Raw genomic sequence first — 72,089 nt, forward strand, 5'->3', positions numbered from 1 at the left:
ACAGAGGAACAAGTTACATAGGATTAGAGGCAGAGTTAATAACTTCAACCGTGTCATTATTGAAGCGTTTAACTCTATCTGTCGTGAATCAAAGGGCCCAGGAAATAAAACCCCCTGGTGGTCGAAGAAACTCTCGGAAATGAGGAAAACCGCGCGCAAACTCTTCAACCAAGCGAGGCGTACGGGAAACTGGGAGCAATACACAGCGAATCTAACAACATATAACAAAGAGATTAGAAAAGCTAAAAGAGAGAGCTTCAGAAAATTTTGCGAGGGTATTTCGGAGGTTCCAGAGGCGGCAAGGCTTCACTAAGCCCTAGCCAAGGACCAAAGGGAGACACGACTATCGATTAAGCTCCCTTATTGAACCTACTCAAGGACTGAGGAAGAAAGAGCACGTGCCCTGCTTACAGCGCATTTCCCGGACGCATCCTCGGATACCTCAACAGAGGCTCGAGAAGTGAGACCGACACCCACAGATTGGAACCTCGCCAAAGAACTCTTCAACGATGGCACAGTTAAGTGGGTAGTAAATTCTTTCCAGTGCTACAAATCTTCGAGAGTTGATGGTATATATCCAGCCTGTCTGCAGCAGGGCGAGGAATTCATCCCACACCTGGTCAGGATTTTGAGGGATAGCCTCGCACTGGCATACATCCCGACGGTGTGGAGAAGAGCAAAAGTGGTCTTTATACCTAAGGTGGCTAAAAAGGACTACTCCAGTCCTAAGTCCTTTAGGCCTATAAGCCTGACATCATTTTCTCTCAAAGCAATGGAGAAGTTTGTACACCACGAAATTAGATCAAAGGCTCTCGATAGAGTGCCACTGCATAAAGAGCAGCATGCATACAGAACAGGCAGGTCAATAGAAACTGCACTGTATCATATGTCCACAGAAATCCAAAGTGCTTCCGAGTGCGAGGAGATAACGCTATGCGCATTTGTGGACATAGAGGGGGCTTTCGACAACACGACACACGAAAGTGTGAATCGGGCACTCGAGAGAAAAGAGATACAATGTCCAATCCGTATGTGGATAAACACCTTATTGCGTACGAGGATTGCCGAAACCTCAAGTGGGGACGGTACAGTAGAGATCAAAACAACGAAAGGATGTCCACAAGGGAGCGTCCTGTCACCCCTGCTGTGGAGCTTGGTAGTAGATGAACTTCTGCAGAGGTTCTTAGACAACGCAATCCGAAGTAAGGGGTACGCGGATGATATTATTATCATTATAAGGGGCACATTTGAGGGCACCCTTTGCGACATAATGCAAAGGGCATTGGGGTTCACAAAAGAATGGTGTACTGAGGTAGGGATAAGCATCAACCCTAACAAGACATCCATTGTGCCCTTCACCAGGAAAAGAAAACTGGAAGGTGAAATACTTGGGAGTCACGTTTTACTCTAAGCTCTTATGGAAGAAACACGTAGGCAACGCCATATCAAAGGCTACAAGAGCAATAATGGTGTGCACCAAGGACAACCATGGTGACCGTACAAAAATCACTCACGAAGCTTCAACGCTTAGGGTGTGTCTGCATTACAGGAGCCATGCGAACATGCCCGACGGCAGCAATAGAGGTGTACATATAATAATTGAGTAGGCAGCCAGGAATACTTTAATAAGCATAGCTAAAAAGGGATGTGGAAGAGGCAAAATGATACAGTCACGGAGCATGGCGAAGCTGCAGGAGCAGATTCCACTTATCCAACTTCCCAGAGATGATACGAGGAAGTTAATTAAGTTTGAGAAGCGCTTCAAAATAGAGATGGGGAACAAATGTACTTGGGACACCTCCAGGATTGAAGCGCGTCACCAGGAACACATTATAATATGATACACCGATGGCTCGAAGACACCGGAGGGCATAGGGGCGGACCAAAATATCCCTACTACTCGGAAAATATCCGAGCATCTTCCAAGCCGAAGTTGTCGCCATAAGCCGGTGTGCAGAGATAAATTTCCAGCGGGGATATAACAACGAGAAAATCGCTATATTCAGCGACAGTCAAGCTGCACTCACGGCATTATCTTCAGTTGAGATAAAATCATCAAAAGTCCTTGAGTGCGTAGAGAGGTTAAACAGTCTAGGAGTCAATTACACCATCCGTCTGGCATGGGTACCTAGATACCGAGGAGTAGATAGTAACGAGCGAGCGGACGAGCTTGCCAGGTTGGCAGCGGCCGGAAAGCCAATAGGACCAGATCCTACTGTGCCAATATGGCCACATACAATAAGGGAGGACTTTAGACAAAAGGAGGCGTGCCTCAGAGAACAACACTGGCGCGAAAGTGCAGGACTTCGGCAGGCAAAGGTACTAATAGGAGGGTACAACTCGAAGCGATATAAAGCTATATTTAACCTACCAAAAAGTAGCCTGTCGATTCTGTGATGTCGAAGATGAGTCTGCAGAACACATCCTGAAGGAATATGATACAGTCGCGAGACGAAGACTTAGGATCCTAGGATCATCCAAATTAGAAAATAGTCACATACACTCTCTGAAACCGAGAACCATTCTGGATTTTCTCAGAGAACTCGGCTTGGATGAAGTGTTGTAAAGAGAATGAGGGCACAATATACCAATAGGTCGCACTGCTTAACTTTACAACATCTATCTATCTATATATCTTGGCTTGGATCATAACTGGTGACAGCCATCCTGTCGGGTCAAAAATTTTTGCAACAGAAGATAAAATTTGTCGCTTTGTGACCGCATTTTGGGTGGGTTCCGGCAGAATGATGTATGAAAATTTTTCCGTGGGCGCGTTCCATTGAATGCCAAGAGTTTTGGTATTCAAGAAGTTGGAGTCTAGAAGATCCTCCTTCGGAAACTGTTCTATATGGCCGGGTGATTAGCCGTTAATTTCTTTAATATGAAACCAGCTGATTTAAGGGCTTTTATCACTTGAACGAGTGATTCAATGGCGTTATCGATGGTGTGACTTCCTGATAAGATGTCATCGACATACGTTTGGGTCTTGAGAATCGTTGCAGCCAAGGGGAATCTCGCTTCCGTGTCATCGGATAGTTGATACAACGTACGAAAAGCGAGATATGGTGCACAATTTACGCCGAATGTAACCGTTTTTAGATTGAATTCGCTAACAATGGAGTTGGCCGATTTGCGAAATAGGATTCGCTGAAAATCTTTATCGTCCTCGTGTATGGGGATCTGACGGAACACTTTTTCAATGTCTCCATTGAACACACACTTATGCATGCGCCACTGTAGAATTAGTAGCATGAGATCTGGTTGGAGAGTTGGACCAATGGCTAATATGTCATTCAGGGATTTTCCTTACCCAGAGTTTTTAGAGGCGTTGAAAACCACACGAACTTTGATGATGACATTATCTTGTTTGACTACCTCATGATGTGGCAAGTAGAATGAGAAGACTTTGCCATGGGTCGGTAGATTCCATATGATCAAGGTCGAGATATTCTTGCAACACATTGTTGTCCATTGTAACTAACTCCCTAACTGCTGTAGAGCAACCGGGCGGGATTTGCCGGGAGAGAGTTTTTCAGGAAACTCTTCCTTTAATGGAAGTCGAACACTGTACCGACCGTATGGTGCGCGTGTCGTGGTTGTTGGATATATATGCTCACACGCTTGATTCTCGTGGGATATCTGTGCAGGTTGTGGAATTTCCTCCTATTCCCAATATTTTCTCAATTGAGGACGAGTGTCTCGTGTGACACTTTTTGGACTTGTGTCGAGAATGCCACAACCTTTTCAGTTATTGGACCACAGAATTTAGATATTGGATTGGAGAATCCAACCAAAAATGGTTTGCTGCGCAAGTATACTACCACACACCTTTTTTATACCTTCCAGCAGGATTTGTGGAAGTATGTCGCTGCCAATGACCATGTCAGTCTGACCTGGTATGTGGCAACTGAGATCAGCGAGCTCAAGGAGTTTGAACTGCTCCCAGATTTTGCGGCTGATGGTGCATGTTGGCAGATTCTTGGTGAGTTGCGGCAACACAACTACATGAGCCTTTATCCTTTTCATGGCCTTGGATGCAACCAGCGTCAAAGCACACAGCTTGAAGGACTTTTGTACGACTTGTCCACACATGCTAGAGATTTCGAACTTTGAATGTTCGAATGGAAGTTTCAACCTTTGTTGAACTTCCGAAGAAATGAAAGTTCTTTCCGAGCCCTGATCGGTAAGGGCCCTCAGTTGAAATAATTCCCCTTCGTGTTCGACTGCGAAGGAGAATTTTGTTATCATTAGCTGCACAGAATGATTGAACCGGTGCGTGTTTTGAACAACACGGTATCTCGCTAGAATCGGAGCTATTCTGCGTTTGTCGAGCGGGAGATGTCTACTCAGCAATTGTGTGCTGCACGTTTGGTGCATTCGTTCGTGGGGTGGTACGTGGAGCTTGTGGTTTCGCAGACAACAGCGTGTGATGCCGTTGATGACATGTCGAAAGTGACCACTTGCTCGTGCACTCATTAATGATATGAGTGCTGCTAAGGCAGTCTGTACACAGCTTAGCTTGTTTTAGGAATTGTGTCCGGTTTTGCACAGACATTCGTTTAAATTGTTGACAGAATCTAATAAGGTGCGGGGAGTTGCAACATTGGCAAGAGTCCTTTTTAGATTCTGCCATAGGGGTTTGCGTCCTCTTGAAGGATCTGTTTTGCGCAGAATTCTGATAAGCGACTGGTTTTATTTTTCTTTGGCTTGGTTGAAGCCTATTGAACCTTTCAACGACTTCATATCTCGCGGTGAGAAAGTCTTCATTTGCAACCATGATGGTAAATCTCTTCGCGAAGAGAGAGATTGTTCCCAAAGTGACAGGCGCTTTTTATTTTTTTAAGTAATTTACGTTTATTTTATAAAAAATTTTAAATTTGGAATAAAAACATCGCGCGGTAATAATAATTTTTAGTTGATGTGACAGCACAGATTTGTAATGTCATAAAATATATATATATATATGTCATAAAATATATATATATATATATATATATATATATATATATATATATATATACTAGAAGACCTGGCAGACGTTGTTCTGCCCTAAATTTGACCTATCTGCATACATTTTAATAAGACTTTTCCGTCTGACTCTGGCATCCCCCCTCTTCACTTTTTCCTTATCCTTTTGTTCACTCCTCCCTCCGTCTTTTGCGCTTCATCTATCTCTATCTTCGTCTCATTCTATCTCTTTTCTCTTCTCTCAATTTCTTCTCATTCTTCTGCATCCCTTATTGCCTGTCCCAGAGGGTGATATGTATTTTATTCCAGTCCCAGTCCAAGTCCTAACCCCAGTGCCAGTCTTCGCTATAATTCTTTTTATTGATAAGCACGTTGCTTAATTAAACATCAACCAATTACACGGAAGTATATCCGCACCACGTGAAAATATGAGTGCCGGTGCGTATACGTAACATTTTATTATTACGTATAAAAAAATAAAAAAAGTTGCTATAAAATAATATTGCGACTATAAACTGAGATACAACCTATCCTATATTTGAAGCTAGATCGAACTACATACGGGGTGCAAAACAAATTCAAAATCGGGTTAGTAGTTTAGGAGTCCATCGGGAACAAACATAGTGACACGTTATTATTATATATTAAGATGTGCATGTTGCTACAAAATCGAGAGTGATTTAATAAAAACACATATATTAAGTAATAACAATGAAAAAAAAAATGTGAAATATATAAAAATGCAATTTAAGTGTATCGTTGCCAATTTATATAGACATGTATGCGGATAAATGTATTAAAAGATGTGCAAATCGTAAGTGAAAGTGGTATAGAAGTTTTTTAAATTTGCAAACTTTAACAACAAATAACTTTTAAACTATAAATCTGCGCACTTTAAGTTATATATATTTGTGATCAGGAAAGCCCCCTCTTTCACTCTGAAAAAACCTTTTTTTATATGAAGGGGGTGCTATTCTAAAATTTTCTCGAGGCGAACAATAAGAAGTTGAGGTGTAAGTAGTTGGCAACGATAAGAAGCCGAAGGTGGAGTGCGAAACTAAAAATCCAATTGCAAGAGAAGAACAGAAGTAAGTGGCAGAATTCGAGTTGAACAGTCTATTTTGAATTGGGCTGATAAGAAGAATTGAAATAAAACATAGGGTAAAAGAAGGAAGACTACCAGCGAGTGCAAACGAGTTTAAAGCAGATCAGTTTCGAAGTGAAGGAATTAACGAATTGAATAGAGAACGAAGCAGATAAGTTTTCGAATATCTATGTACATTTAGTTGCATACAAAAATATGTATTTATATTTAATTGACTTTCTTGATATTAACTAAACATATGTTTGCCATATATTTTCGCACTCATTTTATAGTTTAAATTATCTCTTTGATTTTATATACGTGTGTGTTTGTCGTTTATTTTCGCACATATATGTACATATTTACGTAAATTGAATTCATTGCTTTTACCTGCCTATGTATATAAATACAATACAAAATAATTTCAATAAACTGTGAACAACTTTTTAAAGGGGTGACTGTGCAATATGGGCAGGCAAACGATTTATCATTTTCAGTAAAACAATTGCAATATTCTCTCCGTGATTTGAATTTGTCTACCTTTTGGAATTAAAGCAGAGGTACAAAAGCGGTTATTGGAGCATTTGGGGTTCGAGACGGTTCAAAGTGAGGATGACAATAATTCCACAGTCGGTTCATCCTATGCAGATGCGCCTGACAATATAGGTCGAAACTCCGCCACCGGTGTTGATTCGGATGGTAAATCGGTGTTTACTTTTAAAGATATCGGGGAAAGTTTGTCGCGGTTTAGTGGTGATGACTCCATGAATATTAGGGAGTGGGTGGCCGAATTTGATGCAAATGCTGCAGCAGGTGGTTGTAACGATATTCAAAAATTTATTTACAGTAAAAAGTTGCTGAAAGGTGCAGCAAAGTTGTTTGTTAGGAGCCAGAGTGGCATTATCAGTTGGGAGTTTTTAAAAGAGGCACTTATTGCCGAATTTGGGTTGCAATTATCGACGTCAGATGTGCATAACAAGTTACGAAATCGCAAGAAAAAATCAAACGAAACTTTTCGTGAGTACTTGTATGTACTCATGGAAATTGGTAAAGCTATTAAAATCGACGAGCCTAGTATAATTTCATAATTCGTTTAGGGAATACCTGACTCAAGGGGAAATAAAACGGTTTTGTATCAAGCCAAGTCGATTAAAGAGCTCAAGGAGCAAATCAAGATCTACGAAAAAGTTCATGGTAAGCCAGGTCGCAGGGTTTAAAGAGCGTAAGTCAGCAGAATGTAGGGAATGTTGGGGGGATGAAAGTTAATGCACTGGTCGACACTGGATGCAGCTTGTGCTTGATTAGGCGCGATATTTTTGACAAAATAAATTTTAGAGGAGAAGTTAGCAATGAGTAACGTACATTATATCGCATATGCAAAAAGAATTTTCAACATCCAGTAGTTTTCAAACAGACATTGAGGCTGATGGTTTAAAGTTTTCGCAAATATTTCACATCACCAGTAATGATGCAATGGAATTTCCAGTGTTTATTGATACGTCCATTTTAGAGATAGTTAATATTAATGTGAACCAGAAGGTGCAGAGTTTGTGAAGAGAGAAAACGCTAAGGCAGCCTCTGAAAATTAACATGAAAATAGAATAGAACAACTTAAGCAATTTAATAGTTTATACGTGAATATAGAAGACCTTTTACTATTAACACATAAAAGCACAGAAGATTGAAGAGTGTCCCATGGAAATGAAAATAGTCTTACAAGATGAAGTTCCCGTTTTCCAAAGTCCGCGAAGGTTGTCTAAGGAAGACAAAGAGTTTATTGATAAACAGGAATAGGAATGGTTGGAATCCAGCGTTATTCAAACCAGTTGTTCCAACTATGCCTCACCGATAGTAATTGATAGAAAAAAGGTGGGTCTAAGCGATTGTGTTGCGAATATCGATTGCTAAACAAGAAAATTATTCGAGATAATTTTCCTATAACGCGTATTGATGATGGTCTAGATTAACTTCAGGGAGCGAAGGTTTTCACTGCGTTAGATATGGCAGACGGGGTTTTCCATGTGCCTGTAGAAATGGAGCTTAGGGAGTATACCTCATTCGTAGCGCCAGATGGACAATACTAGTTTAAGTATGTTCCTTTTGATATATGCAACTCACCAGCCGTGTTTTGTCGCTTTGTTAATTTCATATTCAGAGACATTATTAAGGATGAACAATCGCCATATACATGGACATATAATTATACCAGCATTAAGCGAGGATGAAAACATAAGCAAACTGAAACGAGTTTTAGTGGTAGGATCGAGGTATGGGCTATGGATTAAGTGGAAAAAGTTCCAATTCTTAGAAAGGAGGATTCATTTTCTAGGCTACGAAATAGAAAATGGAACAATTAGGCCATCGGCAAGAGATAAGAAAGGGCTATTCATTGATAGTGAATCCCTTGTCGGATCTCTTGAAAAAGGATAGTGAATTCAAAATAGGTAAAGAACAGCTAACAGTTTTTCAGCAGCTGAAAACAGTGCTTGTAACTGCACCGGCTTTACGATTATACAATGCCAATGCTGAAACAAAAATCCATACAGATGCATCCAAGTTTGGATACGGGGCTATCTTTATGCAAAAGTGAGATGAGGATCAAAAATTCCATCCGGTTCAATTTCTTAGTAGAAAAACAACCAAGGCAGAAGAGAAGTACAATTCTTATGAGCTTGAAGTGCTTGCTATTATAGCAGCGTTAAAAACATGGCGAATATATTTGAAGGGTATACAATTTAGTATAATTACAGATTGTAACGCATTTGCGTTAACTATGAAAAAAGACGATGTGCCACCTAGAGTAGCTAGATGGGCCCTTTTGTTGCAAGATTTTGACTATCAAATTCAACACAAATCAGGAACTCAAATGCGTCATGTGATGCACTAAGTAGAATGGATGATTCGATACGACATAAGTTAATGACGGCACAATTAGAAGACGGATGGACGAAAGCAATTAGAACGATTTTGGAAAAGGAACCATATGAAGACTTGTACATAGTTCATGGTGTCCTATGTAAGGATCCTTCTAAGGACTTGTGGTTGTTCCGATGCAAATAGAAGAAGATATAATTAAAAATGTACATCAGTACATCAGTACAGCACGTAAAACATAAGAATGTGTAGAGAAAGTGTATTTCATACCAAAAGTTAGTGAGAAGGTTGATAAAGTAGTGAATAGCCGCGTTCCGTGCATAATTGCAAATACCAAAGCAGGGAAAAAAGAAGGTTTCCTTAATGCAATCCCTAAAGCCGATCAACCACTCACTACGTACCATGTCGATCACTTAGGGCTATTGACAGCCACGTCAAAGCAATACTATCATATTTTAGCAGTAGTAATTGCATTTTCCAAATTTGTTTGGTTGTATCCGACAAAGGATACAAGCGCTGCTGACGTAATCGATAGGTTAGAGAAACAATCCGCTATTTTTGGAAATCCGAAGCGTGTATTAACAGACAGTGGTAGTGCTTTTACCTCACAAGCATTCAACGATTATTGTAATATTCACGGTATACAACATTTTTTAATAGCAACAAGAGTTCCTAGAGGTAATGGTCAAGTGGAGCGCATCCATAGAGTTGTAGTGATTATGCTGACAAAGCTAACTCTACATAATTCTGATAAATGGTATCAACATATAGCAGAAGTTCAACAATTTTTAAATAATTCGGCCAGTAGAAGCGCAAAGGCATCCGTTCAGGATTAATTAATGCGCCTAGACTCAGTAATGGATTTGACTGAAGTTATCGAGGATAAAGCAGTGCAAGAGCTAAACAAAGAGCGCGAGGCAGTTAGGCTAAGGCTAACTAGGGATAGTACCAGACAAATTCAGGGAGAAAATCGGAAAAGTTTCAACGCGAAAAGAAAAGCTGAGCAGCTTTATAAAGAAAATGACATGGTAGTTATAAAGCGAACTCAATATGGCCCCGCGCTTAAATTAAAGGGAAAATATCTTGGTCCGTATAAGGTTATTCGCATACTAAATCATGGTAGGTATGAAGACGAAAAGATAGGTGAGCATGAGGGACCAAACCGGACAATAACGGTAGCGGAGTATAGAAAAAAATGGAACCCGCCGTTCGGGGACGAACGGTCGCCAGGACGGCCGATTATGGCATTTAAATTAAAGACCAGAAGCGGTCAAACGTACTAGACCATTATAAGAACCACCCTACACAACCCTAAATGCTACAGCTAATTAAATACAACCCTGCATAGTAAAACATTTTTAACAAAACGCCGACTTTGAAATGTACGAGGAACGGCAGTTGAATAACTGACGTTTTGCCGAGAAGCTTGCGCCCATGATCTTTAAATTCATTTACTGTATCTAACAATTAACTTTTAATAATTTTTAAGTAACCACATTTTATATTTGTCAATCACTACATGTAATATTGACTTGAAAATAATATAAATTTAAGGGGGCGTGTAAAGTTGTAAGATTATATTGTCTGCAATACGCAGGACGCCTTTTGTTTTTAAAGCATACATTCAACATACATTGTTATCGCTGATCTCTAGTATTGTAATATCTCTAGAAAAACCTGAATTCAACAAGTACTTCCTAAATCTTAAATAAACGTAAATTTATATTTATAAACAAAAGTTCCTGTTTCATTTAAATTGGTCGTCGAATCTTTACAGCTATACAACCTCTTGAATCTATTTGGTATTTTAGTCGTCTCTTACGACAGGCATACCTACGCGCGGAGGAACGCAGCAAAGTAGTGCACGCCTAGCGACAGAAGCACTGCAATACACTTCCCTATGCTGCTTTTTTGCCTAGTTGATAAAATTTGACGCGCTGTGCCGGGTCGCGCAATGCTGCTGATGCTAAATGTGAATTGCTCCATAAGCACGCATGCAAAGAATATTTTGCCGTAAGGCGCAGTGCTGCGTAGTGCAGCTTAGTATGGCCTTAGCTTCAAAATCAAGCTGATTCATAATTCCTCAGCTTGGGCTGATTTTTGCTCTTAGTTGCCTCGTTCGCATAATTCTCCTATGGTCTAGACTTTTCATGAACAGCCATCACGTTTGTCTTCTAGATACATGTGTGAGTAATAACTTCTGCTCTTCTGAGATGAATACATGATATTTAACTGTTTCTCTTTCTTCTTCGCTCTTAGCTGCTGACTACTTGTATGTGAAAAAGATCTATTCGCTCGTAGCTTCCCTGATCCCTGTGTCGTTGCGTTGCCTGTGGATTAAGAAAACGGCAATATAAACGTGTGTATTAAAATTCAGCTGTTTACGCAACTTAAGCGTCAAAACCACGCCAACGGCGAATGTGTTTCAGTTTTAAGGCTTGGAGCACAGACGCATTAGGAGCGTTCCATTAAGTTATCGAGCTCTGGCTGATGACCAAATCTCATTGGAACGATCTGGATCAACTTTATGAGACCTGGCAGCGCTAATATAAAACATGTGTTTTGTTGATGGTTGTGGTCCACATTATCTTTTCCCTAACAGTGAAATTTATTTTTATTAACATTTAAACAGTTTCACACGTAAAAAAACTATTTATTTTCCTTACTTTTTTTCAAGTTCTTTACTCTTTCCGTGTTTTTGCTTTTAAATGTGTAGAAATCTTTTATGTATATATATGTATATATATGTACACATATTTATTTCAGTGCCATCAACTCAAAAGCGGTTAGCTGTCAAAAAATCTAATACAGAAAACAAAACGGACAAAACTGCTATACGGATCAGAAATTTAACCAGATAAATATCAACATCACAACGTTGTTGTATTTGCATGTTAAATCTCTATGGATATCTGGTTCACGCGTCATTGGAACGTTACTATTCTAAACCTATCCCTGCAAAAATCGTGTGACCAAAAACGCACACAGATGAGCAGCACATGATTTAGAATGAAAAATTGTGCAAATGAAATAGCATGCTGACAAATTTTGCTTTCCTACAATGTATCGTGCTCTCTCGCACTATTATTTTCATAGGGATAGCAAAATACGTCATTTTTGCGTGCAGAAAAATCCGCCATTTCTAATTCAGCAGAAAAGTGGAAAATTTTTTCAATTTGCGTAAAAATCAAATCGATTTTTTGGTTAATTTTTTCAACCTGTATTTACATTTTGCAGGAATTAATATACGCATTCTTTAATATTTTTGGTCTACTAAAGTGTGTTTTAGCAAAAAAACTCATATCAATGTGTGCATAAACATGCAGAAGAAAGAAAGTGAAATATGTAATTGCATAGTATAAATAATCGTGATCAATTCTAATGCAGAATAGTAAATTTTGATTTCCACATACATACAAAAAAAAAATTCTTGTTACAGTGCTTATATGGATTTACTTACAAAATACATACCATTAAGATTTATTATCCAAAATTGAAAAAAATGATTAGAAAATTTGGTGTAAAAAACGGCTATGTGTGCAATAAAATAGCCTCTCTTGTTGAGATATCCATCCATGGTCTCCATTAATTATTGTGACGGAGGTGTGTTTGCAGCAGCAAAGTGAACCCAAACAGTGTAGGTCGTGGTGGTTCTTGTTCGTGGTGTTTTATTGGCGACTGACATTAGCGCTGTACGATTAGAACGGCGAAATGTTTTCATCGCAGAATCATACCTCCTGTATAAGCAGCTGCGATGATGATGGCTATGATTTTACAAAAAGCAATAACGCAGGGCGCTGGAAAGGATTATTTATACCGTCCTTGAAAAAGGTATGTCTATTTATACTTATTTAATGCAAAAACTTTGATACATATGTATATTAGAAATAATACAATTAAACTATATTTGTTTAATGTTGCAAAGGTGCTGGAGCAAGTACACCCACGTTTATCGGCCAAAGAAAATGCGCTTTTGTTTGTGGAAACACTTTGCTTACGCATTTTAGCGATGCTTTGCGCTAAACCCCTACCGCACACTGTCCAGGTAAGATTAGTAAAAAAGAAACAAATTGACAAGTTTTCTATTTATTACATTGCGTTATTACTTATGTTATTGGGATACGGGGCAGTACTGAACGAGATAACTGATCATGCTGTGAATACCCGCCACGCCTAGATCATATAGAAGGCTTTTGGAGTTGCTGTGATAAGAGATGAGCAAATGAGCACTTTGACACTAAATTGATATTAAATCGAGTAGGTTTAAGTGTTGTTATAGAGAACAATAATAGCTGGACAAAAAAACGTAAGAAAGGGGGGACTTTTGACATACTCATATCGCGATTTGCCCCTATTAATATTAAACAGCTATATATACAGATAACACGCAAACTAACGTGAAATGTCTTAACTGAGGATGCCTGTACCTGAACATTATGGGTTTATACAGAAAAGGGCAGAACGCCCGGAATCAAGGGGTTTATAAGCCCAATACAAAGCTTTATAGCTTCACAATCCCCGTACCCAATTGTCAACCGCGCCCACAATCTTTGGAGAATCTATTTATAGCTACAACAAGAAGTCGTAGGCTGTCAACTCTCTCAACAATTTTATTTGTTGTTGTTGCTGTAGTACTTCAAGTTGCTTAAACCCTCAGTTGTCCTGGAGATGTGAAAAAAGCTGAATAGAAATGATAATGTGTAAGCGGATAGCCAAGCAAGCAAATCAGAAGGATACAGTTCGAAGTTCTGCTACAGTTGATCGGATTTCTATAAGCAGGAACCGTACCTTCTTTGTGCTAGGTTGAGAGTGAAACGCGGCATTCAGCGCAAGGTGGAAAAGTGATTTAGACGCTAACTGAAATGCGGCAGGTATCTGTAACACCTTCAAAACGGTCATCGTACTGATCTAGATTAACAAGTCGCATCAGTTATAAACGCTAGACAATACCTGAACGCATTGAAAAATCCGAATCTCAACCCGAGCGGGTTAAGGGTTTTAGAATATCCCTGGGTAGGCATGCCTGTTCTAAAGTATCATTCCTGATTCAGGCGGGCTGGTATCAAAAGGTGCTGGTACCGGAATGGAAATATGGCGTACCATTAACCCGCAAAGAACTGCCCTACAACCTTCGGGGAAGCCTAAAAGCCCGACATAGTTTCAGTCAAGGACTTTACCACAGCAACAACGGAAAGCGCAGTCTTTGTTCTGTTGATATTTTAAATGCAGTGGATGGTTGGTTTCGATAAAAACACATTCGCGGCAGAAGTATTTTCCGTCATTCGCTAAACTATGCCGCTGTCTTCGGAATGCTCCTACACTTCACAAATTCTTCTTTCATGCTTATCGAACTTCTGATGGCTTTAAAGACACTCCCCGAAGGTTTTGGGGAGAATTATCGATGATAATGGCAGGCGCCTTGTTGTTGGTGTTAGGGCTCAGCCGAACTCCATAGCGCTCAACTATGGCGTCGAGCTTTAGGCCGGGCGGTGTAATGGCGGTGACCCAGAACTGCCAGGCTGCTAAGCGAACCGTGCCTATTGAATGATTTGCAGCCATGGAACTTGGGGGTGGGGAGGGAGGGATGGCCTGAAGATTTAATGTGGCCATACAAACCGTTCCCGAGATGGTTGGGCTAGTACCTTAATGGTGCTGTGTTACCGGAGCGTACCGGATCTGTATCCGGAAAAGGACCATCACATCGATAACACTCCCCAAAGCCTTCGGGGAACAACCTTATCGCTTCAACAACAACAACAACAGCTGCTCCCATCTCGAGAACGATTTGATAGCCATTTTAAAATTTCTAGATCGTGTGTCATTTTAAAATTATTTCGATTTTTTCTGCATTTAAGCCATTTGATTTCGAAAAAAAATCGAATGTGCTCATAAACTTTCAAGCAAATTGTTTTTTCTTATATATGGATCAATATCATTTATTTCAAATTGGAATTAAAATAAAAATAAATGTAAGGCGCGATAACCTCCGAAGGGATCTAAGGCCGAGCATCTCTTCCAATTTGCGTCGTGCTCCTCTTGATTTTCCCCTACAAATTGACCGGACGGGACCTACATGTTTTATGCCGACTTCGAACGGCATCTGCAAGGTAGAAGAGTTTTCACTGAGAGCTTTTCATGGCAGAAATACACCCGGAGCGCTTGCCAAACACTGCCGAGGGGCGACCCTGCTTAGAAAAATGTTCTTCTAATTGAAAAACCTTATTTCGGTGGTAGGCGGAGCACGCTACCATCACACCACGGTGGCCGCCGATCAAATTGGAATTATTCTACATAAAAAACGCACGAATACCTTTCTTTTAATAATGCATTACTAAATGTTTTCGTAAGCATTTTAAGCATACTAAAATGTACATATATATAGATATATGTATTAAGTATATTAAAAATAACAATTTTAAATATTTATATTGAACAAAACATAGGTATATACTATAATGATTAATATGGCAAACTGGTGTTGAAAGCGGTACTTAATCCCAACAAGCACTGCACTTAATCCCTTAGCACAGATTATGTCATCTAATTGTGTGCCTAGTAAGAAAGCATTACCCCATTCGTCACCAAATTCAATCTGTTAATAAAAGAAATATTTAAATGCATGTAATAGAGCAATTTGTTTGTAAATCATCAATATGATTTTGCTTTAAAATGCCTAATGAAATCTTGTATTACATACCTGCTTAAATAAAAAAAATAAAAATAAATGTAAGGCGCGATAACCTCCGAAGAGATCTAAGGCCGAGCTTCTCTTCCAATTTGCGTCGTGCTCCTCTTGATTTTTCCCTACAAATTGGCCGGACGGGACCTACATGTTTTATGCCGACTCCGAACGGCATCTGCAAGGCAGATGAGTTTTCACTGAGAGCTTTTCATGGCAGAAATACAATCGGAGCGCTTGCCAGACACTGCCGAGGGGCGACCCCGCTTAGAAAAATTTTCTTCTAATTGAAAAATCTTATTTCTAAAATTTTGATGTTGCTTTGCCCGGGAGTTGAACCCAGGGCATACGGTGGATAGGCGGAGCACGCTACCATCACACCACGGTGGCCGCCAACTATGCTATAAAACTGATGCATTATATCACTCGCCTCCAACAAATATATTTTACGTATATTACGCAAATGTTTTAAAATATCGAACTCTTCACGATACAAACGCATTACGAACGTGTTTGCAAATGCAATGCGTGTTTTGAGTATACGAATTAACGCATTTAAAACTACTTCTTCCAAAGGTAAAATATGTTTAGATTGCTCAAATTGTTCGAATATCGCTAAAGCGGTTGGTTCTGCATTTTTCATAGTATTTGCTTCGCGTGCATCGTATTGATCTCCACCAGCGCCTTTTTCAGTGTCTGATAAATTCATATTCATTGTAAAAGCGAGTAGTGGAAAATCATCATTTGTTGTGAGTTTCTTGATTATTTTATCATCTGCATAGCAATTATCGAATCCAGCTGACTCCACAGCGGTATCCACAACATCCTCGAGAGAGGACGCGCCTTGACATCAGTATTAATAATCCGAAGGCGGAAAATAAAAATTTTAACGCGTTCAAAAGATATTAACGAAAACCCGATAAAAGACCCACGGGTACCTCCGAAACCGGGGGTCGGAACCATAGTATTTTTGCGCAGAACACCTTTCTGCGTTGGCGGCCTTCGGCCGCGCTTATAAAAAATAACCCTGGGCTACGCCATGCCAAGTCCGGGTATGTGGTATAACCTGCTGCACAATTTTTTTTGTGGGTACAAACACAACAACAACCACATGGAAATCGCCAACTTCAACTGCAAATATCTCCGGAGATACAATTTTTCTTTTCCGCCTTCGGATTATTGTTCTCGAAATTAATACGCGTCTTTTGACACCTCACTCGATATTTTTTCTAGCGTATTAGCAACGACCCCTCAACTAGACTATTACCTAAAATAAGTATACACAATACTTACACTCAATTCTGAAGAGCTATTACTAAAACGTTCTATTGGTATAAAATCTTCTTGTAACATTTTATGCCAATAATATGTTTCGCTTTCTACGCATTCACCCTGCTTAATCTCTTCATGCTCCTCGGGCAGTCTTTCAATGTTTTCTTTATTACGGCGCAATGCTCCAGTCGGATTGTAATGACCAATGCACATCCACTTCATAATATTCCACACAGAGTGGATATTGTATGATTTCTTCACATAATTTGCCCAATTGCTCCGCATATTCGGTTTGGTTATCAACTTCGAATTTCTCTTGAATGCCTTCTATTTTTCGCCGTACTTCATGGCTGTTCGTACTCAAATTCCGATGGTTTCTTATTATGGATCAAGCCAGTTGTTCACAGCTGCGTAGATTTTCGTCATCTGGAAGTCCGGTGAACTCTTTGATTAGTAATGGTATATTTTCGCGTATGATTTCGTTGCGCTTCTCTTGTGTAGACATGTTTCATTGATTATGTGTTTTTATCTTTTGGCTTTTGATGGCCGATCTATTCACCGATGTGTACAGATTAATTCGCGTTTCTTCTGTTTCTGTTTAGGTTAGGTTAGGTTGCAAGGGCTGAGCTGGACACTATGGTAACAGCTCACTACTTAGGCCACCAATGGGCCCATTGTAATACCCTAAACAGTATCAAATTGGTATTGGCAACCACCATGGTGTGATGGTAGCGTGCTCCGCCTACCACACCGAATACCCTGGGTTCACACCCCAATAAGCAACATCAAAATTTTAGAAATAAGGTTTTTCAATTAGAAGAAAATTTTTATAAGCGGGGTCGCCCTCGGCAGTGTTTGGCAAGCGCTCCGGGTGTATTTCTGCCATGAAAAGCTCTCAGTGAAAATTCATCTGCCTTGCAGATGCCGTTCGGAGTCGGCATAAAACATGTAGGTCCCGTCCGGCCAATTTGTAGGGAAAATCAAGTGGAGCACGACGCAAATTGGAAGAGAAGCTCGGCCTTAGATCTCTTAGGAGGTTATCGCGCCTTACATTTATTTTATTTATACAGTATCAAAGAGGTTCCCTACTCTGCTAGAGCCTTTACTTCATAGCTAGAGACCTAAGCGAGGCCATGTAGAAAAGGTTTACCAACGATGGCCAACCTACGCCTACTAACCGCTGGACAATGACAGAGAAGGTGCTGGACACTCTCTTCCTATTCTGTACATATGCAGCTGCGACAATAGTCGAAGGCCATTACCCCCATTCTAGCATCATGCGTGCCTATTAAGCAATGCCCTGTTAGAACCCTTATCAGGGACGATAGAACTGATTAGTTTAAAATCAGAAGCGCTTCTGTGCGCCCCTTGTCTTATGAGGGCCAGGTTTGGCTTGATATCTCAGACGATGATATGGCTGACCATAGTCCATTTGCAATTCTTATAGTGCTTGTGTTCACACGAAGCCTGAAAGTGGTCATGGGTATACCTACCGAATCATTTCCCGGAAGGATATGGTCGGTGGTGCCTCTTCTTGCCAGCTCGTCTGCTCTGCAATTGCCTTCAATATCCCTGTGCCAAGGGATATAAACACATGTTTATATATTTTTTATAATAGTGAGTAAATTTATAATATAGTTTTAAATAACTACTTTTATACATAACCTGTAGATAATCCCTAAAACAGATGTGATGGCGCACCAAAAAGTGGTACGGGAAACGAAGGTACTTATAAAGAGAGTACATAAAATGGTCTCTCGGATCACCGGCGAAACTGGAGACAATCTCCACACCGACATCGCAGAGATGCTTCCGATGAAGACCCTCGATGCAGTCTTTGACTTCGAGGAAAAGATGGAAGACAAAAATTTCGAGGATGCAGTTGTAAGTGATTTTCCTCTCTTAATGTTTTGTATAATGTTTATACTTAGTGTGCTTAGTTTTATATATTACTTCATAGCAACATTATTTGCAGATTACATATTTTTTCGCTCTCAAGGGCACGTCCGGCGATCTTTGTGGTGTGGTAAAACAGGGCCCGAATCGCCACATACGTGATCGTATAACTCGTCACGTAAAAACTTGTTTTTTGGATTATGACATACGTGATCGTACGATCCGTCACGTAAAATGTCACTTTTTGGATTACTACATACGTGAACGTACTTTGTGGATCGTAAATCGGTATCGCGACAACCGTGAACGAGAGACAATTGCACTCGATCGTTCGTATTGTTATTCGATTACAAACCGGCAACCGAAAGCGAGTACAAATATATAAATATACAAAAATTTAATACAAATATAAGAGAAAATGTAAGTTATTTCTCAAAATATGTGTTTATATTATTGTTGGACTATATTTTATTATTTAAGGACGAACAAGCTAAACCCAAACCAAAAGGAGTGCATGGCGCAATTTATGGCGGAACACCCGAACTTGGCGAAAAACAAATTTCCCAATTCCGCACAAGGTAGAGCAACGTCCAACAGACTGTGGGAGGAGCTTTCCAAGCGTTTAAATGCTGACGGGCCACCAGTAAAAGACGCCAAAATGTGGAGGAAGGTATATATATATATATATAAAGTGCAAACAAGATACTTACAAATGTTTGCTCGGAGGTTTTCGCAGATCAAAAATATCAGGCGAAGAAGAAGCTTTCCCACAACAAATTGTCCTAAAGACAAACTGGAGGAGGTCCTTATAATAAAATTCCCATCAGTGCAACTGAGGAATTGATTATAGAGGCAGCCGGACTTGAGGTCGCAGTGGACGGGAATAGTACCGTTCGCACTTTTGGCAATTCACCCGCTCATAGAAGCAGCACCGAAAATAGTGATAGTGAGAGCAACAGTGATAGTGGAACAAGCAGCGCATCAGCCAGTGCTTTGCCTGGTCCATCTAGGTCGGTTACTACCCTTACACCGCGTGTAACCTCTCGGTGCAATACTCCACGGCGAGTAAGTAAGAGTGCCGAAAAATTGTCCCTGCTCCAACAAAATTTGAGTAGAGTGTCTGATTTTCAGCGCGATTTGGGGGAGAAGATTGACCGATTGGTGCAGGTGCAGGAGAGCTTGTTGCAAGTGCATGAAAGGATGCTGACCATTAAGGAGGAGAAACATAAACTGCATCAAGAATCACATGCACTTGATTTACAAATCAAAAATTTAGAATTAGAGTCTCTAGCAATAAGTGTAAATAGAAAAAGAAGAAATTAAAATTGTATGTTAGCTTTAACAAGTTTGTATCTGAATTTTTTTAATTTGTTGATTTTAAGCAATTAAACGAATAGTCATTTCATTTATTTTATTTCTAATTTTAACATACATACTTAGCACTTAGTAAAAACAAAGTTTGTACCTGAATTTTTTTAATTTTTGTGATTTTAGCAATTAAGCGAATAGTGATTTCATTTATCTCTAATTTTAACATACATACTTAGCACTTAGTAGAAACAATTAATTGAATTCATTTGCTTTTACAAATCGATTTTTCTTAATTTTTACGTGGAATTAATTAGAGAGTGTTTTATTTGGTCTCTTATTGTTTGACCAATTGTGGTAAGATGGTTGGCTTCGCCTTGGTCAACATCGCTGATTTGGTCTGATTCATATCTTCGTACGTTGTAATCAATTTTGAACTGTATGCAGATATTATGTAAAGCTGCACACACATTGGCAAATCGTGCCACTTTTGTAGGATGGTATCTACCCCTATTGCCATACCCTAATATTCTCCAACGTCCTTTAAAAATACCAATGGTTCGTTCGATGATACATCTTGCTTTTGAGTGTACATCATTAAATGCGGATTCACTGGAGCCATCGGCGGGGTTTCGGTAAGGCGTTATGCACCACGGCTCTAGTGGATAGCCAGAATCACCTGTTGAAATGAAAATTGTCATTACAATAGTAATATTAACCAAAAAGCAAACACTGTCGTACCTAAAAGCCACGCATTGCTCCGCCTATTAATTTCAAACCTCTCTTGCAATACTCGTCGTTGATCTGAATGCCTCCAAACGAAGGAATCATGAGCCGCACCACCGTACTGACAGTCGATTGCCAAAATTTTATAGGTGTGATCGCACATCTGCCAAAATATTTATATAGTTAGTACAAAGAATAAAGAAAATGAGCAACAACTCACTATCATTGCGTTGATACTATGGTATCCTTTCCTATTAAAGTACATATGGTCATCCACAGATGGTCTTTGTAAGCCGATGTGTGTGCCATCAATGCAACCGATGACTGTAAAAGTAGATATTCAATTAAAAAACTTATTTAATAAATGTAATTGAACGTTTGCCTACCTCCAGGTATTTTGTATTTATCCATAAACCATTGCTTGCATTCCGAAGTTTCGTTTAAATGAAATTGTATATTTTGTGGACACAACTTGTTCTCCATTTCGAGAATAACGTGGGATGTTATCTTTGACACAGTGCTCTGGCACATTCCAACCAAATAATCACTGCCGACACAATGCTGATACCCGCCACTTCCTAGAAGAGAAAGTGTGGCAGCTAGTTGTAGAACTGGAGGCACCGCTTTTGCATCCGACTGCTTCAAATTTAAGGCATGAAGTACAAACTGGAAAGCTTCTTTAGATAATCTAAATCGTTTCAAGAATCTGCAGAACACACATTTTTGTATACTTGTAAAACTTTATTTGCCACATACTTACGCAGTTTGTGGTAAAGCTAAAGGATCACTTTTATGTCTAAGTAGCCTCCGTGCTACTGTTTCATCTTCCTCACTATCGCTTGAACTTATACAGAAAAGTAAGTGCACATCCATTTTGAAATTTCGTTTGTTTATTAAAATTTTTTAAATATTTTGACATTTCCACATCTATTGTGACATAAAAATAAAATCCACAGTGATGTGGACCTTAAAATCTATTGTGAACTAAGAATGAATTACGATACGAAAGCTTTCGTATGTGGTAATGCCAATCGACCCATACGTCTGACGTATCACGTAATTGTCTTTCGTATAGTTTTCGATCCGTGATCGTATGTGGCGATTCGGGCCCAGATATTCAGCGATGATGTGCTCGATCTGTTTAACTGGAGTGGTGGAAATAATAAAAAAGAACTCTCAAAGCTAAAAATAGTGCACATTGCTTTATTTGGTAATTCTTTGTCTTAAAACATACTTATAACATGACTTGACTATTCTGATTTATTTTTAATATTTTCTAGAAATTTTCAAACTGCTAGGTAGATTAACGTTTAAGGACGACCTCAGCAAATGCATAACCCTTAGCCACAACAGATGCAAACAGATGCGGTATTTAAAAAATAAGAAATAATTATTAGCTGCAGACGTGCGGTTATTTTGTAGCATGAAATAATGTCGAATATATATAATTTTTGCAGGTAAATATAAAACGTTCATGCAAATCTGAATAGGTGTGATAATTGAACATATTTTTCGCAAATCTATTTAGAAGCAACAATTGTTTCCTCATTAAACTTCAATAATGTACTTAAGCTTGCCCAATAAATGAAACGATGAAAATTATATATAATTATTTTTCCTCTTTTGTTCATCCAACAGCCATTGCGGCCTATCCATTGAAGCAACCGTCTCCGACTGCTCCCCAACCCAATACACCATTTATAAATGCTAACCTACCAGGTGCTCCTCCAAATAATGCTACTCAGCAAGATGCTCAACCAATATCCAATAGACCACCAACTTACATGCAAGCGCAACAACGGCACCAACAATAACAATAACCGAATAATAACAATAACTTTATAGCTGGTCAATATGCCAATGGTCCAACAGCTAAGCCGCCGCCTCAAGCCAATGCGCCAACTTCCATGTATGCACAAAATATGTGGTACAAGATCAGGGTAACTCCTCGCTACGTTATTTTAGGTATTGATATTCCAAATTAATGTTTTGTTTGGCAATTATATTGATCTTTCTCGTTTGCAGGCCGTCTTTGTATTGCATACCTGCAACAGCTGATTTATTAAAAACTGCTTTGCCATTTGCACTTACTATCTCACCCATTGTAAATTTTGGTGAATTGGGTCCAATAAGATGTAATCGTAGCAAGCCTTATAAGTCATCAAATATGCAATTTGTAGATGCTGGTCGTTGTTTCCAATATCTTATGTGTAAAGTAACAACACAAGGTAAAAGAAATCTTTCACTTTTACTCGTGTTCATTGATCCATATTTTATCTCAACAGTGCCAACTGAACATTTTCAACATATGGATAATTTTTTGTGTTAAAAATGCTTGGATACCGATAACTCTCAAGGTAAACCTCAACTCATATCCAACATCAATACCTCTCAATCAATCGTGGACGCTGTACGCACTACACGGATAGTATACATATTCATGATATACGAGACATGAAAGTGTTACATCAAATCCAAAATATTGCACCAAACGAACTGGGTCTGTGTTCGCTATCGTTGAACTCCCATTTAGCTTATCCAATTAGTAGCACAAGTGGTGAGCTACGCATATTAAATACAACCAAACTGAAGCCAAACATTACAATAAAAGCTCATGAAAGTCGCTTATCAACACTAAATTTCTCACCAAGTATTCTGTGTAAAGAATGGACAGCGTGTGCAAGAGTTTCAACGTGGTACAATGCATTGTGTGCGTATAGCATGATTGGTATTTTCGATACATGGATATTTCTTATGAGCCACTTCAAATACGGAAACAGTACACGTATTTAAAATCGATGAGAAGGCTGTGATGATTGCATTAAACGGTGAGTTATTAAATAACATACGAAAACCACTTTAACCCATCTATTTATTTGCATTACAGATGAAGCTTTACAATCAGCAAAAATTGCTGCCCCCAAGAAATTGGAAAAGACAGAAGCATTCATCACACTGTACGGAAACTGCTGCCACCGATACAACGATCATCTCTACTTCGCCGAGTAGCGGCTGGTCCGGCTATCTATCGAATACAGTATCATCATATCTTCACAGATTAGCGATTTGCTTGCGCAGGACCGTGCCTTCGCTACTTTATGACGAAATTCAGTTCCCACCAATGGCTATTGCATGAACATCAACAATCAATGGCTATTTAATGACACGACACGTTTGACTGCCGCAGCGAAAGCTTAAACAATTTTTGTTTGAGCATGAAAAATTATTACGCATTTTTTTACTGGTTTAGTGTAGGCTCTTGTGGCGGCGTTGGAAGTTTGAAATTTATTAAAATTTTATTTTGACAGTAAATTTGAAACGCTTAAGCTTTGTAAGCATTTAATTATTATCAATATAATATATTGTAATATAACGATATTTTGCTATGTACAGTGCTGGCCATAGATGACGCTGCAGTAATATAGCTCAAAGCAATTAATATATTTTTTATGTTATTATTAAAGTACTTACTTCTTTTTTATATGAATGGTATTTAAGTTACAATTTCATGTACATATATAATAAAGTATGTCGTGGTACGATTGCTGTTGGAATTAGATTTGAAACCAATCAATACTTCTGCTAAGGGTTGCAGAATTATTGCTGGAATGATTAGATTTAGAACAATAATAAGTCTGACTCAATTACTAGTCCTTCATTTTTAAATTCATATATTACTTTACTTTATTACTTTCAAATTCAATTACGACAGCAATCGGATTCCACGACACCTTTGAATATTCTTGATCTGAAAAAAAGGAGTAAATCTAATCTGAATTTCTAATTAGCTTTAAGTTGTAGATTTAAATTGATTCAAATAATTGGAGTTTTTTCTAAAGCTTAAAATTATTTTCTGCTCGCTTAGAAAAGATTTCAATTGGAAAACAAAAACCAATTAAGCGAGTTTACTTATTATTAAAGTACTTACTTCTTTTTTATATGAACTGTATTAATATAAGTTCGAATTTCATTTACATATATAATAATATTGGAAATAATAAATATTGAAAATTCAATTTTTTTGGTTCATATTTTATTCATATGGCTGCTCCAGGTAAAGTAAATCGGCAGGTAAAATTCAAGTTATATGGCGGTTATATAAATGGTAAAACCGCAGTAAAATTGATTGCCGAAAGACTGGCAAATGTAGAGTGAAATGACCGTAGAAATGACCGCCATTTGACGAGCATTGTGACGTGTGTGACCAGAACAGTGCTATGCTCATATCCTATAAGTGGGAGCGGAATGCACGATCACATTAATAGGAGCAAAACGGAAAATTTGGTCACAAAACCTAATCACGCCATGCAAAAATGGCTATGAATATAACCGCTGCAGAAAGTCACAATAACCGTAAAATGACTAGTGAAATGACGTGGAGCGTTTTTGCAGGGATAATAAAACCCGATCGTGCATTCCGCTCCCACCTATAGGATGTGAGCATAGTACTGTGCTGCTCACACACGTATCAATGCTCGTCAAATGGCGGTCATATTCTCCGTCATTTCATTCTCCGTTTTCGAGTCATTTGACAATCAATTTTACTGCGGTTTTACCATTTATATAACCGCCATATAACATGAATTTTACCTGCAGATTTACTTTACCTGGAGCAGCTATATGAATAAAATATGAACCAAAAAAATTGAATTTTCAATATTATTTTGGAAAATATATTAATACAGTTCATATAAAGAAAAGTAAGTAATTTAATAATAAATAAACTCGCTTAATTGGTTTTCGTTTTCCAATTGAAATCTTTTCCAAGCGAACAGAAAATAATTTTAAGCTTTAGAAAAAACTCCAATTATTTGAATCAATTTAAACCTACAACTTAAAGCTAACTAGAAATTCAGATCAAGAATATTCAAAGGTGTCGAGGAATCCGATTGCTGTCGTAATTGAATTTGAAAGTAAAAAAGTAAAGTAAAATATGAATTTAAAAATGTAGGACTAGTAATTGAGTCAGACTTATTATTGTTCTAAATCTAATCATTCAAGTAATAATTCTGCAACCCTTAGCAGAAGTATTGATTGGTTTCAAATCTAATTCCAACAGCAGTCGTACCACGACATACTTTATTATATATGCACATGAAATTGTAACTTAAATTAATACAGTCGATATAAAGAAAGGTAAGTATTTTAATAATAAATAAACTCGCTTAATTGGTTTTCGTTTTCCAATTGAAATCTTTTCCAAGCGAACAGAAAATAATTTTAAGCTTTAGAAAAAACTCCAATTATTTGAATCAATTTAAACCTACAACTTAAAGCTAATTAGAAATTCAGATTAGATTTACTCTTTTTTTTCAGATCAAGAATATTCACAGGTGTCGTGGAATCCGATTGCTGTCCTAATTGAATTTGAAAGTAATAAAGTAAAATAAAATATGAATTTAAAAATGTAGAACTAGTAATTGAGTCAGACTTATTATTGTTCTAAATCTAATCATTCAAGTAATAATTCTGCAACCCTTAGCAGAAGTATTGATTGGTTTCAAATCTAATTCCAACAGCAGTCGTACCACGACAAACTTTATTATATATGTACATGAAATTGTAACTTAAATTAATACAGTTCATATAAAAAAGAAGTAAGTACTTTAATAATAACATAAACTCGCTTAATTGGTTTTCGTTTTCCAATTGAAATCTTTTCCTGTGCAAGCACATAGCTAACCTGTGTTGGCAAAAGATATGATTATATTGTCTTCGATAGATAGTCGGACGAGCCGCTACTCGGCGAAGTAGAGATGACCGTTGTGTCGGTGGCAGCAGTTACAACAGCAGTTTCTAACTTTGCACCATCCGTACAGTGTGATGAATGCTACACTGCCTTTTCCAATTGCTTGGCGCCAGCAAGTTTTGCTGTTTGTAAAGCTTTAGTTGTAATGCAAATATATATATGGGTTAAAGTGGTTTTCGTATGTTATTCAACAACTCACCCTAAAACCATCATCACAGCCTTCTCATCGATTTTGAATATGTGTACTGTTTCAGTATTCAGAACCAGTTCGTTTGGTGCAATATTTTCGATTTGATGAATATGTATACTATCCGTTAGGCAGACAATTGGGTGTGTTCGATTCATTCATATACTGTGGGTATTTGAGCCGTAGACGCAATGGCAGATATTTTGATTCTTTTTGAAGTGTAACATTTGTAAACAGTTGGGTTTCTCTGCTGTCACCATCACCACTAGAGAGCTATTGAAGAAACGCTCGACCAAGATTATATGTTGCGATTTACGCGCATAGATTTCTTCCACCTTGTCACAGTTATTAATGGAGAAAATGCGAAAGCCATCTTTACCATCTAATACGTAAATTGAACTGTAGAGGAAGAAACATTTTATAAAATTTAGTAAAATCAAAAATGATAGTAGTGCCAAAAAGGGGTAAAGTATTGTATGTTAAAGTATAGCAAAGTCTCAGCGGCTTTGTCGTGGGGAAAATTGAGTTTAAATAAGTCTCATTCTTCATTCTTAGAAACATGTACGAAGGTACCTCGTAAGATATTAAAAATCCTCAACACTTTTTTGCAATAACTTAAAAAAAAACTCATATTCAAAGTTCTGTTTAACTTCTACATATCAATAGCTACCTTTACCACCAGGAGTCACTATGGCCGTACGCCTATGCTATTGTTTCCTACATCGATGAGCTTTGTAATAAAATAAACAGCTATCTCCCCAATCTCTCCAGTTTTGTCGCCTCGCGAAACCTGATATTGTCACCAACCAAATCATCGGTGACCTTATTTAAAACATGGCAGCGCCAAATGTCGACCATATGACATTACCCTACCGACTGTCTTACACCCTAAAATCTTGGGTGTGACTTTCGACCAGGATCTACATTTTGGAGAGCATGCACTAGCAATTGAAACGAAAATCCAGAGCTGTAACAAATATTTAATATAATTCGATAAATTGGCAGTACTTGGGGTAAATATAAATAGACGTTTGCATGGTACGCGTCTCCGATATGGTCGCCAAGCCTAAAGGTTACTCACTGGAAGAAAATACAGGCCTGCCAAAATGCTGCCCCCAAAACCGCTACGGGCTGCCTTCTTGTCCTCGGAACACCACCTGCACAATGAAGTGAGAAAACTCCCAATAAGGGAAAGAAATGAAATGCTAACCAAACAGTTTCTGTAGAAAACCCAGAAACCTGGGCATCCCAACAGACATCTGATTGTTGATCCTACACTGCTTAGGGGCTTAAAGAGTCATCTCCGTAAGCATTATGAGGAAATACGGCACCTGAGAACTCAGCCGTATGAAGCAAAAAAACACAAGCAGGTCCTCAGTGAACTCCACAAACTGGCGTCGGACCTTTATGCTAGGAATTGCCCGGTGAATCAAGTACTTAAAGAACAGTACCCAAAACTTGCGGAAGAGGACCGCATACTCCCCAGGGAAAAGCGAGTCACTCTAGCTCAACTTCGTTCTGGATACTGTAACAGGTTAAACTCTTACTTATCCAGAATCAACCCCGACATACAAAATGTATGCCCCGCTTGCAATGTGTCCCCACATGACACCAACCATCTCTTTAATTGTAATGTGGAACCAACGCCTCTAACTCCCCTTTCATTCTGCTCCACCCCTGTTGAAACAGCAAGTTTCCTTGGACTCCCTTTAGAGGATATTGATAACAATTTGTGACCGGTCGCACCTATTAGGTGGGGCGAAGCACTGCTACAACAACAACAACCATCTCGGGAACGATTAATATCATCACTTTAAACTTTCTAAGCCATCCCGCCCCACCCCCTATTTCCACGAGGAACTTGGGGTCGCCATTACACATTCCACTGAACAAGTCCGCCGCACAATCATTATAGCATCATGTAACGAAGCTCAGTTTCTTCCAAAAATTGTTCCGCACCGCCACGTAAAATCAATGTATATGTTCTAGCATTAACGCAACCTTTCAATAATTATAAACTATAAAAATGAAATTAATTTCAACCCCACTATCAAACCTTGGAAAATGTTGAAACGTTCACCACCAACCTGACGTTCTTCAAAGTAATCACATTGACCAAAACACTTGAAATAATATCATTAGCTGTAGTCATATCAGCACCACCACAAGCTTTCATTCTACGTTTCCAATCTTCTTCTGGTACATGAACAGCACAGAACACATCACGCATCTGCATAATACTGTGTAGCAACATCACCAATTGGTAGTTTAGAAAACACAACATTGGCGCCTTACTTACCTAGTTTATTGTACAAGAGACGCCATTCAGCATTAAGAATTTTCTGATACTCTTGGACATTGGAGGACATTGCTGTGGCAGAGCATTTTTCCAATAAAGTACTTTGTTGTTCCTTTGATTGGCGCTTCGACATGTACAGCCATGTCATATTTTATCATGCATAATTGTAATGCTTTACGTATAGCTTTAATGATGATACGTGCATGCACGCCTTCCTCAACATATGGCTTAACTTGTTTTAAGATTTCACATGCTTAAAATATAGAGAAACATTTTTATTCTACACATTCTAATATAACAAAAAACTTACCTCAGCATTTTGAGATTTGGCGATGTCTACTAGAGTTTGACAGCTGGATTCACAATATCCAATAGTTTCATAATGGTTGCCCCATCATTTGAAATTGTGGCCTTACCACTGGAATCAACAATATGCTTGTCCATACTACGTGAACCCAATGTAGTGCGTACAGCATCCACAATTGGATGCGAGGCATTGATGTTGGATATGAGTTAAGGTTTACATTGAGAGCTATCAGTACCCAAACATTTTTTACACAAATACTTTTGTACCCAATACAAGTTCAGGACGTTCATATTTATCGACACGCCGTCCGGTGTGTCCCAAATGTTGGAAATATCCCTGCTAACCATGAGTGGATAAAAATTCGGGTAATCGTATACTGACGCTATCCAAAAAATTGGATAATAAGTTGGATAATTTTGTTCGGCGAGGCGCCGATATTATCCATGGTGAAATGGGATATTTCGTGTACGTGTGATCTTCCATCTCTGTCGCACTCATTCAGAACCATCATATCAAAAGTGAATAGCTGAACTGCTCTCACAATGTAATTTTAAAAAGGTTGCATACTTTTAGGCGCTCCAGAGTTGCCAGCCCAATGATAAATTAATCCATAATGCGAATTGAAAATACCTAAAAAATTGCAAAAACCCCACAAAATAACCAAAAACCCCCCAAAAAATGTCCAAAATTTTTCATTCTGTGTTTTTATTGAGAAATTACGATTTTCAACTTAAAAATACAGCAAATTCATTTTAAGTAAGTATGAATAATTTAGATAAATGCATATTTTGCATATTTACATTAAAAAATATTTACAAAAATTCGTTTCAGTTCATTCATTATGTTAAAATACATTTATGTATTAATACATTTCATTTTTCTATTGACTAGTGTTACGTTTTGCTTTTCATTTAAAATCCAAATAAATATTTTTCTTATTTAAAATATAGTTCAACTTAAAAATACAACAAATTCATTTTAAGTGTGAATAATTTAGATATATGCATATTTTAGATATTTACATTAAAAAATATTTACAAAAATTCGTTTTACTTCATTCATTATGTTAAAATACATTTATCTATTAATACATTTCATTTTTCTATTGACTAGTGTTACGTTTAGCTTTTCATTTAAAATCCAAATAAATATTTTTCTTATTTAAAATATAGTTCAACTTAAAAATACAACAAATTCATTTTAAGTGTGAATAATTTAGATATATGCATATTTTAGATATTTACATTAAAAAATATTTACAAAAATTCGTTTTACTTCATTCATTATGTTAAAATACATTTATCTATTAATACATTTCATTTTTCTATTGACTAGTGTTACGTTTTGCTTTTCATTTAAAATCCAAATAAATATTTTTCTTATTTAAAATATAGTTCAACTTAAAAATACAACAAATTCATTTTAAGTGTGAATAATTTAGATATATGCATATTTTAGATATTTACATTAAAAAATATTTACAAAAATTCGTTTTACTTCATTCATTATGTTAAAATACATTTATCTATTAATACATTTCATTTTTCTATTGACTAGTGTTACGTTTTGCTTTTCATTTAAAATCCAAATAAATATTTTTCTTATTTAAAATATAGTTCAACTTAAAAATACAACAAATTCATTTTAAGTGTGAATAATTTAGATATATGCATATTTTAGATATTTACATTAAAAAATATTTACAAAAATTCGTTTTACTTCATTCATTATGTTAAAATACATTTATCTATTAATACATTTCATTTTTCTATTGACTAGTGTTACGTTTTGCTTTTCATTTAAAATCCAAATAAATATTTTTCTTATTTAAAATATAGTTCAACTTAATAATACAACAAATTCATTTTAAGTATGAATAATTTAGATATATGCATATTTAAGATATTTACATTAAAAAATATTTACAAAAATTCGTTTTACTTCATTCATTATGTTAAAATACATTTATCTATTAATACATTTCATTTTTCTATTGACTAGTGTTACGTTTTGCTTTTCATTTAAAATTCAAATAAATATGTTTCTTATTTAAAATATAGATTAGATATCATTCTTTCAATTAAATTTAATAATATAAAATTTAATAAAATAAAAAAAAATAAAAACTAAATAATTTTACTTTCAAAATTTAGTTTTAATAATTTAAGAACAGTTGCAAGTTTTTAAAAAATAAATATATAAAACTATAAACATAGTTAAGCTCGAAAAAAACTTATGAAATTTGTTCAAATATATTATCCACTGACTTTGTATTGGGTATTTATAAGTAAGAAAAGTGTTTAACATAGGAAAGGAGTTCTGATGAGAATTCAAATAGAACGCTTTGTCGCATGCTTCGCTTGGACTTGGCATAAGTTGATCATAATTCAATATTCAACGAACTTTGTACAGCAAAATTTATATCGAAGAAAGCGAGGGATGCTACAAAACATTCTATGTAAATCGGTATTGGGAATTGGAGGTTATTAACAAAAGAACAATATTATCATAAATGGTGGACTTGACTATTTATTATATTATAAATAATTTAACGTAATATTCGGAATCGGAAGTTTGAAAAAAAAAAAAAAAACAAAACAAAGTATAAAAAGAAAAAGTGGATTTCACAACTTATTGTTAGTTAACTATACTAATCTTAAAGTAAATAATATAAAGTAAAGAAATATTAGGAAGTTATTTACACAGTTAAAGAATAAAAAATATTTTTGTCTAATAACAGCAACTATCGCCACTTTTATTCATTTGTCGTCAGTTCAGCAGGTGATTTCATTTAATACTTTGTATATTTTACTCTCATTTACGCCATAGTGAATGCGATAGTCGCTGTTATTACACAAAAAATTGCTATGCATTAAAAATTAAATAGTAGTCAGCAATTTAACCCCAGATTTTTTTTTTCGTCTGACATGCTTAAATCTATTGCGACTTAAAAGTACATAATGCCTAATAGCTAAAATCTTATCACTATGTATACTTGCGAATGCCCCTATTGATTATTAAAAAAGCAAATATTAATATTTAGCGACAAAAAATTACTAATTTCAAATATGTTGATACCTACCCAGAACTATATCTACGACCTTTAGACTTGTAAAGGATTTCTTCCCTAATCCGCCGTAGCAGTTATACTCCCACGCCAACTCGTCAGTAAAGAGTGACTGCATGACACTCTCGATTGAGCCTTTTGTGCCTTTTAGCCGAAAAATGATGGCCGACTATAAAATTATAAGATTATATATATATATATATATATATATATATTCAATTGAAGAGTGCTTTATTTATATATTAGATCTAGTAAAAATAGGGGCATACCATAGCATCAGCGTGAGCCTTATTGGTAAGGCACTCTTCCACCTTCAGCAAAGTTTCTTCTGATGACATAGGGAGCAAACTTTGTAAAAAGGTTTGTTCCTCGCTGCACACGTCTCCGGAGATACGGCCGATGCTTCTTTGCGTTTTGGCGGAAAGCACCTTAACCTCACGCAGAACTTGGCCTTGAGTCTGCACCTCTGCACGTTCGGGCATCTAAAATTTAAGTTGAGTTTCATTAAACTAAAATTTGACTTATGGACAAATCAGGATAGCGGTAGACCAAAGCATTAAATCAAACACCAAAGATTTATCAATTGGTTGTGAATTAATGCCAGCACTACCACTCTATGGACTGAATTTATTAAAAAAAAACCCACCTTGTCGGCAATCACTTTTTCTAAAGCGGCTAGTCGTTTCAACATTTCTTCCTGCCGGGCCTCTATCCTTGAAACTGCAGCCAAAAGGCGTTCCATTTGAGTGACCTCTTCAAAGTCACTCTTTTCAGCCAGTGGTTGGGTGGCAGCACGTTCGTAAAATGTTTGGGAAGTTTTAAAGCGTCGTGATACTAAAAAACAAGAAGCATACAATTATAAAGAATTTAATGAGAATAATCATTATGATAGGCAGAACTAAGAATAAAAAAATTGCATTACCATTTGCCTGACTGGTTCCCGGCTCCTCTTCCTCGACAAAATTTGAATCCATATTTGACCTATGAAAAATTATAAAATAGATTATGTAATAATGGCACTAAAATAAATTTATTACCTACTGGGATTGCAAAATACTTAAAGTCTAGGTCTTCCTTACTTATGCTATAAATGCTCTCATCTATAATCTGACCTACTAAAATACCTAATCCAGATGAGGAAACAATGGGCTCTCTAAAAACGTCTGCAACTTGTGTCAAAATTACAACATTAAAAGTGTTTCCTTCGCTCTGTTGGTTGACTATTTTTAGGGAACCCATTTTACTGCTATGGCGGCCACCGTGGTGTGATGGTAGCGTGCTCCGCCTATCACACCGTATGCCCTGGGTTCAACTCCCGGGCAAAGCAACATCAAAATTTTAGAAATAAGGTTTTTCAATTAGAAGAAAATTTTTCTAAGCGGGGTCGCCCCTCGGCAGTGTTTGGCAAGCGCTCCGGGTGTATTTCTGCCATGAAAAGCTCTCAGTGAAAACTCATCTGCCTTGCAGATGCCGTTCGGAGTCGGCATAAAACATGTAGGTCCCCTCCGGCCAATTTGTAGGGAAAATCAAGAGGAGCACGACGCAAATTGGAAGAGAAGCTCGGCCTTAGATCTCTTCGGAGGTTATCGCGCCTTACATTTATTTTTTTTTTTTTTTTTTTATTTTACTGCTATAAAAAAAACTATCCCTGTCTTTGGTAGAACTTATAACAAATTTATCCATACTTGAAATTTTGCTGAAATCCGTAAAATTGCGCCTTTCTTCAATTCTTAAAAATAATTGCTGCAGTATATTATTTGGACTATTAATCATTTTCTTAATATATTGCATATAATTTTCGAATTTATATGCTGAAAAGTTATCTAGTGGACCGAACTGTTTAACGCAATCAGTTAAATGTAAAAGCCCGTGAACATTAAAACTAACAAAATCCGCACCGTATAATTCAGCAAACACTCTAACAAATTCTTCTAACATTTCATTCGCGACATTGGATTCTACTCTACAAGACTTCTCACAAGAGAGAAGTCTAATACCGCAATGTAATAGCAAAAAGTGAGAATACAGGTTGTCTGGAATGCAGTCTTTTAAAACGAACAAGCCTGAATACAATAAAAATTGGCGGTATTCTGTTGACTTCCAGTTTTTTACTTGATCTAAATCTCGGCTGCGTCTAGGGAATTCAGAGGGAACGTAACTGTTGAGAAACTTCAATTTTGCATTCATTCTTGTTACGTTCCCTCTTGTTACAAGCTTTTCAAGTAGTTTCTTCATTACTCCTAAGTCCACTAAATGCATAGGTTCTAAAGGGAACTGAGAAACCATGTCAATATTTACGGATTCTAACACATTTTCATTATCCCTAAATTGATCTAAATGATGTTGCATATCTACTCTATTCTTAAAAGAAATATCTGTTCTGGGTTCTGCTACAACTTGAGAAAAGCTCATCCTAGCTCCGAACCTCTGACCTACTTGTTCACATTTAGGGCAGCTTCTTGCCCCCGTGTGCGACTTGACACCAGTTACAAAAGATCGTGCTGGTGAATCGCAAGTGAAAAGCCTTATATCAAATTCTTTTAAAACTTCAGCGGATCCTACCTTTACTCCGTTCTGACGTAAATTATTTACTTCTGCGCAAAATTCCAATAAAAAACTATTTACGTCCGGCGGCTTACTCATTCCTGAGTAGCAAGCCATGAAAAAGGGCCTTGATTTGGGAAACTCTACTACGTGACCTAAAATTGGCCATAATGCCCTATTAGAACTTTTGAAAATTTTCAGTCCGTCTATGCCTACATCTATGGAAATCCGTTCCAAGTCTTGTAAAAAATTAAATTCTTCAAATGCGAAATTGTACTGTATTCCCAAATACAATAGCTCCCCCTCGGGAAAAGGTCTAATATAAACTGCTTCCCTACTTGTTCCCATAACTGTTCGAGCATCTAACGGTAGTCCTTTGAGTCCGGCGCCCTCCAAGGAACGTAGAAGGTCGGTAAGGCTGATTTGAGTTGTTTTTTGCCGGATCGCCCAACCTTTCAACGCTGATCGTATTCTGTCTGTGAGGCTTAATGTCTCCTCCAAACTTTCTACCAACTCATCGTCGTCAAATAAAAACCTCTCACTGTCGCTATCGCTATCGATATATTCTTCGTCAATATTTAAGTCAAAAGTAGTGGGCTCCGCATTGGGAAGTGGCTCATCATCGCTTGCTACTCTGAGAATAAAAGTATCCCTGCTAGTAGATGGTATATCATCACTGCCTACTTTGGAAGATTCGTTAAGGCCTATATGTGCTTCCCTACTAGTTGATGGTATATCATCACTAACTACTCTAGAAGAGTCGTTGAGCCTACGAAACTTGTTTACAGTTTCATCATAAACTGCCTTCTCCTTCCTCAAAAGTTTGTTAAATGTTTTCCTATTCATGTTTGTTTTAATGATAAATAGCTAATAGTTATATAAAAAAGATAAAAATAACTATGATTATAATAATGAAAATAAAACTAGTAATATTATTAATAATAATGATAAGAATAAAATAACAAATATAATAATGGCTAATATAATAATATTTGTAATAAAAATTGAAAACGTGGTGTATGTCCTTTATAATTGACCCATAAATGAACTGCAAATAAGAAAATTAAAAGAAAAAATTAGTAAAATTTACAAATAAAACAGAAACAAACACATAATGAAAGCTACAGATGAATTAAAATAAGGTCAGGAAGTCTAAGTTGGGGGAAACTGAACATTTTATACCAAGCCGATTTTAGGCACAAAAAAAAAACTGAAATTGTTCAATAATATACTACTTACGGTCTAATTCTGATAGTAATCGGTAACATAGCAATGCATAGTTTCGCGATTGAAATAAAATTAAAAATTAAATAAATGCTTCTAAACTACACCGGGTACTCCAATGCTTACCCAAGGCGTCCTGTCCCAGGGCAACAACAGCGTCCTCACCTACCACAACTCAGGCGTAGTCACCCGTCACTTACCCCTAGCGTGCTGACGCCTCCCCCGCTGCCCTTCAGAATTCTGCCGTTAAACTGTAATAGATAACTGTGAAGATCACTGAGATAGTCGATTTCATGAAGCGGTACAACATCTGCATTGCTGCGATTCAAGAGACTAAACTAACAGCAAGATCTGCATTGCAAACCTGTCTTGTGTATAATGTCCACAGAAAAGATCGCGAGAGCGGAAATGGAGGCGGCCTTGCGTTTGTCATACACCACTCTGCGCAATATCATCTGTTTGATTCCGACATCGACTGCAAAGACAGTGTCTTAGAACGTCATGGCCTATCTGTCCGGTCAGGCGATACAAACCTAGAAATCACCAACATCTACATCCCCCATAAAATAAAATGATAAAGTTTCCATCGCCTTTAGCAATGCGCAAGCGTTTTCTGTGGGCATTTAGTAATGCATCTTTCTGTAGGCAAGGTTATAGACGTCGTGCAAGCTGACGGACGCATTAACAAAAACAAGACTCACCCATTACCATCACCTCCACAAGGCCAAGCCCTCTAAATCAATAGGCCCAGGCGAAATAGTCATACCCGTGCAAAAAACCTTCGCGCTGAAAAAATAAACAACATAACGCACGTTTTCAACCTCTCGCTGAGGTCCTTAGTCGTTCCCGAACAATGGAAAATTGATAGGATATTTCCACCACTAAAGCCTGGGAAACCAGCAAACGAAGGCGAGTCATATCGACCGTTCTCACTCTTTTCGTCAGTCTTTGCAAAGCCACCCATAAATATTACTTCCTCAAAAAGCATAACACTACCCGCGTTAAACGCCATAAACACTCAGATAAGTTACGGACTGAACCAGGAAAAACCGCAGCATAGGATGGTGCTCGTGGCACTTGACCTGTCCAAAGCTTTTGATACAGTGAACCACGACATGCTACTCGAACACATAGAAGGTCCACACCTTCCCCTTTGACTTTACAGGAACAAAACCGGTAAACAGGTGGTGGGGTTGATGGTGGTGTCGTATCCCCGCTTATGTTTAATTTATACATACCAAAGCTCCCTTACACACCGTATCTTATGCCTACGACCTGGAACCATTACCGACTAATTCCTAGGCCACTCTGTTTACGACGTGGAAGAAATAGATGACACATTGGAATGGGGTGAAGCACTAGTAACACAACAAAATAAAACCGAATATCACGATCGCAATGTTGAAATAGTGTCCAACAATGGTTTAGAGATAGAAACTATATTCGCGAAAACACCTTTCAACACAACTTTCTTTTTCTGTGTACACAGGAAATAATTTTTTGTACAAAAGGATTTTGCACGGATTAAATTTTGATTGCACCCCATTGGGACCGGCCAGCGTCCTTTGACACCCTTCCCGATATTATTGGACGCGTATAAAGAGTGTCATGCTTTCGTATAGAATTGCCATCATTTGAACGCCTCAAACATTTTTTCCCGTTTTCGGACTCGCATTCTGGGTCCTAGACGCATATTTTGGTAATTCTATACGACAGTATGACACTGCTAATACGCGTCCAAAAATATCGAGAGAGGTGTGAAACGACTCGTCTTAACATCAGTACTAATAATCCGCAACCGGAAAATAAAAATTTTAACTCGTTCAAAAGATATTAACGAAACCCCGAAAAATGTCCCGAGGGTCCCTCAGAAACCGGGGGTGGTATCCATAGTATTTCTCCGCAGAACACCTTTCTGCGTTGGCGGCCTTCGGCTGCGCTTATAAAAAATTACCCTGGATGGGTCCAACACCGGTTTGGAGACCAAAAATAAAACGCGCAAAACACTTATGTTCACATTTTTTTTTGTGGGTAGAATAACATTACAACACCCACATGAAAATCGCAAACTTCAACTGCAAATATATCCGGACAGAGATTAAATTTTTCTTTTCCGCCTTCGGATTATTATTGTCGAGGTCAATAAGCGTCTTTTGACACGTCTCCCGATATTTTTGGAACCGTATTAGCAGTGTCATGCGGTCGTATAGAATTACCCATCTTTTGATAAATCTCCCGACATTTTTGGACGTGTGTTTATAGTGTGATGGGTAGTTCTCGACAATAATCCGAAGGCGGAAAAAAAACATTTAATCTCTGTCCGGATATATTTGCAGTTGAAGTTGGCGATTTTCATGTGGGTGTTGTAATGTTATTCTACCCACAAAAAAAATTGTGAACATAGGTGTTTTGCGCGTTTTAGTTTTGGTCTCCAAACCGGTGTTGGACCTACCCAACGTACTTTTTTATAAGCGCGGCCGAAGGCCGCCAACGCAGAAAGGTGTTCTGCGCAGAAATACTATGGATTCCACCCCCGGTTACGATTACCTATAGGCTCATCTTCATCAATACCGTATCCTTTTCATCAGCTTCTAGTACGGTTACTTCACTTATTTCCTCGATGATTAAACTGCAGATTATTTAGACGCGTATAACAATCGCCATAGGTATTCACTGGGAATCCGTCATGAGGCTGCACTGCAATTGTTGTAAATTTGGTCAGCTTTTTGGGTAAACCGGGTATGACGAACAAACCGTAGCTAGATCCATTCTGCATCTTTTTTAGGCAATTCCGACAAATCGAATTTATTGTACACATTTTTTCTTCCTTCATTGTGCATTAATTGTTATTAATTTTTACTTCTATTTATTTACAAATACACTATCTTTGCAAAATTTTCTGCGCTGTCAATAACGTCAATATCGCACGAACTTAAGTCAAAGAATAATAAGGAAAAAACAGATGTTGCGATGTTGCGAGTTACCAGAGAACTGCTATTTGGAACAGTTGCCTATAATATTACCTATGCAAGGTTCAGTTGGTCTTTCTTATACATACATATATTAAAATATCATTTGTAAAGATATGAGCGGTTGACTTTCAATAGAAATTTTACGTGACCCACGCTTTTTTTTATGTTTGACCAATGCCCTTGATTGATGAGGAATGTGATGACTAGTACCTACCTAATTACTTCCTAGGTAATTCTTTACGACAGCATGACTCTGCTAATACGTGTCCAAAAATATCGAGAGAGGTATCAAACGACACGTCTTGACATCAGTATTGATAATCAGAAGGCGGAGAAGGTATAGTCTAGTTGATGGGTCGACTGCTAATACGCGTCCAAAAATATCGAGAGAGGTGTCCAGCGACGCGTCTTGACATCAGTATTAATAATCCGCAGGTGGAAAATAAAAATTTTAACTCGTTCAAAAGATATTAACGAAAAACCGAAAAAAGACCCGCTGGTACCTCCGAACCCGTGGATGGAATCCACAGTATTTTTGCGCAGAACACCTTTCTGCGTTGGCGGCCTTCGGCCGCGCTTATAAAAAATTACCCTGGGTGGGTCGAACACCGGTTTGGTGGGTACAACATTTTGATGTTTTTGGGTACAACAAAAACATCAAAATAACAACCACATGAACATTTTCAATTTTGTTTGCAAATATCTCTGGAAAGAAATAAAATTTTCTATTTCCGCTTCCGGTCCAGGGTCAAAAGCGTGTTTTGGACACCTCTCCCGATATTTTTGAACGAGTTTTAGTTAAAGTAAAGAATTGTGTTGTGTGCTAAAGTAATGAATTACCGCCGATATGATCTGGCAAAGTTGATTTTGCGTAATTGATCAGCTGATTTTTGTTTACTTTTTACCAAGATACAATGTGCAACTCATTGCAGTCTCCCGGGCTAATAAATAAATAAATTAACAATTGAACAAACTAGTTTCGCTAAAACTAAGAAAAAAATTAGATGAATTTTATTCAGTTTATTGAAAATCCAAAAAATATGCTATCGAAAACTAAAATAAAATTAAAGAAAAAAAAAACTTTTTTAAAAATAAGCTTTTATTATTTTGGTTAATAAAATTAACTAAAAAGTAAACAATAAATTGACTCTAAAGAAATATAACACTTTATAAGTTCATTGTAAGCTTAAACGATAATTAGGCTTTTTCGTCTGCGACAAAAAAAATCTATATTTTTATTAATTATATATTTTTAACATTAAAACTTTACACCTAAATTATTAAATCTTACAGTTTATATCACAGTCCTAATTGTTCTAATAAAAAGCGTGTTAAATTTTGATGGTATAATTAAGAACATTTAGGATCTCATTTTCTTGCTATCGCAATGTAACACGCTTTTATTAGAACAATTAGGACTGTGATATAAACTGTAAGATTTAATAATTTAGGTGTAAAGTTTTAATGTTAAAAATATATAATTAATAAAAATATAGATTTTTTTTGTCGCAGACGAAAAAGCCTAATTATCGTTTAAGCTTACAATGAACTTATAAAGTGTTATATTTCTTTAGAGTCAATTTATTGTTTACTTTTTAGTTAATTTTATTAACCAAAATAATAAAAGCTTATTTTTAAAAAAGTTTTTTTTTTTCTTTAATTTTATTTTAGTTTTCGATAGCATATTTTTTGGATTTTCAATAAACTGAATAAAATTCATCTAATTTTTTTCTTAGTTTTAGCGAAACTAGTTTGTTCAATTGTTAATTTATTTATTTATTAGCCCGGGAGACTGCAATGAGTTGCACATTGTATCTTGGTAAAAAGTAAACAAAAATCAGCTGATCAATTACGCAAAATCAACTTTGCCAGATCATATCGGCGGTAATTCATTACTTTAGCACACAACACAATTCTTTACTTTAACTAAAACTCGTTCAAAAATATCGGGAGAGGTGTCCAAAACACGCTTTTGACCCTGGACCGGAAGCGGAAATAGAAAATTTTATTTCTTTCCAGAGATATTTGCAAACAAAATTGAAAATGTTCATGTGGTTGTTATTTTGATGTTTTTGTTGTACCCAAAAACATCAAAATGTTGTACCCACCAAACCGGTGTTCGACCCACCCAGGGTAATTTTTTATAAGCGCGGCCGAAGGCCGCCAACGCAGAAAGGTGTTCTGCGCAAAAATACTGTGGATTCCACCCCCGGGTTCGGAGGTACCAGCGGGTCTTTTCTCGGTTTTTCGTTAATATCTTTTGAACGAGTTAAAATTTTTATTTTCCACCTGCGGATTATTAATACTGATGTCAAGACGCGTCGCTGGACACCTCTCTCGATATTTTTGGACGCGTATTAGTAGTCGACCCATCAACTAGACTATACCTTCTCCGCCTTCTGATTATCAATACTGATGTCAAGACGTGTCGTTTGATACCTCTCTCGATATTTTTGGACACGTATTAGCAGAGTCATGCTGTCGTAAAGAATTACCTAGGAAGTAATTAGGTAGGTACTAGTCATCACATTCCTCATCAATCAAGGGCATTGGTCAAACATAAAAAAAAAGCGTGTGTCACGTAAAATTTCTATTGAAAGTCAACCGCTCATATCTTTACAAATGATATTTTAATATATGTATGTATAAGAAAGACCAACTGAACCTTGCATAGGTAATATTATAGGCAACTGTTCCAAATAGCAGTTCTCTGGTAACTCGCAACATCGCAACATCTGTTTTTTCCTTATTATTCTTTGACTTAAGTTCGTGCGATATTGACGTTATTGACAGCGCAGAAAATTTTGCAAAGATAGCGTATTTGTAAATAAATAGAAGTCAAAATTAATAACAATTAATGCACAATGAAGGAAGAAAAAATGTGTACCATAAATTCGATTTGTCGGAATTGCCTAAAAAAGATGCAGAATGGATCTAGCTACGGTTTGTTCGTCATACCCGGTTTACCCAAAAAGCTGACCAAATTTACAACAATTGCAGTGCAGCCTCATGACGGATTCCCAGTGAATACCTGTGGCGATTGTTATACGCGTCTAAATAATCTGCAGTTTAATCATCGAGGAAATAAGTGAAGTAACCGTACTAGAAGCTGATGAAAAGGATACGGTATTGATGAAGATGAGCCTATAGGTAATCGTAACCGGGGGTGGAATCCATAGTATTTCTGCGCAGAACACCTTTCTGCGTTGGCGGCCTTCGGCCGCGCTTATAAAAAAGTACGTTGGGTAGGTCCAACACCGGTTTGGAGACCAAAACTAAAACGCGCAAAACACCTATGTTCACAATTTTTTTTGTGGGTAGAATAACATTACAACACCCACATGAAAATCGCCAACTTCAACTGCAAATATATCCGGACAGAGATTAAATGTTTCTTTTCCGCCTTCGGATTATTGTCGAGAACTACCCATCACACTATAAACACACGTCCAAAAAAGTCGGGAGATTTATCAAAAGATGGGTAATTCTATACGACCGCATGATACTGCTAATACGGGTCCAAAAATATCGGGAGACATGTCAAAAGACGCTTATTGACCTCGACAATAATAATACGAAGGCGGAAAAGAAAAATTTAATCTCTGTCCGGATATATTTGCAGTTGAAGTTGGCGATTTTCATGTGGGTGTTGTAATGTTATTCTACCCACAAAAAAAAATGTGAACATAAGTGTTTTGCGCGTTTTATTTTTGGTCTCCAAACCGGTGTTGGACCCACCCAGGGTAATTTTTTATAAGCGCAGCCGAAGGCCGCCAACGCAGAAAGATGTTCTGCGGAGAAATACTATGGATACCACCCCCGGTTTCTGAGGGACCCTCGGGACATTTTTCGGGTTTTCGTTAATATCTTTTGAACGAGTTAAAATTTTTATTTTCCGGTTGCGGATTATTAGTACTGATGTTAAGACGAGTCGTTTCACACCTCTCTCGATATTTTTGGACGCGTATTAGCAGTGTCATACTGTCGTATAGAATTACCAAAATATGCGTCTAGGACCCAGAATGCGAATCCGAAAACGGGAAAAAATTTTTGAGGCGTTCAAATGATGGCAATTCTATACGAAAGCATGACACTCTTAATACACGTCCAATAATATCGGGAAGGATGTCAAAAGACACTGGCCGGTCCCCTGTTGTTGTTGTTGTTGTAGCGATAAGGTTGCTCCACGAAGGCTTTGGGGAGTGTTATCGATGTGATGGTCCTTTGCCGGATACAGATCCGGTACGCTCCGGTACCACGGCACCATTAAGGCGCTAGCCCGACCATCTCGAGAACGATTTATGTGGCCACATTAAACCTTCAGGTCATTCCCTCCCTCCCCACCCGCAAGTTCCAAGATGGGCTTGGGGTCGCCAGAGCCTCGTCTGTTAGTGAAACAGGATTCGCCACGGATAGGTGAGGTTGACAATTGGGTTTGGAGAAGCTATATATTGCGCAGGCAACCTGAAGGGTTGCGCTACACAGCCCCTTGAATATGGTATTTTAGTCGCCTCTTACGACAGGAATACCTACCGCGGGTATATTCTGATCCCCTAACCCGCTGGGGGCCGGTCCCCTAATGGGGTGCAATCAAAATTTAATCCGTGCAAAATGCCTTTGTACACAAAATTGTTTCCTGTGTACAAAAACATTACAACAACCACACAAAAAATTGCAATTTCTTTTGCAAGTATCTCTTCACAGACTAAAAATTTGTGTTTTCATATTCGCGTTTCCGGGTCCAAAACGCATATTTTGATACATCTCCCGATATTTTTATACGTTTATATAGAGTTTTGTTGTTGTTGTTGTAGCAGTGATTTATTTAGAGTGAATAGAATTACCTAAATTAATTAACATACATGTCTTTAAATATGTCCACATTCTTTTTCTTTGCCAACAGGATCATAAACAAATGGCACCATAGTATCCGCTTGTTACCCCAAGCAAACCAACACTTTCGAGGGTGGTATAAAAAGGCGAGCGTTTGCTTTCGTATTAAATAAGCGGAACATAATAACTATTTATTTCACATTTATATAAAAAAAATTTTTTTTTTTCTTTAGCTCACAACTGCTAAAACTAGTCATAAAATATCTGGAGAGGTGTCAAGAGGGCGTCTTTGAATCAGGACAACGAATACAAAAACGGAAATTGAAAATTTTATATCTCTGCAGAGATATTTTTAGTTGAAGTTGGCGTTTTTCATGTGATTATTGTATTGTTGTTGTTCACAGGAAAACATTTTGTATACGAAGGTAATTTGCACTGATTTAATTTTGATTCCACCTCCTTGGTGGTATATTTTTATCAGCGCGGCCGAAGGCCAAAATTCTATGCATCACACCGCCGGTTTCGCAGGGATCGGGGATCATTTTTCGTGTTTCCGTTAATACATTTTGGGTAACTGCAAATATCTCTCCACAGATATAAAATTTTCAATTTCCACTTTCAGATTCGTTGTTCTGAGTCCAAAGCTCTTTTATTGACACCTCTCCGAATAAATTTTGACTAGTTTTAGCAGTTGTGAGCTAAAGAAAAGAATTACCAGCAAATATTGTGCCATCAAACACTTCAACTAATTTGGCTATCACCATAATACCTGTATTTACTCAGAACCATTCATATTATGACAATACCAAACAATATTCCTGATCTCGGTCAGGTCCATAATATGTAACACTGATTTGGTATCTTCATAATAAGGGCAAGTTCTGCAATATATTTCCAAATTTGCACTCCTACAACAACAAAAAAGTTAGTTATACTAAAATAACTAAACATTTACTTACCTCAGATAATCAAACTTTGAAGTGGCGTCTTGGAGAAGCCCTTTTGTGACTGATGAAAGCTGGTTTATTACGTTGGAGGTTTTTTTTTTGAACGTTCACTTTTCTGTTATATTTTTATTTTTTTTATTTTTAATGTCCTTACTCACTTGAGCACTTCTAAAATTCAATTTTTATTAAATTATTTTGAAATTAGACCCGTTTTGCTTAAAAAATTTTCAAAAATGGTGGCGAAATGTGTAGTATCTTATTGTTTCATTCCCACATCATACTACTGTTTCATTCGCACTTCTTAGAAATTTACCACAATTATGAAAAATGTCCCACAAATGTGAGTTGGTGTTAGTTGTGTCCAAAAAGAAGTTGAGATAGTATTGGTTTTTGAGGTGAAAATAGCAAAATGTGGTTAGCCATGGTTAGCAGGGATGCAGTTGGCACTGTTGAGAAAAAATATGGATGAATGAACACACGTAAAAGTGAAAGATTTTTTTTACCATCTCTTGTTACTTTACACATTAGACATTGGAAACGACGAGCAGCATCCACAAGTTGCATATGAGCCTTGCAACGATTACATCTAATTGCACCCAATTCACCAAAATATACAATGGGTGGCTCATATTCACCCTCAACCGTGCGTGCCATTGGTGAGTGTAATGGACAAAGCTGTTGTTTTAAATAAATCAGCTGTTGCAGGTATGCAATACAAAAACGACCTGCAAAGAAGAAAGATCAATGTAATTGCCAAACAAAACATTAATTTGGATTATCGATACCTAACGTAACGTGGCGAGGAGTTACCCTGATCTACCACATATTTTGTGGTCGCCAATGGTGGTAATAAACCCTGTTCATTAGTAATAAAAGCACCACCAGCGCTATTATGATTTTCAATTATAACGCTTATCGGATTTGACATCTGATCGGTATCTAAACGGCGTTGGGCTTGATCATACTGTTGCGGCTGTTGATATTTACCAGTAACAGGTGCAGTTGGTTGATAAAGAAAATAACACAAAAATAATCATCAGCAAATTTGTAAATTATTAGTTGTATTAGTATACATTATAACCTGGACGTCCGGACGTGTCCGGGTATTGGGGGTTGACCCGGCTTGGGTGGTTGACTGAGCATTGGCGTCTGTCCAGGTTGTGTTGGTGACATCATTTGACCCATGTAACCACGTGGTGCACCTGGTTGTTGTAGAGGATAACCTGGATGTTGAGGTTGTGGTGGATAGCCCGGATTTTGTGGCATTGGCAGATAGCCAGCCTGGGGAGTTTCTTGCTGCTGCTATCGTGGAATTGCATACCCCGGTTGCGGTTGTGGTATATACCTTGGTATAACTCCATAACTGGATGTTGTGTCATGGCCCCACCTGGTCCAGTTGATGCGGGCGGCATACCTGGAGGACCATGTTTCTCATGGCCACCAAATGGCTGGTGCATACGGTGTTGAGGTGGCATTTGACCGGATTGTGACTGCATTAGACCAGACTGTCGTGGCATTGGACACGATTGCGGTGGCATTTGCTATTCACCTGTGTGCTGGTATGGAGCTGCAACACCGCATGCACTTGATGTTGGTGGTGTAGCTGAAACTGGTGGTTGACCAGTCTAGAAAAATATCAAAATTTATTAAACACAAAGTATGAGGCAAGCCAGGTATATTTGCCCTATTTATAGTCATCTGATTGGAACCACCAGGTAAAGCTTTCCCTGGCGGTGTCGTTGCTGGAAGCGATGGCAAATCCATGGAAGTTGGCGCATTGGTTTGAAGCGGCGGTTTAGCTGTTTCACCATATTGAACAGATATAAAGTTATTGTTCGGTTGTTGTTGTTGCTTGTTGTTTTAATTGTACTTAATTTAATGCTCCCAAATTAGCACACGCCTGCAGCTCAATTCGCGGAAAATGGCGGACCCTATGAATATAGTAGGTGCGAGAGAGCACGATACATTGTGGCAAAGCTAAATTTGTCAACATGCTATTTCATTTGGAGAATTTTCCATTCCAAATCCTCAACCTGTCAAAAATTCGTGTGGCTGTGTGCGTTTTTGGTCACACGATTTTTGCAGATTTACTTGTACTGCAAACGTAATAAATTTTGATTGCTTCATTTTTCGTACAAGTTTCCTAAAAAAAATATGTTGTCTGCTAAATTGTATCTTTAATCTTTTGCGGAATACTAAGTTACGTTAATATGTTTGTCTAAAAATTCTGATAGCGGCTTATATACCCTGTAAAATTCGTGTGACCAAAAACACACACAGCCACACGAATTTTTGACAGGGGTGACGATTCGGAATGAAAAACTGTGCAAATGAAATAGCATGTCGACAGTTTTTGCTTTCCCACAATGTATCGTGCTCTCTCGCACCTATTATTTTCATAGGGATAGCAAAATACGTCATTTGTGCGTGCAAAAAAATCCGCCATTTCTAATTCAGCAGAGACAGCAAGACATTTGGCGGTGGAAAATTTTTTCATTGTTGCGAATTTTAAATGAAATATCTCCGGAAAGGATTACAATTTTTAGTAAAGCACACTTTATAGTAAAGTACAAGGTTAATTGGTAAGTATATATATATATAAACCTATGTATATGTATACGTATATGCGCTTGTGGTGGCGGCTGCGCTGCTGTGGTTCTGACACTACCAATTGTTGTATATTTTATGTTGTAGGGCATAAGGAAGGCCTAGGCAATATCCACACAGAATCGATACACGCATTTTCCAGTACGCGCCTGGTAAACCCTGTTAACATTATATTGTGTCCTACTCTTGCGGAAGAAGAAAGCACACTACCAAGGGAGATACGAGTCGCCTTGGCCCAACTTCCTTCTGGATACTGTAACAGGTAAAGCTATTAGGAGTGATACAGCTATCAGAACAAGAAGCAACAAGTGGTATAGTTCCTATAAAACTTCTAGAATTTTTCAAAAGGATTGAGTAATTTATAACAAGCAAGTTGAGCTTCTTGTAATACTATGGACTCATTCAATCTATGTTAGGTCCTCAGGGGTGGTCTAGTTCAACCAAAGCTAACCTAACTCTTTCCTTGAAAGCGGATTATTTCTTCTGTTCTCGTCCATACCAAACCTATCAAGTTTAGTGAATGAGCAGAATTTGCCGGTTATCTAGACCGAAAATGTTGATGTAGTTCAGCATATGCTAGAAACTGCACGCTCTAATAAAATATTGCTCCAAAGCGGCAAAGGCTTTGTATTATATTCCCCTGTATTTCACTAAAAATTAAATCTAACACTCTCTTATGTTATTAAAACATGAAAAACTTACAGAACTCCATTAATAGGAAATATAATGTGTTCACATCAGAGAACAATAATTTCTTAGTTAAAAGCTTCCCATTTCGCAATTATCCGAATCCTGTTTCTTTAGCAGTCGAGGCTCTGGCTGCTTCGGACAGTGTCTTTATCGCTACAACAACAACCACTGACACTTAAAACCACCACTTTCAATAGTAGCACTAAATTCTGGCTCAGAGTACCTACATACATATATCTTTAATATCTATATATATCAAACAGTAAACAAATGAACACTTGGTTGGGAATATTTCAAGTTTATCCAACGAAAGAGGGATATTACAGGATAATTATAAGAATTTTGACCTGAATACATCTTATAGCAGGATCTATAACTTAGATTTTATAGAAAAGATGAAAAACGTAAATGACACTGCGCATTTTAAAGGGTTGATAAGCGAGGCGAATCCTGTTACAAACATGAATGCATCATACACATATTAAGCCGGCGAGGCTCTGGCCTGCCAAAACACTGCTTTTACAACCGATATGGACTGTCTTCTTTTTCTCCAGAATGCCACCTACACAATGAGATGAGATTACACCCCATTAGGGACAGACATGAAATGGTGCACAAAGAGTTTCTGTTGAATACCCTATAGGATGGGGAGAAGCACTGCAACAACAACAACACCAATGGAGGCACGAGTCACACTGCCCAACATCGTTCTGGATACTGTAACAAGTTAAACTCTTACATGTACAGAATCAGCCCTAATATATGTCCTGCATGCGATGTGTCCCCACATAACACCAACCATCTTTTCAGTTGTCCCACCACCTTTGTTGAAAGTGCTAGTTTCCTTTGACTCCCGATAACGGACTTTGATGACAATTTGTGAGTGGTCGCATCCATTGAATGGTGGACGGGGCACATTTAACACAACAATAACTTCTATCAATTTTTTTTACTGTGTATTGTTTATAGTATGTTATAAATAGATACATTAGCGGTCTATAGTGCGAGTAAAGTTTAGGTAATAGTCTAGTTGAGTGGTCGACTGCTAATACGCCTCAAAAAATATCGAGAGAGGTATCAAAAGATGCGTATTAATCTCGAGAACAGTAATCCGAAGGCGGAAAAGAAAAATTTTATCTCTGTCCGGAGATATTTGCATTTGGCGATTTTCATGTGATTGTTGTTGTGTTGGGTACCCGCAAAAAAAATTGTGAACATAAGTGTTTTGTGCGGATATAGTTTTGGTCTCCAAAAATACTATGGATCGCACCCCCGGTTTCGGAGGCACCCGCTGGTCTTTTTTCGGTTTTTGGTAATATCTTTTGAACGAGTTAAAATTTTTATTTTCTGCCATCGGACTATTAATACTGATGTCAAGACGTGTCGTTTGATACCTCTCTCGATATTTTTTGACGCGTATTAGCAGTCGACCCCTCAACTAGACTATTACCAAAGTTCATTGTCGTACAGAAATTAGACTAATTCGAAACAATGGGCGCGTACAAACGATATTACACAAATAATATTCATGTTTTTAAAACTGAATTGCATAAAAACTTTATTGTTCGGTCGCTAGAACAAGTTGCCATACGGCGTCTATAATAATCGAATGCGATATCATGGATAACATCCTTATGACCCGCTGATATTAATTCTACTTCAAACATTTCGCAAACTGTAATTGGAAAACAATCAGAGCGCACTATTTACCAGTATAAATAAAGAATAAAACGGTTGCTCTGGAAACGGATTTTGGCAAACATAGCAAGAATTTAACAAGGATGTTACAAGTCGTAACGTGATTGTTTCGTTACTACGGGCATATGGGCATCGTAGTATATATGGCGAGCTCAATATGAATTCGCCAAACGGGAACTTTGATTTTTTCCAGTTCTCCATGTCATAAAATTTTCATTATTATTGGCGCATAGTCATACTCGAAATAAAGTAGGGGTAATTCTATACGACGGCATGACACTCTTAATACACGTCCAAATATATAAATAGGGGTGTCGCAAGACGCGTACTGACCAAGACCACAATAATCCGAAGGCGAAAAATAAAACTTTTAGCTCGTTCAAAAGTATTCTAAATAAAACTTCCCATTTTATTTATCATGAAAAACAAATTTAACTCGAAGCAGTGCTACAGCAACAACAACAATTCAACTCGAATTGGCCGCCAGAAAATTGCGGCGTGTGCTATCCCGCCGTCTTCTTCTTATTATGCACCCCTGTTGATGTTGCTGTGGCACCAATTCATTACTCATTTCAGGGAATACCACGTGAAATGCAATATATTTTATCTCTTAATTTCGAACAAATTCGCAATAATAACTAAACTTTTCAATTTTCTAAACAAATAAGAAATGCGTAACGAAATTTCATTTGACAAAGCAGCTGACTTAGTAAATTGGAAATTCCTATTCCCCAATTAAGTTTTAAATTATATCGATTAGAATAACAACAAGTGTATTACGCTTAGCTACCTTTTGAATCCCTGTAAGACCGATTTTGATTCCCCTGATGTTACCAAAGGGCTCCAGCGAGCCCAAGTGGGGTGGCTAAAACCGTTTAAACGGTTAACGGTGGAGAACGATGTGATAAGATGCGAGTCACTCTAGCTCAACTTCGTTCTGGATACTGTAACAGGTTAAACTCTTACCTATCCAGAATCAACCCCAAAATACAAAATGTATGCCCCGCTTGCAATGTGTCCCCACATGACACCAACCATCTCTTTAATTGTAATGTGGAACCAACGCCTCTAACACCCCTTTCATTATGGTCCACCCCTGTTGAAACAGCATGTTTCCTTGGGCTCACGTTAGAGGATATTGATGACAATTTGTGATCGGTCGCACCTATTGGATGGGGCGAAGCACTTCTACAACACCATGATGATTAGCTTTGCAGGGAATTAAATTCAGACATTGCAGCATACAAGCAACGCCTTATGACGCTGCCAAAGGCTGTTTGAAGTCGACAAAAAGATGGAGCGTATTCTTTTCTTCTGGTAGTGTATTATGAAACTATGGTAGATAATAGATTTTCCAGGTCTGAAGCCGCACTAATAAAGTCCAATCAGTTTATCATTTCTTTTTGTAGGAGCGCTCTTGTAACGTTTTATAATAAATAGGGGCGCTTGAATAGTAAATACTTTTGTGAGTGAAAACTTAATTTATTAACTTAAAACAATAAATACAGATATACATACATCAGATTGCATTAATGTAGATATCCAATTCTTGAATTCAATTCTGGTCGCGTTCCATTTTTGATTGTGTGTCGTTCCATTAAAAATAAATACAAGGAAAGATAATCTTCCAAGAGACTTTAGGCCGATTCTCTTCTGATTTGCGTTGTTGTTGTTGTTGTAGCGATAAGGTTAATCCCCGAAGGCTTTGGGGAGTGTTATCGATGTGATGGTCCTTTGCCGGATACAGATCCGGTACGCTCCGGTAACACAGCACCATTAAGGTGCTAGCCCGGCTTCAACCCAGGATCTTTGGTGTGGTTGGGCGGTGCACGCTACCACCAATGTAACCTAAGTCCATCATAAACTAACGCTTGGAAATTCAAGTTATTTGTTTTCGAGCTGTTCATTAGATATATGTACAGGAAAACTGAAAATATTTGCCAAATAAAACTTTGAAGCACATTGCAGAGAAAAAATAAATAAAAGTTAAACCATATGTACCTACCATAAAACAGATTATTTGACTGAGCACTTTAACATATAATCTGGATCTAAATCAATAGCTTGACCAAAGTCTTCATCGTTTACAAAGATTTCTAGCCTATTAAACTCATATTTAAATGGATTATGTACTTATAAAAGTACACTTTTTTTCTCTGGAACTGTTATTGATACATGACCATATATATTGATTGTGTGTCACTCCATTAAAAATAAATACAAGGAAAGATAATCTTCCAAGATAGTTTAGGCCGATTCTCTTCTGATTTGCGTTGTTGTTGTTGTTGTAGCGATAAGGTTACTCTCCGAAAGCTTTGGGGAGTGTTATCGATGTGATGGTCCTTTGCCGGATACAGATCCGGTACGCTCCGGTAACACAGCACTATTAAGGTGCTAGCCCGACTTCAACGCAGGATCTTTGGTGCGGTTGGGCGGTGCACGCTACCACCAATGTCACCTAAGTCCATCATAAGCTAACGCTTGGAAATTCAAGTTATTTGTTTTCGAGCTGTTCATTAGATATATGTACAGGAAAACTGAAAATATTTGCCAAATAAAGCTTTGAAGCACACTGCAGAGAAAAAATAAATAAAAGTTAAACCATATGTACCTACCATAAAACAGATTATTTGACTGAGCACTTTAACATATAATCTGGATCTAAATCAATAGCGTGACCAAAGTCTTCATCGTTTACAAAGATTTCTAGCCTATTAAACTCATATTTAAATGGATTATGTACTCATAAAAGTAAACTTTTATTCTCTGGAACTGTCTATTGATACATGACCATATATATGGCCTGCACCTGTATGACAAAATTATTAATTGCCTTGCTGCCGAGCGATAGGAAAACTTTTCTTTTTGGGGAGTTGATGTTGATGGTCCTTTGCCGGATATTGATCCAGTACGTTCAATTCGGCCAAACGTACCCTCAGCGCAATCGAGTACATTAAGGCATCTGCAGTGGATTGCGCTTACATTACGTGTTTTGTTTAGTATGCAAGAGGCAGTGCCAAGGAAAGTAATTTTCAGATATTCTGCTGGGCAACTTGGTGGCGGAAGAGCTTCAAGATCGCTCTTTAATTTGCTAAGAAGCTGCGGAAATTTGCGACCACCCGAGTCTTGCCAATATATTCGCTGGGATTCAGCACCGCTTCGATCCATCCGTGAAAGAAATAAGAAAAGAAATTAATATGTATTTGCTCATATTAAATCAGCATACCTTCTCGTGACGCAAATGAAAGTTCGTGAGTGAACTTAGGTTTATCAGGTTGAACTTTTACCACCCCACATGACACCAACCAACCTTTTCGCTTCCCAAGGCAGTCGGTTCTATGTACCGGAGCGACTCGGGATTTTTCCCGACCAAGGACTGTCATTTCAGTGTGACCCCATTTAATTTGTTTCGTCCCTCCCACAAATTGTCATCCTCCCAGCAGCTCCTTGCAGCAGGACTGCTCCATACTCTCTTACTCCGGGAAGGCATCGAGTCCAATCCGGGTCCGTCTCCTGACCCCGGTCCTGAGAAATGGTTTTGCTGCATTTGCCAGAAAAGAATCTTTTTAGGACGGTCATACTCTGTGCAGTGTGTCTCGTGCAAGGGATGGTTGCATCGGACAGGTTGTTCTGGGCTTGATCCCAAAACCCGACGTCCACGTAACTTTTATAAATCTTTTGTGGCTCCTTGCTGCTCACGCCCAAGGGTGTCCCGTAGTCTACGCCTAAGCGTATCCCCACTACCTTCCAGCAGCTTCGCTGCTCAGCAACCCACAACAATTACCCGCTGCTGCTCGCGCCCCACGGCGCCAACAACTCAAACAGCTGATACCACTCATAACTACTACCTTCGTAGTAGAGCTAGTAGCAATGCTGAGCATCAGCCCCTGCCCCCGTCTTCTTCTCCCCCCCTCTTTTCTGGCAGCAATCGTGCAGGTCAGGGAAACAGACTCTTAGTCCCTGCCTCCGTTTGCACCGTCTGCCAGCACAGAATATATAGGTTTGCGACATCCGCTCAATGCAGCTCCTGCCTTGGGTGGTGCCACTTTCCTAGATGTTCTGGTCTCCGCGACGGCAACCCCTCGACGGGTTTCATCGCGCCATGTTGCCAGGTCGCAAACCCAAATCATCCGGGTACCCCAATGCTTGCCCAAGGACGCCCAGTCCCAAGGCCACAACAGCAATTGCGTCCTGGCCTTCCACAACCTAGGCGTAGTCACCCGTCACTTACCCCTAGAGTGGCGGCGTCACCCCTCATGCACTTCAGAATTCTGCAGTTCAACTGTAATGGACTAACTGGGAAGATTACGGAGATAGTCGATTTCATGAAGCGGCACAACATCCGCATTGCTGCGATTCAAGAGACTAAACTCACAGCAAGATCTGCATTGCAGACTTGCTCTGGTTATAATGTCCACAGGAAAGACCGCGAGAGCGGAAATGGAGGCGGCCTCGCGTTTATTATACACCACTCTGTGCAATATTATATATTTGATCCTGGCATCGACCGCAGGGACAATGTCTTAGAACGTCAAGGCATATCTGTCCGGTCAGGCGATGCAAATCTAGAAATCATCAACATCTACATCCCTCCTGTCACCTGTTGCCCCAGTGGATACCGCCCTAATATCGAGGCCTTACTCACTGGCAGCAATCGCATTATCTTAGGCGATTTCAATGCCCATCACGACCTATGGCATTCAAACCTGCGGGCGGACAGTAGGGGTGAGATGTTGTCGGATCAAATAGACGAAACGACGTTCTGCATAATAAACGGAGACGCCCCCACACGTATGGTAGGAAGCTGTCATAGCTCGCCAGATATCTCAATCGTGAGCGCAGAGCTCGTAAACTGCGTCAACTGGCAGCCGATGGTAACATTGGCATCCGACCACCTGCCCATACTTATTTCGTTCGAGCGTACCGCCGACTTCATCGTCACCGAAAAACGCACTTTCATAAACTTCAAAAAAGGAAAGTGGGAAGAATATAAATCTGCAACAGACAGCAGCTTTGCTGCCCTCCCTATCCCGACTGATGCCCGCCAAGGGGAGCGTGCCTTCCGTAAGGTCATTGAATCCGCCTCGGCACATTTCATTCCCGCCGGGAGAATTCCCGAAATCCGGCCCCACTTCCCGGCGGAGGCCGCGAGCTTAGTGAGGGAACGCGACCTTATAAGACAGCTTGATCCAGGCGACCCCCAAATAAGGGATATAAACCAACGCATCAGATTGCTTGTGGACGAACACAAGCGGGCAAAATGGGAAGAGCACCTAAGAGGTTGTAACCTCTCTACCGGTGTAGGTAAACTCTGGTCCACCGTAAAGTCCCTATCGAATCCGACTAAGCACAAAGACAAAGTTTCCATCGCCTTTGGCGATAAGGTGCTGTCGGATGCGAAAAGATGCGCGAGCGCTTTCTGCCGACAATATATAATGCATCCTACGGTCGACAAAGATAGACGGAGAGCCAATAGACACGCACATAAACACAAACTCAGCGCGTCACCAATTACCATCACCGCTAGAGAGGTTGAGGATGCCATTGGTCGCGCAAAACCATCCAAAGCAGTGGGCCCAGACGGCATAGCCATGCCGATGCTTAAAAACCTAGGGAAAGAGGGTTTCAAATATTTAGCGCATGTCTTCAACCTGTCTCTTTCCACCTTTGTCATACCCGAGAAATGGAAAATGGCCAAGGTGGTCCCGCTACTAAAGCCTGGGAAACCAGCTAACGTAGGTGAGTCATATCGTCCGATATCTCTCCTATCGCCAGTGGCAAAGACGCTTGAAGCCATTTTGCTCCCTTATTTCCAAGCACATTTGCAGCTAGACCCTCATCAGCATGGCTTCAGAAAACTCCATAGCACTACCTCCGCGCTAAATGTCATTAGCACCCAGATAAATTGCGGTCTGAATCAATATCCCCACCATAGAACAGTACTCGTAGCGTTAGACCTATCAAAAGCTTTTGATACGGTCAACCATGGCTCGTTACTGCAAGACCTGGAAGGGTCTACCCTTCCCCCATGTCTTAAAAGGTGGACCGCAAATTATCTGGGTGGTCGGCAGGCATCGGTGCAATTCAGAAACGAAACATCAAAACAAAGGAGAATTAAACAAGGGGTGCCACAGGGTGGTGTCCTATCCCCGCTTTTGTTTAATTTCTACATATCTAAGCTACCTTCACCACCGGAAGGAGTCACAATCGTTTCCTACGCCGATGACTGCACAATAATGGCCACAGGCCCAGGCCCAGAGATCGATGAGCTATGCAATAAAATAAACTGCTATCTCCCTAATCTCTCCAGTTTTTTCGCCTCGCGAAACCTGGCATTGTCACTGACTAAATCTTCCGCGACCTTATTTACAACATGGACGCCCCAAATGTCGACCATATTGAACATCCACGTCGATGGCACTACGATACCGACTGTCCTACACCCCAAAATCTTAGGTGTGACGTTTGATCAGGATCTACATTTTGGTGCGCACGCAACCGCAATTGTTCCAAGAATTCAGAGCCGTAATAAAATCCTCAAATCCCTTGCTGGCAGTACCTGGGGAAAAGATAAAGAAACGCTCTTGACCACATACAAAGCAATTAGCCAGCCGATTACGTGCTACGCGTCACCCATATGGTCGCCAAGCCTAAAAACCACCCACTGGAAGAAACTACAGGCCTGCCAAAATACTGCTCTCAGAATCGCCACGGGCTGTCTTCTTATGTCCCCAGAACACCATCTGCATAATGAGGCGAGAATACTCCCCATCAGGGAGAGAAATGAGATGCTGACCAAACAGTTTCTGTTGAATACCCAGAAACCTGGGCATCCCAACAGACATCTGATTGACGAACCAGCACCGCCTAGGGGCCTAAGGAGTCATCTCCGTGAGCATTTTGAGGAAATACGGCACCTGAGAACCCAGCCGTATGAAGCGAAAAAACACAAGCAGGTCCTTGGTGAACTCCATAGACAGGCGTCGGACCTTTATGTCGGGAATTGCCCGGTGAATCCAGTACTTGAAGAAAAATATCCAGAACTCGCAGAAGAGGAACGCATACTCCCCAGGGAAACGCGTGTCACTCTTGCTCAACTTCGTTCTGGATACTGTAACAGGTTAAACTCTTACCTATCCAGAATCAACCCCGACATACAAAATGTATGCCCCGCTTGCAATGTGTCCCCACATGACACCAACCATCTCTTTAATTGTAATGTGGAACCAACGCCTCTAACACCCCTTTCCTCATGGTCCACCCCTGTTGAACCGGCAAGTTTCCTTGGACTCCCGTTAGAGGATATTGATGACAATTTGTGATGGTCGCGGCTATTAGGTGGGGCGAGCATTGCTACAACAACAACAACAACAACACCAACCATCTTTTCAATTATAAATATTTCATTGTTTTAAGGTTTACCATTAAAAGCATTTTTTTGTATCAACAGTTACAGATGTGTATGCAATTGACAGCTGAGTAGAACTGGATAGAAGTCGATAGTGAAATTTGTGCATCGACTTTTAAGGCCGAACCACAATGAAGTTTTTTATATTGATTCGTTCAACGCAACCTTACGCTTGCCACTCTACATACAACTTTTTTATTTTGGTTTGTCTTTGTTGATCCTCTGGAGTCATTTAGGTGTCACATCCGGATGATTTTTGGGATTTTTTGCGGTCATTCGGAAGTTACTTCAGGTTAATTTTTTGCCAAAGATAATTTCTTCGCCATACTTTCGAAAGTAATTGAACATTTTCCAATTACTTTCCAAAAGTAATTAGAAAATTCTCCTTGGTCCAAAAGCAAATTTTTCTATAACACGAACACCTAATATTGGTAGCATCCATGTCTCTTCGCCATATATCAGGAGCGGTATAGTAGAATTGCACCATTGCCGTTTGAATTTGTTGTTTAATTGTATCTTCTACATAATCAAGTTAATAAAATCGCACAAGAACAGTAATCTTGTTCTAAGCTTAGGGTCACTTCGGGGTCATCTCGAGATCAATTTGGGTGATATATTAGGCTCATGGATATTTATAGGTTATTTGAAAGCACTTCGTAGTAATTTCGGAATGATTTTGGTGACTCTCTGTTGATCCTCTGGAGTCATTCGGGCGTCACATCCGGATGTTTTTTGGGATTTTTTTGTATACTTTGGAAAAGGTTAGCTTTAGCTAAAAATAATGAACCCTATATTAAATTGATTCCTGTTAAAGCTAATAATTACCCATAGTTCAACGTGATCTAGGCCATGGTGGAATAACTAGGTGAAGTAAGCCGTCAAATTGTCTCGCTCTAAATTCTTCTTTGTTCTGTCATTCGGCTATCTGAAAATTTTTCACCAATGTTGTGTCCGAAAAAGTGTGTTTTTTTTGCATTTTTCAGGAGTAAAATATGGTAGATCTAGTACATTTTTCACATAAACCAGTATGTGAATATCGATGGACCTTTACTGGATTTAATTAGATAGATACATTATATGAAGTTTCCATTATTTGTTCCAAAAATAAATTGAAACAGGTCTCTTTTAAAACAAACTATTTGAATTCACGTCATATCCAACAAGAATTCTCGCCTGTGCAGAGTTAACTTTGAAAACTTTCGAGAAATGTTCAAGAACACCAAAACTGTCTTATTAAACCTTATTTATGTAAAAACTTCGCCAAAACTATGGATTTGTTTTTTTTTTTAATTTTGAGCGATTCTTAGCTAATGTAAAAAATTACTTTGAAATCTTTTCTTTTTAGTATCATTTTCATTCTTCCTCAAACTAACGTGGACATTCGATAATTCTAAATATATTACTGGTGAGTAAAGTGAGAGGTGCTCCTCCAAATAATGCTACTCAGCAAGATGCTCAACCGATGTCCAATAGACCACCAACTTACATGCAAGCGCAACAACGGCACCAACAATAACAATTACCGCATTATAACAATAACTTTATAGCTGGTCAATATGCCAATGGTCCAACAGCTAAGCCGCCTCCTCAAGCCAATGCACCAACTTCCATGTATGCCATGTATGCACAAAATATGTGGTACAAGATCAGGGTAACTCCTCGCTACGTTACGTTAGGTATTGATATTCGAAATTAATGTTTTTTTTGGCAATTACATTGATCTTTCTCATTTGCAGGCCCTCTTTGTATTGCATACCTGCAACAGCTGATTTATTAACAACAACTGCTTTGCCCTTTACACTTATCATCTCACTCATTTTAATTTTGTGAATTGGGTCCAATTAGATGTAATCGTAGCAAGCCCTATACGTCATCAAATATGCAATTTGTAGATGCTGGTCGTTGTTTCCAATATCTTATGTGTAAAGTAACAACAAAAGTTAAAAGAAATCTTTCATTTTTACTCGTGTTCATTGATCCATATTTTATCTCAACAGTGCCAACTGAACATTTCCAACATTAGGATATTTTTTTGTGTTAAAAATATTTGGGTACCGATAGCTCTCAAGGTAAACCTAAACTCATATCCAACATCAATGCCTCTCAATCAATCGTGGACGCTGTACGCACTACACGGATAGTGTACATATTCATGATATACGAGACATGAAAGTGTTACATCAAATCCAAAATATTACACCAAACGAACTGGGTCTGTGTTCGCTATCGTTGAACTCCCATTTAACTTATCCCATTAGTAGCACAAGTGGTGAGATACGCATATTCAATACAACCAAACTGAAGCCAAACACTACAATAAAAGCTCATGAAAGCCACTTTAACCCATTTATTTATTTGCATTACAGATGAAGCTTTACAAGCAGCAAAAATTGCTTCCGCAAATTGGAAAAGACAGAGAAGCATTCATCGTACTGTACGGAAACTGCTGCCACCGACCCAATGATCATCTCTACTTCTGGCTAGCTATCGAAGACAGTATCATCATATCTTCACAGATTAGCGATGTGCTTGCGCAGCACCGTGCCTTCGCTACTTTATGACGAAATTCAATTCCCACCAATGGCAATTGTATGAATATCAACAACGAATGGCAATTTAATGACCAACAACACGACAGACGTTTGACTGCCGCAGCGAAAGCTTAAACCATTTTTGTTTGAGCATGAAAAATGATTACGCATTTTTTTACTGGTTTAGTGTAGGCTGTTGCGGCGGCGTTGGAAGTGTGAAATTTATTAAAATTTTAATTTGACAGTAAATTTAAAACAAAAAACGCTTAAGCTTTGTAAGCATTTAATTGTTATGAATATAATATATTGTAATATAACAATATTTTGCTATGTACAGTGCTGGCCTCTTAGACGACGCTGCAGTAATATAGCTCAAAGCAATTAATATATCTTTTATGTTATTATTAAAATACTTACTTTTCTTTACATCAGCTGTATTAATTTAAGTTAAAATTTAATGTACATATATAATAAGGTATGCCGTGATACGATTGCTGTTGGAATTAGATTTGAAACCAATCAATACTTCTGCTAAGGGTTGCAGAATTATTGCTTGAATGATTAGATTTAGAACAATAATAAGTCTGACTCAATCACTATTCCTACATTTTTAAATCCATATTTTAATTTACTTTATTACTTTCAAATTCAATTACGACAGCAATCGGATTCCACGACACCTTTGAATATTCTTGATCTGAAAAAAAGAGTAAATCTAATCTGAATTTCTAATTAGCTTTAAGTTGTAGATTTAAATTGATTCAAATAATTGGAGTTTTTTCTAAAGCTTAAAATTATTTCCTATTCGCTTCGAAAAGATTTCAATTTGAAAACAAAAATCAATTAAGCCAGTTTATTTATTATTAAAATACTTACTTTTCTTTATATCAACTGTATTAATTTAAGTTGCAATTTCCTGTACATATATAATAAAGTATGTCGTGGTAAGATTGCTGTTGGAATTCGATTTTAAACCAATCAATACTTCTGCTAAGGGTTGCAGAATTATTACTTGAATGATTAGATTTAGAACAATAATAAGTCTGACTCAATTACTAGTCCTACATTTTTAAATTCATATTTTACTTTACTTTTTTACTTTCAAATTCAATTACGACAGCAATCGGATTCCTCGACACCTTTGAATATTCTTGATCTGAAAAAAAAAGAGTAAATCTAATCTGAATTTCTAATTAGCTTTAAGTTGTAGATTTAAATTGATTCAAATAATGGGAGTTTTTTCTAAAGCTTAAAATTATTTTCTGTTCGCTTGGAAAAGATTTCAATTGGAAAACAAAAACCAATTAAGCGAGTTTATTTATTATTAAAATACTTACTTTTCTTTATATCAACTGTATTAATTTAAGTTACAATTTCATGTACATATATATTAAAGTATGTCGTGGTACGATTGCTGTTGTAATAGATTTGAAACCAATCAATACTTCTGCTAAGGGTTGCAGAATTATTACTTGAATGATTAGATTTAGTACAATAATAAATCTGACTTAATTACTAGTCCTACATTTTTAAATTCATATTTTACTTTACTTTTTTACTTTCAAATTCAATTACGACAGCAATCGAATTCCACGACACCTTTGAATAATCTTGATCTGAAAAAAAAGAGTAAATCTAATCTGAATTTCTAATTAGCTTTAAGTTGTAGATTTAAATTGCTTCAAATAATTGGAGTATTTTCTAAAGCTTAAAATTATTTTCTGTTCGCTTGGAAAAGATTTCAATTGAAAAAAAACCAATTAAGCCAGTTTATTTATTATTAAAATACTTACTTTTCTTTATATCAACTGTATTAATTTAAGTTACAATTTTATGTACATATATAATAAAGTATGTCGTGGTACGACTGCTGTTGGAATTAGATTTGAAACCAATCAATACTTCTGCTAAGGGTTGCAGAATTATTACTTGAATGATTAGATTTAGAACAATAATAAGTCTGACTCAATTACTAGTCCTACATTTTTAAATTCATATTTTACTTTACTTTTTTACTTTCAAATTCAATTACGACAGCAATCGGATTCCACGACACCTTTGAATATTCTTGATCTGAAAAAAAGTGTAAATCTAATATGAATTTCTAATAAGTTTAAGTTGTATATTTAAATTTATTCAAATAATTGGAGTTTTTTCTAAAGCTTAAAATTATTTTCTGTTCGCTTGGAAAAGATTTCAATTGGAAAACAAAAACCAATTAAGCGAGTTTATTTATTATTAAAATACTTACCTTTCTTTATATCGACTGTATTAATTTAAGTTACAATTTCATGTGCATATATAATAAAAAATGTCGTGGTACGATTGCTGTTGGAATTAGATTTGAAACCAATCAATACTTCTGCTAAGGGTTGCAGAATTATTGCTTGAATGATTAGATTTAGAACAATAATAAGTCTGACTCAATCACTAGTCCTACATTTTTAAATTCATATTTTAATTTACTTTATTACTTTCAAATTCAATTACGACAGCAATCGGATTCCACGATACCTTTGAATATTCTTGATCTGAAATAAAGAGTAATTCTAATCTGAATTTCTAATTAGCTTTAAGTTGTAGATTTAAATTGATTCAAATAATTGGAGTTTTTTCTAAAGCTTAAAACTATTTCCTGTTCGCTTCGAAAAGATTTCAATTTAAAAACAAAAATCAATTAAGCCTGTTTATTTATTATTAAAATACTTACTTCTCTTTATATCAACTGTATTAATTTAAGTTGCAATTTCCTGTACATATATAATAAAGTATGTCGTGGTAAGATTGCTGTTGGAATTCGATTTTAAACCAATCAATACTTCTGCTAAGGATTGCAGAATTATTACTTGAATGATTAGATTTAGAACAATAATAAGTCTGACTCAATTACTAGTCCTACATTTTTAAATTCATATTTTACTTTACTTTTTTACTTTCAAATTCAATTACGACAGCAATCGGATTCCTCGACACCTTTGAATATTCTTGATCTGAATTTCTAGTTAGCTTTAAGTTGTAGATTTAAATTTATTCAAATAATTGAAGTTTTTTCTAAAGCTTAAAATTATTTTCTGTTCGCTTGGAAAAGATTTCAATTGGAAAACAAAAACCAATTAAGCTAGTTTATTTATTATTAAAATACTTATTTTTCTTTATATCAACTGTATTAATTTAAGTTACAATTTCATGTACATATATAATAAAGTATGTCGTGGTACGATTGCTGTTGGAATTAGATTTGAAACCAACCTCTGCTAAGGGTTGCAGAGTTATTGCTTGAATGATTAGATTTAGAACAATAATAAGTCTGACTCAATTACTAGGCCTACATTTTTAAATTCATATTTTACTTTACTTTATTACTTTCAAATTCAATTACGACAGCATTCGGATTCCACGACACCTTTGAATATTCTTAATCTGAAAAAAAAAAGAGTAAATCTAATCTGAATTTCTACTTAGCTTTAAGTTGTAGACTTAAATTGATTCAAATAATCAAATTTTGTATTCGAAACCATATAAACAACTCAAATTTTACATGAATATAACACATTTCTGAATTGTCCAAATATAAAGTTAGCTGCAGCAGCAATATAGCTCAAAGCAATTAATATATTTTTATGTTATTATTAAAGTACTTACTTCCTTTTTATATTAAATGTATTAATTTAAGTTGCAATTTCATATATATATGAGGCTCCAAGATGCAAAACCAGATGAATCCATGATATTTAAAGCTTAGAAAAGCACAAAAAAGCTGAAATTTTTAAAATTGCTATAAATTTTCAATAAGGGTTTTTAGAATGTTGGCTAGGCAATATTGTCGGAATTTAAATATTTAAAAATTTTTAAATATCTGGTTTTGCATCTAGGGTCCTCATGTATGCTTTATTCTTTAAATTAATAAATCTAATAATATGCTTTAAATAAATGTTTTTATTATATGATATGTTTGGTTATTACATTTAAAAATAAATATTGAAAATTGAATTTTTTTGGTTGGTATTTTATTCATGTCGCTGCTCCAGTTTTATGGCGGTTATATAAATGGTCAAATCGCAGTAAAATTGATTGTCAAATGACTGGAAAATGTAGAGTGAAATGACCGAAAATATGACCGCCATTTGACGCGCATTGTGACGTGTGTGAACAGAACTGTGCTATGCTCTCATCCTATAAGTGGGAGCGGAATGCACAATCATATAAACAGGTACGAAATGGAAAAACAGTGTAAAAAAGTTACCGACGCCTGAACGAACGTGACTAAAATTTAACAAGGGGCGTGACCGCACAATGCGGGAAAATGACTTGTCAGATGATGTGGATCGTTTTTGCAGGGTAGTTATTATATTTCTAAACGTACAGTAAAATCTACTCCGATTGTAGTAGAACTCAAAGGCAGTTATGTACCCTGCAAAAATCGTGTGACCGAAAACACACACAGCCAAACGAATTTTTGACAGAGGTGACGATTTGGAATGAAAAATTCTTCAAATGAAATAGCATGTTGACAATTTTAGTTTTCCCACAATGTATCGTGTTCTCTCGCACCTATTATATTCATAGGGATAGCAAATACGTCATTGTTGCGTGCAAAAAAATTTTCTGCGAATCCCCCATTTCTAATTGAGCATCGAGAAAGAGCGGTGGAAAATTTGTGTATGTTTCGATGAAATAAACAATAAATAACACCCTTTCGGTAAGTCTTTTAAATGAATCTGCCCTAACTCGCGCCGCCCGTACTTAAGTTAGTCCAATAAATAAAACGATGTTAATCATATATTTATTTTTCCTCTTTTCTTCGTCCAACAGTTACCAAATTCTAGGAGCGGCTTATCCATGAATCCATTGAAGCAACCTGCTCCGACTGCTCCGCAACCCAATACACCATATACAAATGCTAACCTACCAGGTGCTCCTCCATATAATACTACTCAGCAAAATGCTCTACCATTATCCAATAGACCATAAACTGGCATGCAAGCGCAACAAGCAACAATAACAACAACCGAACAATAACTTTATAGCTGGCCAATAAGGTGAAACAGCTAAGCCTCAAGCCAATTCGCCAACTTCCATGTATTCGCAAGCTCCTCCAGCCACGATACCTCCAGGGAAAGCTGTACCTGGTGGTCCCAATCAGATGACTCTAAATAAGGCAAATGTACCTGGCTTGCCTCATATTCTTTGTTTAATAAATTTTGTTATTTTTCTAGACTGGTCAACCACCAGTTTCAGCTACACCACCAACATCAATTGCTGGCGGTGTTACAACTCCATACCAGCAAATAGGTGAAGAGCAAATGCCACCGAAATCGGGTCCAATGCCACGACAGTCTGGTCTAATGCAGTTACAATCCGGTCAAATGCACCACGTGGGTACATGGGTCAAGTTATGCCACCAACACAACTTGGACAGGCGCCAATGCCCAGTCAACCACCCAAGCCGGGTCAACCTCCAATACCCGGACACGTCCGGACGTCCTGGTTATAATGTAGGCTAATACAATATATTTCAAAATTTGCAGATGATTATTTTCTTTAGCAACCACCTGCACATGTTACTGGTAAATATCAACAGTCGCAACAGTATGATCAAGCCCAACGCCGTTTAGATCCCGATCGGATGCCAAATCCGATAAGCGTTATCATTGAAAATCAAAATAGCGTTGGTTGTGCTTTTATTACTAATCAACAGGGTTTATTGTCACCCTTGGTGACCACAAAATATGTGGTAGAATATCAGGGTAACTCCTCGCCACGTTAAGTTAGGTATCGATATTCGAAATTAATGTTTTGTTTGGCAATTATATTGATCTTTCTCGTTTGCAGGCCTCTTTGTATTGCATACCTGCAACAGCTGATTTATTAAAAACAACAGCATTGTCCTTTACGCACGCACGGTTGAGAGAATATGAGCCACCTATTGTAAATTTTGGTGTATTGGGCCCAATTAGATGTAATCGTTGCAAGGCTCATATGCAATTTTTAGATGCTGGTCGTCGTTTCCAATGTCTTATGAGTAAAGTAACAACAGATGGTAAAAAAAATCTTTCACTTTTACTTGTGTTCATTGATCCATATTTTTTCTCAATAATGAATATTTCCAACATTACACACCGTACAGCCTGTCGATAGATATGAACTTCCTGAATTTGTATTGGGTACATATGAGTTTTGGTGTAAAAAATTTTTGGGTACCGATAGCTCTCAAGGTAAACTTCAACTCATATCCAACATCAATGCCTCGCAATCAATTGTGGACGCTGTACGCACTACATTGGGTCCACGCATTGTGGACAAGCATATTGTTGATTCCAGTGATAAGGCCACAATTTCAAACGATGGTGCAACCAATTTGAAACTGTTGGATATTGTGCATCCAGCCGTAAAACTCTAGTCGACGTCGCTAAATATCAAGATGCTGAGGTAAGTTTTTTGTTATATTAGAATGTGTAGAATACAAATTTTTCTCTTATCAGGTCGGCGATGGCACCACTTCAGTAGTACTTTAAGCAGGTGAAATCTTAAAACAAGTTTAGCCATATGTTGAGGAAGGCGTGCATGCACGTATCACCATTAAAGCTATACGTAAAGCATTAAAATTATGCATGACCAAAATATGACATGGCTGTACATGTCGAACCGCCAATCAAAGGAACAACAACGTACTTTATTGGAAAAATACGCTGCCACAGCAATGTCCTCCAAACTTATTTATCAACAAAAGGATTTCCTTTCTAAAATGGTTGTGGACGCTGTACTTTTCTTTGATGGACCCAACGTCATACAAAAAATATAAAATCGCATTATTAAATATAGAATTGGAGTTCAAGATTGAGCGTGATAATGCTGAAGTACGTGTTGATAATGTTCAAGTGTATCAGAAAATTGTTGATGCTGAATGGCGTATTCTATGCAATAAACTGGCTAGGTAAGGCGACAATGTTGTGATATCGAAACTACCAAATGGTGATGTTGGTACACAGTATTTTGCAGATTGTGATAGTTGTGTGCTGTTCGTGTACCAGAAGGAGGTTTGAAACATACAATGAAAGCTTGTGGTGGTGCTGTTATGACTACAGCTAATGATATTAATTCATTAAATGTGATTACTTTGAAGAACGTCAAGCTGGTGGTGAATGTTGCAACATTTTCCATGGTTTGATAGTGGGTTTGACATTGATTTTATTTTCACAGTTTATAATTATTTAAAGGTTGCGTTAATGCTAAGACATGTACATTGCTTTTCCGTGGCGGTGCCGAACAATTTTTGGAAGAAACCGAGTTTCGTTACATGATGCTATAATGATTTTGCGGCGTACAATTAAACATGATTCTGTTGGTGCTGGTAAGTCAAAATACAAATTGAAAAAAATGTCTAACCTTAAATTGTTAAGTAATATAATGAAAAGATTGTGTCCAACTCCGGAAGAAAAAACTATAAAATTTGTGTCAGTGAAATTATAATTATTGCTTTTGGTTGTTAGTTTTGAGGCATCGTCTTCGAGTGCCTTCTGATATTTTTGTTGTTGTTGTAGCGATAAGGTTTCTCCCCGAAGGCTTTGGGGAGTGTTATCGATGTGATGGTCCTTTTCCGGATACAGATCCGGTACGCTCCGGTAACGCAACACCATTAAGGTGCTAGCCCGACCATCTCTGGAACGATTTATATGGCCACATTAAACCTTCAGGCCATCCCTCCCTCCCCACCCACAAGTTCCACGAGGAGCTTGGGGCGCCAGAACCTCTTCTATTAGTGAAACAAGATTCGCCGCGTATAGGTGACGTTGACAATTTGGTTTGGAGAAGCTATTTATTGCGCTGGCAACCTGAAAGGGTGTCCCTACACAGCCCCTTGAATCTGGTATTTTAGTCGCCTCTTACGACAGGCATATCTACCGTGGGTATATTCTGACCCCCTAACTCGCTAGAGGAGTGCTAGGTAGCTCAAGTCTTCTAGCAAAATGTCGTCTATGTGTATACCAAATGATGTTATTAACTTCTTTTTTCTTTTATGCATTCACCGTGGAATCAGTGATGAATTTAAGTTTGAACGGGCCGGTCAGTAAAGAACTCACATAGGCTGTAGAGTAATGGTTAATTTTGGGCAAAAGTTTAACAATATTGATACCAGACGCCATTCTCGTAAACCCATCAGCAAAAAAATTTGAAGTAATATACTTGCCTGATGCACCCATTATTTAATTCTTCTTCGGTTTGCTGCTTCGTTACAGAAATCGTCTTAAGACATGACCACTCAGATAGCTTATCCAGCACGTTTTCCTCCTGCGTGACAGCTGTAACTTTTCAAGGCTCTGAATAGACGTAACATGGTTGAGCGGGGTTGCCCCCTAACCCACTGGGGGAGTGCCTTGTGATCGTATATGCGTTTCTTTTGCCAACTACCTGTAAGGCGTTAAACTGATCAGTAACGTCGCCGTGGACTCGTTCAATGTAATGTAGCTCAGCTCTATAACAAAACAATCAAAACATGTTTGTACACCAAAGTAAACGGGGGACTCAAATGGTTGATAAGCGACAAAGCTGTATAGGTTCAGAGCTTCCGCAACCCAATTATCAACTTCATCTACGCGACAGGAATCCTGTTACAAATATGAATGTATTACACACATATTTAGCAGGCGAGGCTCTGCCGACCCCAAGTTCCTCGTGGAACCAGGGGGTGGGGGCGGGATGGCTTAGAAGACAGAATGTGATCATATTAATCGTTTCCGAGATGGTTTTTTTTGTTGTTGTTGTAGCAGTGCTTCGCCCCATCCAATAGGTCTGACCGATCACAAATTGTCATCAATATCCTCTAATGGGAGTCCGAGGAAACTTGCTGCTTCAACAGGGGTGGATCATAATGAGAGGGTTGTTAGAGGCGTTGGTTCCACATTACAACTGAAGAGATGGTTGGTGTCATGTGGAGACACATTGCAAGCAGGGACATTTTGTATGTCTGCTTTGATTCTGGATAGATAAGAATTTAACCTGTTACAGTATCTAGATCGAAGTTGGGCTAGAGTGACTCGCGTTTCCTAGGGAGTGTGCGCTCTTCTGCAAGTTAAGGTATTTTTCTTTGAGTACTGGATTCACCGGGTAATTCCTGACAGAGAGGTCCGGCGCCTGTTTATGGAGTTCACCAAGGACCTGCTTATGTTTTTTGGCTTCATACGGCTGTGTCCTTAGGTGCCGTATTTCCTTATGATGCTTACGGAGGTGACTCCTTAAGCCCCTGTGCGGTGTTGGCTCATCAATCAGATGTCTGTTGGGATTCGCAGGTTTCTGGGTATTCAACAGAAACTGTTTGCTTAGCATTTCATTTCTTTCCCTTATTGGGAGTTTTCTCGCCTCATTGTGCAGGTGGTGTTCTGAGGACATAAGAAGGCAGCCCGTTGCGGTTTTGGCGGCAGAATTTTGGCAGGCCTGTATTTTCTTTCAGTGAGTAACCTTTAGGCGGTGTAAGACAGTCGTTAGTGTAATGTCATATGCACGACCTTTGGCGCGTCCATGTTTTAAATGGAAGAAACACGTCGACAACACCATATCAAAGGCCACAAAGGCATTAATGGTGTGCAGACGTATTGCAGGAAGATCCTGGGGATGTAGCCCAAAGATCCTAAAATGGATGTACACTATGATAGTGAGAACTATCATAGTGTACGGAGCAGTTGCGTGGGCATCAAGGACAACCATGGTGACCGTACAAAAACCACTCACGAAGCTTCAACGCTTAGCGTGTGTCTGCAATACGGGAGCCATGCGAACATACCCGACGGCAGCAATAGAGGTGCTCCTTGAGTTAACGCCTCTACATATAATAATTGAGCAGGCAGCCAGGAGTAATTTAGCAAACATAGCTAAAAAGGTATGCGGAAGAGGCAAAGTGATACAGTCACGGAGTATGGCGATGCTGCACGAGCAGATTCCACTTATCCAACTTTCCAGAGATTATACGAGGAAGATAATTAAGTTTGAGAAGCGCTTCAGAATAGATCTGGGGAACAAATGTACGTGGGACACCTCCAGGATTTAAGCACTTCACCAGGAACACACTATAATATGGTACACCGATGGCTCGAAGACACCGAAGGGCATAGGAGCGGGGTCTTCGGCCAACGAACCAAAATATCCCTACCGCTTGGAAAATATCCGAGCATCTTCCAAGCAGAAGTTGTCGCCATAAGCCGGTGTGCAGAGATAAATTTACAGCGGGGATATACCAACGAGAAATCACTATACTCAGCGACAGTCAAGCTGCGCTCAAGGCATTATCTTCAATTGAGATTAAATCATCAACAGTCCTTGAGTGCGGAGAGAGGTTAAAAAGTCTAGGTGTTGAGTTCATTTGAGCAACATGTTGAGATTATGCAAATATGATAACATAAGGGTTAACATGCAGGTCTACACAGTTGCATTCTTTCATTCTATTTCATTCTATCGTTCGTAACTTCCAATAGTTAGTTAATAACAACTATTAAAAATGACTTTGACTTTGATTTGTGCTTTTCATCTCGTTAGCATTGCCGCTGCCTAAATATATAGATTTTGTGAGTTTTAGGCATAATTTAACGCATAACTCAATTGCTTAATTATAATGAGTATTAAAGGTGTTAAATAAATTGATTAAAATAAGAAAGAAATTCTTAGAGCTATCTATTATTGGATGTTTTGCAAGCAAAACAACCGCAACAACAACAGAAGCTACCATTTGATCGCCGCATTCAGTCTACAATCGTACCAAAATCCGCCGCACTACTTTCTGGTCCTTCGAGCCGGATCGCTCCACACGCATACAACATACTTACATCGAAACCGCAAGTGTAACCGCAAAATTTCTGGAGTTAAAATTTCCTCATGGTCCCTGACCAAATACATACATTCGACAATTAAAACATCATTACTTATTAATACATAATACATATTATAAATAAACTTTATAATAAATATCTGCGTTATATTATATTAACCCTCCACAAAATCAATTAAACTTAAAAAATCTGCGTTGTTAATTTACTCCCTGCAAAATCATTTAATTTCAATTTGAAAATTTATCCTAGACACAAAAATGTTAGCATTTGTCAAAACACGCGTCTCCGCACTAAATTCTATCAAAAAAAGGTACATGACGAAAAGCAAACACGAAGCATTTATTTTAGATTTGGACAATGTCGAAAGCTATCTGCAGTTATTAAGTGAGCAGTGGGTAAGATTTAATACAGCCCAAGATGAGGTCGAGATTTCTTGTGGTGCTGATAACGTCGAGGTCGAACAGAACGCACGCATCCAGGCCGAGACCTGGTACGCTACAGCGTTAGCAAATTTCAAGCGCGTACAGAAATGTAGGCCTGAATCAGTTGCTAATCCCACATACCCGCATGCTACTGTTTCTGCATCCATTAGACTTCCTAAAATGGAACTACCAACATTTGCGGCTGATTCCATTGAAAGCGTCGCTTTCTACGACGCCTTTTGTACTCTCGTAGATTCTAATACTTCGTTGTCAGGTGGTCAAAAGCTACATTATTTACGTAGCTGTTTAAAAAAGAGTGATGCTCTTAGCATTATCAGCGGTTTCAAAATTTACGATGCCAACTATACAGAGGCATAGAATCTACTAAAGTCGCGATATAAAGTTATGCGAGTTATTGTAGAAGCGCACCTTCGAGCCATCGCAGAAATACATAAGGCGACGAGTGACAGGGCTGATTCTATTAAGAGCGTGTTGAATGCATTTCAACAACATATAAGGGAACTTAAGCCTTAGGGCAACCAGTAGATTTTTGGGATGATTGGCTTGTACATTAAATTGTACACAAACTTGCCTTTGAAACTCGCAAACAGTGGGAGCTCTACTAGCGACAATCTTCCTACATTCGAAGATATTTCAGCGTTTCTGGAAAAAGATGTCGTTCGTTAGCGATGATATCAACGCCAGCAATTCAATTATCGACAGGGAAGCCGAACATACAAATACCAGTCGGTAAATCAGTTAAATCATTTCATGCCACCGCACATCAAACGCGTTGTTCATACTGCAAGGCAGGTCACAAAATCTATTCTTGTGAAAAATTGCTAGATCAAAATGTGTCAAAGAGTCCAAGGCTTGCTTAAACTGTTTAAGGAACGCTGCAATAGCGCGTCTTCCTGCCGAATATGTCGGCCGCGGCACCATACATTGCTTCACAGTTCGCCAGAAGCATCCACCTCTTC

The 72,089-nt window shown here is 38.0% G+C and overlaps 4 protein-coding genes, 4 long non-coding RNA genes and 1 pseudogene across 10 annotated transcripts; 3 read left to right on the top strand and 6 right to left on the bottom strand.

The window, feature by feature from the left end:
* The first annotated feature begins 12,042 nt into the window (after window positions 1-12,042).
* On the top strand, window positions 12,043-19,158 carry LOC137254212 (uncharacterized). Its single transcript, XM_067791928.1, has 4 exons — window positions 12,043-12,757; window positions 12,852-12,971; window positions 18,549-18,761; window positions 18,853-19,158. Exons 1-4 carry the CDS (start codon window positions 12,638-12,640, stop codon window positions 19,156-19,158), a joined length of 759 nt encoding a protein of 252 aa, XP_067648029.1. The 5' UTR covers window positions 12,043-12,637.
* On the bottom strand, window positions 14,927-17,162 carry LOC137252789 (uncharacterized). The gene is made up of 2 exons (XM_067788875.1): window positions 16,899-17,162; window positions 14,927-15,518 (listed from the first exon to the last, which is right to left on the bottom strand). The coding sequence occupies exons 1-2, from the start codon at window positions 17,160-17,162 to the stop codon at window positions 15,342-15,344; spliced, it is 441 nt and encodes a 146-aa protein (XP_067644976.1). The 3' UTR covers window positions 14,927-15,341.
* A 2,659-nt stretch (window positions 19,159-21,817) lies between the features above and the next one.
* On the top strand, window positions 21,818-24,833 carry LOC137253438 (uncharacterized). The gene is made up of 6 exons (XR_010953798.1): window positions 21,818-22,017; window positions 22,088-22,264; window positions 22,446-22,772; window positions 22,833-23,035; window positions 23,093-23,635; window positions 23,695-24,833. It is a non-coding gene; the product is annotated as an uncharacterized lncRNA (long non-coding RNA).
* On the bottom strand, window positions 22,037-28,964 carry LOC137253439 (uncharacterized). Of its 3 annotated transcripts, XR_010953800.1 has the most exons (5): window positions 28,800-28,964; window positions 26,756-28,744; window positions 26,491-26,690; window positions 22,907-24,555; window positions 22,037-22,852 (listed from the first exon to the last, which is right to left on the bottom strand). It is a non-coding gene; the product is annotated as an uncharacterized lncRNA (long non-coding RNA). The 3 variants fall into 3 exon arrangements; XR_010953801.1 differs by lacking the exons at window positions 22,037-22,852; window positions 22,907-24,555 and having other exon boundaries at window positions 25,977-26,690; window positions 26,756-27,142; window positions 28,291-28,744; XR_010953799.1 differs by lacking the exons at window positions 22,037-22,852; window positions 22,907-24,555 and having other exon boundaries at window positions 25,977-26,690.
* Window positions 28,965-31,530: 2,566 nt separating this feature from the next.
* LOC137252031 (uncharacterized) lies at window positions 31,531-33,654 on the bottom strand. Its single transcript, XM_067787178.1, has 5 exons — window positions 33,339-33,654; window positions 33,063-33,250; window positions 32,686-32,898; window positions 32,432-32,585; window positions 31,531-32,356 (listed from the first exon to the last, which is right to left on the bottom strand). Exons 1-5 carry the CDS (start codon window positions 33,388-33,390, stop codon window positions 32,229-32,231), a joined length of 735 nt encoding a protein of 244 aa, XP_067643279.1. The 5' UTR covers window positions 33,391-33,654; the 3' UTR covers window positions 31,531-32,228.
* Window positions 33,655-34,015: 361 nt separating this feature from the next.
* Window positions 34,016-36,612, bottom strand: LOC137254213 (uncharacterized). Its single transcript, XM_067791929.1, has one exon. The coding sequence runs from the start codon at window positions 35,804-35,806 to the stop codon at window positions 34,016-34,018; it is 1,791 nt and encodes a 596-aa protein (XP_067648030.1). The 5' UTR covers window positions 35,807-36,612.
* An 8,833-nt stretch (window positions 36,613-45,445) lies between these two features.
* Window positions 45,446-46,841, bottom strand: LOC137253681 (uncharacterized). Its single transcript, XR_010953863.1, has 3 exons — window positions 46,010-46,841; window positions 45,722-45,909; window positions 45,446-45,661 (listed from the first exon to the last, which is right to left on the bottom strand). It is a non-coding gene; the product is annotated as an uncharacterized lncRNA (long non-coding RNA).
* A 4,551-nt stretch (window positions 46,842-51,392) lies between these two features.
* On the bottom strand, window positions 51,393-53,303 carry LOC137254539 (uncharacterized). Its single transcript, XR_010954023.1, has 3 exons — window positions 52,543-53,303; window positions 51,937-52,468; window positions 51,393-51,858 (listed from the first exon to the last, which is right to left on the bottom strand). It is a non-coding gene; the product is annotated as an uncharacterized lncRNA (long non-coding RNA).
* Window positions 53,304-64,163: 10,860 nt separating this feature from the next.
* On the top strand, window positions 64,164-71,487 carry LOC137254214 (T-complex protein 1 subunit eta-like; annotated as a pseudogene).
* Window positions 71,488-72,089: the final 602 nt, after the last annotated feature.

The sequence above is a fragment of the Eurosta solidaginis genome, chromosome 5 (assembly GCF_040869045.1).
Source record: "Eurosta solidaginis isolate ZX-2024a chromosome 5, ASM4086904v1, whole genome shotgun sequence".
NCBI lineage: Eukaryota > Metazoa > Arthropoda > Insecta > Diptera > Tephritidae > Eurosta > Eurosta solidaginis.

Bases quoted from the DNA above. Each gene is read 5' to 3' on its own strand.
- LOC137254212 (XM_067791928.1), top strand. From the start codon at position 12,638: ATGTTTTCATCGCAGAATCATACCTCCTGTATAAGCAGCTGCGATGAT. The intron at 12,758-12,851 runs GTATGTCTATTT...AATGTTGCAAAG, and splicing joins TTATACCGTCCTTGAAAAAG to GTGCTGGAGCAAGTACACCC. The intron at 12,972-18,548 runs GTAAGATTAGTA...CATAACCTGTAG, and splicing joins CCCTACCGCACACTGTCCAG to ATAATCCCTAAAACAGATGT.
- LOC137252789 (XM_067788875.1), bottom strand. From the start codon at position 17,162: ATGCGGAGCAATTGGGCAAATTATGTGAAGAAATCATACAATATCCAC. The intron at 15,519-16,898 runs GTAAGTATTGTG...TTTTATTAACAG, and splicing joins ATAGCTCTTCAGAATTGAGT to ATTGAATTTGGTGACGAATG.
- LOC137252031 (XM_067787178.1), bottom strand. From the start codon at position 33,390: ATGGATTCAAATTTTGTCGAGGAAGAGGAGCCGGGAACCAGTCAGGCA. The intron at 33,251-33,338 runs GTAATGCAATTT...CTTGTTTTTTAG, and splicing joins GGGAACCAGTCAGGCAAATG to TATCACGACGCTTTAAAACT. The intron at 32,357-32,431 runs GTAGGTATCAAC...AATAATCAATAG, and splicing joins GGTCGTAGATATAGTTCTGG to GGGCATTCGCAAGTATACAT.
- LOC137254213 (XM_067791929.1), bottom strand. From the start codon at position 35,806: ATGAATAGGAAAACATTTAACAAACTTTTGAGGAAGGAGAAGGCAGTT.